This window comes from Podarcis filfolensis, assembly GCF_964270895.1.
Source record: "Podarcis filfolensis genome assembly, chromosome: 17".
Lineage (NCBI taxonomy): Eukaryota > Metazoa > Chordata > Lepidosauria > Squamata > Lacertidae > Podarcis > Podarcis filfolensis.
In genome coordinates this window covers 37,046,494-37,118,582 of record NC_139621.1, presented here as the reverse complement: position 1 = coordinate 37,118,582, position 72,089 = coordinate 37,046,494, and the positions used below count along the sequence as shown (strand labels likewise).

The window sequence follows — 72,089 nt, the reverse complement described above, 5'->3', positions numbered from 1 at the left end:
AACAGTATTACTATTCTTAATCCAGCTGAAAACATATTTATCTAATGATTTAATAAGTTTATTGTGTTTGCGAGGGAAGTTGTTTTGATTATTTGGATAATTAAAGCAGGATGTTTAATTAGCTGGCCAATAGCAGGAATGTCTAGAATTACATTTCCTAAGGAAAATGGAAACTAGGGGAATTAAACATCACGAAGCTGAGTATTGGTATTTGTCAGTCTGGACTTTTTCTACAGCTTATTTCTGTAGATGATGATATTAATAAAGTTGGGGTAAGTTGATGGAAAAAGAGATTTCAATTTTGACACCACATTTCTCAGACTTAGGTTATGACATACACATTAGTGGCTTGAAATGCAGCGAGGTCATTCTCGCCACTGCCTTTCAAGTCACATTTTTCTGCTGATGCACAGACCAGAGATTGGACAGAGATATTTCCAAGTGATGCACTTTGTCTCTCCACACCATCAACACTCACAAATCTAATTCAATAATAATAATAAAAATTTTTATTTATATCCCACCCTCCCCAGCCGAAGCCGGGCTCAGGGCGGCTAACAACAATAAAACAGTACAACAGTACAGCACAACACTCTAAAATCATTCATTATAAAATTAATTCAAATCAAGCCACTGGCAACCATTGGGCCAGAGCTCCGCGAAGATTGCCGAGGGAGGGAGTCAGGCTGTGCCCTGGCCAAAGGCCTGGTGGAACAGCTCTGTCCTGCAGGCCCTGCAGAAAGATGTCAAGTCCTGCAGGGCCCTTGTCTCTTGTGACAGAGCGTTCCACCAGGTTGGAGCCACAGCCGAAAAAGCCCTGGCTCTAGTTGAGGCCAGCCTAACCTCTCTGTGGCCTGGGACCTTCAGGATGTTTTTATTTGAAGACCGTAAATTCCTCTGTGGGGCATACCAGGAGAGGCGGTCCCGTAGGTATGAGGGTCCTAGGCCGTGTAGGGCTTTAAAGGTTAAAACCAGCACCTTAAACCTGATCCTGTACTCCACTGGGAGCCAGTGCAGCTGGTATAGCACCGGATGAATGTGATCTCGCAGCGAAGACCCCGTAAGGAGTCTCGCTGCAGCATTCTGCCCCCGCTGGAGTTTCTGGGTCAGTCTCAAGGGCAGCCCCACGTAGAGCGAGTTACAATAATCCAGTCTGGAGGTGACCGTTGCGTGGATCACAGTGGCTAGGTCAGGGCGAGAGAGGTAAGGAGCCAACTGCTTAGCTTGGCGGAGATGGAAAAATGCCGCCTTTGTTATAGCTGCAATCTGCGCCTCCATGGAAAGGCAGGTGTCGAAGATTACACCCAAACTCTTAACGGACGGTGCTGGCACTAATTGCGCCCCCGCAAGAGATGGGAGTTTCCCCCCAAATCCCATATCGTCCCGTCCCAGCCACAGGACCTCTGTCTTCGAAGGATTTAGCTTCAACCGGCTCCCATGTAACCATCCAGCCACAGCTTCCAAACATCTGGTCAGTGTGTCTGGGGCCAAGTCAGGATGGCCATCCATCAACAGATAGAGTTGGGTGTCATCAGCATACTGATGGCAACCCAGACCAAAACTCCGGACAAGCTGGGCGAGGGGGCGCATAAAGATGTTGAAAAGCATCGGGGAGAGTATTGCACCCTGAGGTACTCCACACACCAAGGAGTGGTGCAATGACAATTCCCCCCCAAGCGCCACCCTCTGTCCCTGACCAGAGAGAAACGAGCGCAGCCATTGAAGGACTGTGCCCTGGATCCCCACGTCGGCAAGGCGGTGGTCCAGGAGTTCGTGATCGACCATGTCGAAAGCTGCTGACAGATCTAGAAGAATCAGCAGCCCCAACCCGCCTCGATCCAGCTGTCTACGAAGATCATCTGTTAGGGCAACCAGAGCTGTCTCGGTCCCATGACCAGCACGGAAGCCGGACTGGAATGGATCCAGAGCCGATGTTTCATCCAGAAACCCACCAAACTGTTCAGCAACTGCTCTCTCAATCACCTTACCCAGGAACGGAAGATTCAAAACTGGGCGGTAATTGGATAGATCTAAAGGATCTAATGATGTTTTCTTTAAGAGCGGGCGCACCACTGCCTCCTTCAGTTCCCCTGGGAATGTCCCCGTGCTAAGGGACAAATTGATGATATCCCCCAGGAGGGCCCGCACCTCGTCTGGACACGCTCTAATCAGCCATGACGGGCACGGGTCGAGAGGACAGGTGGTGGGCTTTCCAGCTCGGAGGAGTCTGTCCACATCGGCTGGGGATATCCGGTCGAAGTGGTCCAATACTGGACCCAAGGACAGTCGAGGGGCCTCCAGTTCCTTTGTTGTATCCAAATTGGCAGGGAGGTCATGGCGGAGCAACAAGACCTTCTCCGCAAAAAAGCTCGCAAATGCCTCACAGCTGTGTGTCAAACTGTTATTTAAATTAGGCTGTCCCTCAAGGGACGTTAAAGACCTAATTATACTAAATAATTGCGCCGGGCGAGAGCTAGCGGATGCAATGGAGGCCGAGAAGTAAGACTTCTTAGCAGCCTTCACCGCCATCTCGTAGGTTTTCATAAAAGCCCTATAAGATGTTCTTGAGGCTCCATCATGGGCACCCCGCCATACTCGCTCTAGCCGTCTGAGGTCCCGCTTCATTTTCCGGAGCTCCTCGGTAAACCAGGGAGCCCGGTTTCTGCGGGGTCGCAGAGGGCGCTTAGGTGCGATCTCATCGATGGCTGCCAGGAGCTGGATATTGCAGCCCTCAACAAGCTCAGTCAATGAGTCGCCGGGGGAGCAAGCTCCCGTAAGGCTTGGCGGAATCTATCAGGGTCTATCAGCCTCTGTGGGCGAGCCCAAATCAGCTCGCCACCTAAGGAGGGTGGGGGTGGAAAATCAATCCTGGCTTTCAGAGCGTAGTGATCAGACCATGGCAGCTTCATCGAAGGACACATGATCACATCTATACCTACGCCAAAGATCAAATCCAGCGTATGGCCTGCTTGATGTGTGGGGCAAGAAACAAACTGGGAGAGCCCTAGTGTCGCCATGGAAGACACCAGGTCCAGAGCCTGTGAGGAGGGAGTGGCATCAGCGTGAATGCTGAAGTCCCCCAATACCAATAGGTTAATGGCTGCCTTCTGTGCATGAACAACAGCATACACACCTCACATTAACAGTGTCTCCAGACATGAAGCAAACTCCTCTCCTTGTGCCACCTCCTGCATTTGTCGTTTGGGGAGGGGAGACACAAGAGCAGTGTGTCTCAGTGCTGCTCTCTCACTTAAAGAATGCTCTCCCCAGGGAGGCATGCCTGGCACCAGCTTGTTGGGGTGTGTGTTTTTCTTCCTCCTGCAAATCTTGTTATCTTTCTATGCCCCACTTGCTTCTGTCAAGTGGTTGAACTCACCAACACAAAAGAGTTGTTTAAGGCAAGTTGTTTTACTTTGTACACACAAAACACACAATCTATTTATACATATACACTTTGTACAGGTTACATGATGCCTTCTCTCTCTGAGCCCAGAGAGGGCATTTTGCTTCAAAGTCTTTACTGTGTTAAGGTTCACAGCTAAGTCCAAATTCAGTTTTTTAAGAGCCTAGCAACTGATGGAGTTTTCTGAGTTCTGATGTCTGACGGTTTTCCAAGTTCTTTCTTAGGCGATCTCTTCAAAAAGTCTTCACTCAAATCCACAGTTCCAACAGATAGCCTTCAACAACTCCTGCAGTCTCCTACCAGGACCCACACAGCATTTTGTAAACCGAGACAGTTAATTGCCAAATGTGCCCAGTGACAAAGATAAGAGAGTCACAAGATGCCTACAGCTGCATTGTGGGGCATGAGTAATCTCTACTGACTCATAGAAAATTAACCCATTAATTGCCTTCCTTAACACATCTTTATCCAATTTTAGGTGCCAGGTGCTGGGTCCCCCATTTCTACCTTACTCGGTCCATTCCCATTTCAATGCTGCTTGCTCTCTTTGAGGCATTTACTCCACTGGTGGGGGAATGGGGAAGGAACCCCCTTTGGCAGAACAATCATCGTTAAATTTTGACATAATAATAAATCATTAAGCAAACAGAGTATAATGCAAAAAAAGGGCATACGCAGCAGGAAGTTCTCCTGTGCAAACTTCCTTACAATGGCCAGGCAGCCTTGTGCAGGAGAATATCCGGTAGACTGTATCCTCAGTGCATATGTATGCGCGCTCGCGCTTGCTCACACACACACCCACACCCACCCACCCACACTTACACAGATAGTATTGTTCTTGCGAGGGGATGTCACTTCCATAAGGTCTTGGTGACCCTTAAGATGATGGCTTCATCCAACATTTTAGTTGATTTAGCATGCTTATTGATTTCTGTTTCAGTCTGGGATTCATGAAGATCAGGATAACAGCATGGCCAGAGGAATATGAAGCTAAAACATTTAAAATAAGTATGAGTACCCAAGCATCTGTAATGCCCATCCAGTAGTTGAGTATGGTCAAAATTTCCATGAGAAAGCTAGATACGTAGAGAATGAAGAAAGAAGCCAGGGCTTTGATGGCATTCAGGTGAACTTCTGTGCTGGCATCCCTAGCACTGCTTTGTAGATGGTTTTTGTGTCTCCACAGAGAAGTTAGTAATAAGATGGACGAGGACAAAAATATCATGAAGGGAAGGAAATTTGGAGCGGTATATAGAAGGGCAACATACCAACAGTCGTTAGGCATTTTAATTCCCGAGTCACTGTTATTACTTGGGAATGATTCAAATAGATTACATTTAGTCATTTTGCTACTGCCTAGTATTGCCCCAGTGGTGGTGATTGCAGAGAAGCCCACCGTTCCCAGAAGCAGCCAAGGCACCAGCCCAGGGAATCTCCGCTTCATTTGCAGGAAGAGAGGGTGGGAGAAGTTAGCAATTTTTACACAGTACAAGACACTGAGCCAAGTGGCAAACCAAAGGTCAGTAGTAGTTACAAATGTCCAGCTGCTGTTGCCAGCAATTCTTACGTCCGTTGGTCGAAGAGCATCCTTGAAAAAGAGTGTGAATATTGCCGACTGTATCACAACTTCATGAAATAGAAATCTGAACAAGCCAAGACAGCTTAGGATCATGTCAGCTGGGGAAAGTTTTCTGCTTCTCTGCCAGTCAATGAAGTTAACGATAGCAATAAATCCATTTCCCACCATTCCTATGAGAGTTTCAATAACAAGAAGAATGAAGGTGAACAATTCATATGAGGTTGGCATATTTCTGAGCACGTAATAAGAGCGTTTCTTCCACTATAATGTTGAATATTAGCCCTGTCTGCTGCTGCTGCTTCCCTTTATATGACCAGTGTAGAGCTCAATCTTTCCGCCTTCTATCTATTAAAAAAATGCTTGTAGAGAGAGGAAGGAGCTGTTTTCAGTTGTTGATTCTCGATTCAAATCACACCTGGAAGGATTCTATTACTAAATCTGTATCATCTGTCCTGTTGTCATATTTGCAAATTCTACAGAGGTGCTAAATATCATCTTTGCATCTGGCTTAGCAAACAATGATGCATGACTCTTTTTTGATTTGTTAATTTTGAAGAATGTTTGTTCAACAGTATTACTATTCTTAATCCAGCTGAAAACATATTTATCTAATGATTTAATAAGTTTATTGTGTTTGCAAGGGAAGTTGTTTTGATTATTTGGATAATTAAAGCAGGGTGTTTAATTAGCCGGCCAATAGCAGGAATGTCTAGAATTACATTTCCTAAGGAAAATGGAAACTAGGGGAATTAAATATCACGAAGCTGAGTATTGGTATTTGTCAGTCTGGACTTTTTCTACAGCTTATTTCTGTAGATGATGATATTAATAAAGTTGGGGTAAGTTGATGGAAAAAGAGATTCCAATTTTGACACCACATTTCTCAGACTTAAGTTATGACATACACATTAGTGGCTTGAAATGCAGCGAGGTCATTCTCGCCACTGCCTTTCAAGTCACATTTTTCTGCAGATGCACAGACCAGAGAGGGGACAGAGATATTTCCAAGTGATGCACCTTGTCTCTCCACACCGGCAACCCTCACAACTCTAATTCAATGGCTACCATTTGTGCATGCATAACAGCATACACACCTCACATTAACGGTGTCTCCAGACATGAAGAAACTCCTCTCCCCGTGCCACCTCCTCCATTTGTCGTTTGGGGAGGGGAGACACAAGAGCAGTGTGTCTCAGTGCTGCTCTCTCACTTAAAGAATGCTCTTCCCAGGGAGGCATGCCTGGCACCAGCTTGTTGGGGTGTGTGTTTTTCTTCCTGCTGTAAATCTTGCTATCTTTGTGTGCCCCACAGATGCTTTAGTTAAGTGATTAAACTCACCAACACAAAACAATTGTTTTAAGCAAAGTTGTTTTACTTCGTACACACAAAACACACACTCTATTTATACACTTTATACAGGTTACATGATGCCTTCTCTCTCTGAGCCCAGAGAGGGCCTTTTGCTTCAAAGTCCTTGCTGTGTTAAGGTTCACAGCTAAGTTCAAATTCAGTTTTTTAAGAGCCTAGCAACTGATGGAGTTTTCTGAGTTCTGATGTCTGACAGTTTTCCAAGTTCTTTCTTAGGCGATCTCTTCAGAAAGTCTTCACTCAAATCCACAGTTCCAACAGATAGCCTTCAACAACTCCTGCAGTCTCCTACCAGGACCCACATGGCATTTTGTAAACTGAGTGCTTTTATACAGACAGCTAATTACCAAATGTGCCCAGTAACAAAGATAAGAGAGTCACAAAATGCCTACAGCTACATTCTGGGGGCATGAGTAATCTCTACTGACTCATAGAAAATTAACCCATTAATTGCCTTCCTTAGCACACGTTTATCCAATTTTAGGTGCCAGGTGCTGGGTCCCCCATTTTTAGCTTACTCGGTTCATTCCCATTTCAATGCTGCTTGCTCTCTCTGAGGCACATTAATAAAGTTGGGATAAGTTGATGGAAAAAGAGATCCCAGTTTTGACATATTTTAAAATTTTTATCTTAAATGTGACCTTGAAGGCATGTGTGAAATATCTTGACTTCTTAGTACTTTAAAGAAAGATCAGCAGACTAATCTGGTGTTACTATTGAACTTTAATGATCGCATCCTGTAAAAAAAATGGGTTTCACATATACAATAGAATCAGGGCTTTTTTCCCCTGCTAGACTCAATTCTAAGAGAACAAGGGAGGTGTTAATGGTGAATTCTAGTACCTGTTTTTTTCTAGAAAAACAATGCTGGATAGAATCTTCTACCAAAGTTAACCTTAGGATTCAAGAAACAAACAAGATAACCACTTAGTCATTTCTCACTAGGTTTGTCCTTTCAACTACAAACTGGACAAGGTTAACAAAACAGCAAACAGACAGGAACTTGTAGGAAATAAACAATGGTACAAGGAACAAGACTATAATGGCAATCACTCATCCAAAAATACTCCCGTCGCTTTCATAAAATATGCTGATATTTGTAACTTTGCTGTCTGAAAGCAGCACCTTCATTTCCAACGATATCTTTCCAGAAAAAGAGGTGCCGGAGCTCAACTTGAACTTCTCCCTTGTTCTCTTAGAATGGCAATGGCGTCCACCTGAGAGATGCTGGAGCTGAGCTAAGGGTTAAGGGTAAACATATATTCGTAACAGACACATGTCTTAATTCCAGCAAAAGGTTCTAAACCTCCTGATAGTGTGTGTAGAAATACATAGGAGTGGTGGATACAAGTGGGTTCAGGTGCACACCTTGTAAAAGCTGACAGTTTAACTTCAGCATAGTAAAGGGAAAGGGACCCCTGACCATTAGGTCCAGTTGTAACTGACTCTGGGGTTGCGGCTCTCATCTCGCTTTATTGGCCGAGGGAGCCGGCGTACAGCTTCTGGGTCACGTGGCCAGCATGACTAAGCCGCTTCTGGCAAACCAGAGCAGTGCACGGAAACGCCGTTTACCTTCTTGCAGGAGCGGTACCTATTTATCTACTTGCACTTTGATGTGCTTTCGAACTGCTAGGTTGGCAGGAGCAGGGACCGAGCAACGGGAGCTCACCCCATCGCGGGGATTCGAACCGCCGACCTTCTGATCAGCAAGTCCTAGGCTCTGTGGTTTAACCCACAGCGCCACCCGCGTCCCTAACTTCACCATACTCTATGGTTAATGAAATTATTTTTCTGCTTTTGTGGAGAGGTTTTACAAGATGGTTGAAGTTGGGGAAAGTGCCGAAAACAGGGTTGCAGCTATAATGCAGGAAGAGAGTAAGGCTGAAAGATTAAAGAAGGAAATTTGACCAAAAGAAATGGCCACGCAGGTCGCGCTATCAGAACTGTGATACACAGGTCCTGCTATCAGAAGGCTCGGTATTTGCAAATTGAGTTTTCCGAACACAAATGATTATACCCAAACTTGACTGGCTGCAGCCATTTCAGGAAGAAATCATTGGGGTGGGTGGGGGAAAGAAAGATATTGGACAAATCATGGATTAGAAATGTTTCCATTGGAAATAATGGAAATTGCCAACCCGTGAGGTAAATGCTTGCCTAAAGTACCATTTCCTGGGAATGCATTGTGTTCTGTGATAGGAATTTTATGGTCTTAGATATATGGTAATGTTCATAAGTGTACCAACCAAGCACGTACATAGATCAGCACAGGAAGACCAACCTAGAACCATTTTGATTCCTAAACTGAGCCAATGTTTTCTCTGCAAGGTCAAAGTGGGAAACCTCCCATTGTCTCTTTCCTCACAAATCCTGTCTTAAGGGCACATTTTAGATATGAATAGGGTGTGAGCCTGTGACATGGCCCAGGAACTAAGTATTTATCATTACAAAAGACTGGCCAGGCTCCCCAGGAAATCCAATCAAGTAACCTGCCAGACAGGAGATAAACAACAACAGGAGAAAAACAATATTCAAATTTCTGTTTTAGACCGCCTTTTCTGTGATGTAGGTGTGATGTATCTGAGGGGTGGTCTTAGGTTACACCCCTTCTATGATGTATGTATGATGTTTCTGGGGGGGTCTTGATCTACAGGGTGGGAATTTCAAAAGTCTGTATAAGGCCTTGCACGCCATTTTTCTGGGTTCCTCCTCTCTCCTGTGGGTGACGGGAGCACCCTGTGTCAACAGTTAATAAAGATCAAGCTTACTAGCTGCTTTGCTTCTCAATATTCTCTGGTTGGCCTCTGTTATTGTCTCCTACCAATAGGGAACCTATGTAAGGACTCTATATGGGCTATTGGATACCCCATAAGGGAAAAGGGCAATTTTTGTTCACAACAGTTCAGCAAGGGGAACCTACATGCAGTTGTCACTTTGCATGTGACTATTAACTATTAACAAAGCAGAGTCTGTATTTGGCCTTTTAAAGATGTTCTAACTGGGCAGTCATTCAAGAAGAATTCCAAGCTGATCTATATTTGTTTATAAGGGCTTCTGTCCTTAATATTCTCAAGGCAAGGACAGCATTCAAGTATCACATCAAGAAGTTACATTTATTATGTACACAGCATGAGTGAATGACAGTATACAACAAAGCAGAACAAGGGCTGCCACATCCCGCTTTGTTTTTATTTCGCAGCCAGAAACACAAAATGGTTTCAAAGGCTAAGCAAAATAAATAGAAATCGGAACAGCTCAAATATTTGCATCTGCCGTGCTTCTGATGGAAATAAGTGCAACTTCTCTTCAAATATCTCCATCAACATTATTTGCTTCTTCGCTTCGACCCCCGTTCAGCTGTCGCAGAATACTGGCAGTACAACTGGCATACTCGAAGGCACCAGGTAGAAGAGAACCAGCTACCCAAGTAAGGGGGCAAACATGCCGTCTGTCTCTGCCATTTTTCTCCTCATCATCTATGTGTGCCAGTCTCTTGTGGGAACAGCCGCCAGTGCGTTTATTGTAGCAGTGAATCTTGTCAGTTGGGCTAAAGGCATTGCCCTGACCCCTAATGATCAAATCCTGCTCTCACTCGGACTGTCCAGCCTCTGTGTACAGGGCACCTCAGCCACAGGCGTGCTTTCATTTTTCTGCTTTGGGGAGCTCATCTTCACGGGGTTCTGCATGCTAGTGTTTTGGTTGCTTTTCCTCTTCGGTAACCACAGTAATTTCTGGATTACTTCTTCATTATTTGTATACTACAACCTGGAGATGATGAACACCCAACAGCCCTTCTTGCTGTGGATGAAGACGAAGTGCATTAAGTATACGTTTCAGCTAATATGCTTCAGTTTTGGGCTAACTTTTGGGTTTAGTCTGCTGGCAGTTTACCAAGTTTTCCGTAACACGTTTCCTGAAACTTCAGCCAATCTCACCAGCAATCATTCGAAGTCCTTTTCCCGCCCCTACGACAACATTCCTGGGAAGCTGTTCTTAACTTTAATGGACACTACTTGGCCCCTTGTTGTCACATCCTTCCATTTTATACAACTTCTTCAGGGTATTTGGAAACACATCCAGAAAATGAAGAAGACCATGACAGGATCTGGAGTACCCAATCTGAGTGCTCACAGAAATGCCAGCAAAACCTTGACGTGCCTTCTGATTCTCTATGTTTTATACTACGTCGCATGGTGTGTAATTAACTTGGATATTCCACTTTCCAGCACTGTTTTTTTCATGTGTGTGGCAGCATTCTCCATCTTATCTTCAGCACAAGCAGTCACCTTTATCGCAAGGAAACCTAAACTCAAGAAACAAGCACTGGTGGTCCTCCAAAATTTCAGATCGCCCGCAGCTAAAGCTCAGGGTCAGCCCACAGGTGACATTTCATGTGTGACTTCTCCCCGGTAAAATATGAGGTGGTAGAATTTTTATCATTTCTCCATTAGGGATTTTCTACATAAAATGAGAGCTCCTCAGGAAGGTGTTCAAGAAGAAGGCTTTTTTCCTGCCCCCCCCTCCAATCTATAGAGAAGAGCTAAACTGAAATCTTGCATAAATTCAGCATTTGGGAACACTTCAGAATTAGAATTTGATACTGCTTCAGAAGTTCACATCTGATATAAACTTTTTTAAAAAACAACAACAACACCCTGTTCACATTTGTTGCATTTTAGGGTAATAGCCTCAACTATTAATTAGACAACTGCAATATTTTAAAAGTGTATTTTGTTGAGTTGTATTAAATTATCAAAGAAGCTTAAGGCACCTTAATGGCTAATACATTTAATATGGCATTTGTTAGTCTTAGTTGTTTTGTTTTTGCTGCAAGAGACCAACATGGTTTACCTGTCTGGAAAATCTTATCAATTTATGTTATATAGTTTCACTAAAAAGGAAATGTTATATTTATAAATGTAGGTACTTTGTTTTGTCAACAATAAATAAAAGGCATCTAAATTGGAATAATCTTTTTGTATCTGTGTCTTCTCTCTGGAGTCTAATATAGTTGATTGGTTTGATGTTATGGCATTGCCATATAGTTTGCTTTCCAGTTCAGTTATTGATGGCAGAGAGAGAAATATGAAATGCTCAACATAATTTATTTAGGCTTCAGTTTTATAGATAGGTAGATATAGATATAATTAGTTTATGAAAACTGGCATATATTTTATATAATTTTATAATTATAAAGGCTGTTTGGAGGATCAGTGGGTTTTCTTTGGCCTCTCTGAAGGCCATTTTCAATAGGAATGGCTTGGGAAAACAGGGCGTTTTTCTTTTTCTGGAGAGTTATGGGAATGGGCCACAACAATACGGAAATAATTATTTGGGGCACTGTTTTCTGCTTCCACTGCCATTGCTTTCTTATTATGGGCATTGCGGCCATTGGTGGAAACTGGGCATGAATGGAGAGGGCAAAGAACTGGTAGTGGTGACAGTAGAATAGAATTGGGACCAATTATCTTGCCCTTGTTCCCCACACCAAATGGGCACTGCACTCATGTGCTATGTTTTCGAAGACATGCCCAAAGCCCGTGGAGATGATAAATATTCAAATCCTGCCTTTCCGAAATGAGATCTTTAGGGCAGTTATAATGTGAAGATAAAATAAAGAAATCAAGGACTCATTTTAGTGTAATTAGCCACAACACACACTGGTGATTCAACAAAAAAATAATTAATGGCTTGTCGATGAACAACTTCACTTACTCTCTGTTAATAAAGCCCACTGCAGCTTCTTATTATGGTTGGCTTCATAGCATTGTGGAAAAGTTGTTTCCTTAATTGAACCCTTTGTGACTTGTTACAAACATACCTGAGAAATTCTCTGTGCGACATCTGTGCTGCATTTAATGAAGTAAGATGCACTAATGAACTACATCAGAAGTTTAGGACTCAATAGTTTGAGACTAGGATGTGTCTCTAACAGACACATTTTGCCTTGAATATCTATTGTATACAGTTGCCATATTTCAAAAAGTCAGATTCCGTTATTGAGCTTTTTTTTTAGGAAGACCCCAAAAATGTTGAGCCATGTTATCTTCAGTTGTGTTCATGTAGAGTAACTCTGAAGCACCGTCCCCGTTCCTTCTTCATGCAGGGAAGCTCTCTTTGATGTAACTTGATGGTACTGATGTATTAAATCATCTTCTCACCAATGGCTGACCTAAGGCATCATATCAGTGTCGGTCCACTGCAATATTTGCCCCATATTACATTCAATCCGTAATACAGTTCAATCCATTATACATAGTTCTCAGGGTCTACTTACTCTGCCTGGTGTTTAACACCCACCCAATACTCAATTGGATTAGGGTCATTAGTTATGAGCTTCCTTGGCAAATGTTAAAAAACGAAAGCAATTTAAAAATCTAAATAGTATTGCAAAAGTTGGGTGCCTCCCCCTCTCTCTGCTGAGTGGTGGCACACCCCAGGTCTTTGTTCCTTTGGAGACATGGCGGAGACTGTCATAGTTTTAAGAAATATGGTTTATTCACCTATTTACACCTTCAGCCTACATGGAGGGAGTCCAGATCTTACAGCACGGTCATTTCAAGAGGGGCTTGTCTGCCACAGCAGTGCAGCCTGCCTTCAGCCAGCCAGCCCAAGATGGATCCCAGTCTTTTTCTTCCTTCTTCTTCTTCCCAGCAACGTTTGCTCAACATCTTGTCACCACTCCTGATGCTGTGGCCCCTGACTGGCTGCTTGAGTGGCCACACACCTTACTTTATGGAGGACAGTCCTCTGTTTGAAAGGCTGATAAGTCTTCATCCAGTTAAAAGATGAAACCACAAGAAGGGAGAGCAGGGACAGCCCAACCATTAGGCAAAATGAGGACACCACCAGTGTCCAAGAAAGACTCAACTCAGCTACTGTACATGGAATGGGAGGAGAGCACAGTCTTGTCATTGGTCTCAGGCAGCAAAATGTCTTAGACCAGGCTTCAGCAGGGGCCTTAATGGAGTTGCCCACCAGCTGTTATTAGAGAGTGGACTGCCAGCTGGACCAAGCAGATAACTAATGCCTCTCTTAGAGCAGGAGTGCTCCCAGGCCTTTGAAATAATCAGGCAGTAAGACTACTTCTTTAAAAAATCCTTCTTGGACCAGAAGACTTGGCAGGGCAGGGGGGACACACTATAGGCTGGTCGCAAATGGTCCCAAGGTTCTTGAGTGAGTAGTTGCTAACCAGCTATTGACATTCTTGAATAAGACTGATTTTCTAAGCATTTTAATCAGCATACAGGTGTGATTGGTACTAAGACTGCCTTGGTCACCCTCTATGATGAGCTATGTTGGGGGAGGAGTGTGTCTCTGGTGCCCCTCCCCCAAAAAAGCTCAACAACTTTTCTGTCCGGATTTTCACTGTATGAAATATGGCAACCCTATTCTGGGAGATACCGTATTTTTCGCTCTATAGGACGCACTTTTCCCCCTCCAAAAATGAAGGGGAAATGTGTGTGCGTCCTATGGAGCGAATGCAGGCTCCTTGGCTTCGCGGCGACGCGCCTGTCCTGGAAGCCGGAGGAGGAACAGAAGGGTCTCCTTCTGTTCCTCCTCCCGCTTCGCAACGACGCGCCTGTCCAGCGAAGCCGAAGGAGGAACAGAAGGGTCTCCTTCTGTTTCTCCTCCCGCTTCGTGGCGACGCGCCTGTCCTGGAAGCCGGAGGAGGAACAGAAGGGTCTCCTTCTGTTCCTTCTCCAGCTTCACTGAAGGGTGCTGCGCCTTCTCCCTCTCTGCGCAGCGCCTCTCCTGTGAAGGAGAGGCACTGCGCAGAGAGAGAAGGTGCAGCGCCCCTTGAGCAATGCACCTATCAAGCGAAGCCGAAGGAGGAACAGAAGGGTCTCCTGTTCCTCCTCCCGCTTCACAGCGATGCGCCTGTCCAGCGAAGCCCGAGGAGGAACAGAAGGGTCATCTTCTGTTCCTTCTCCAGCTTCGCTGAAGGGCGCTGCGCCTTCTCCCTCTCTGCGCAGCACCTATCCTGTGAAGGAAGGGCGCTGCGCAGAGAGAGAGAAGGCGCAGTGCCCCTTCAGCGACGCGTCTGTCCTGGCTTCTGCTTTAGCCCTGCGCAGCCTCTATGGGCAGGGGGAGCCTTCATCCCGCTGCCCTGAAGAGGCTTGGCGCGGTTACCCCAGAAGCCAGAACAGCCACACGGTATCCCAGAAGCCAGATCCCTCTTGCTGTTCTGGCTTCTGGGGTTCAGAATAATTTTTTCTTGTTTTTCACCTCCCAAAACTAGGTGCGCCCTATGGTGCGAAAAATACGGTAATCTGAGTTGGGAGTAGGAGATTCGGCTTTGTAGTCACATCCTGGAGGTGGTCCTTGAGAGATACTGCATGGCCCTGTGTAGCTCCAGTGTTATTCTCTGGGCTGTTTCACATGTACATGAAACCACTGACTAGGGTCATTTGACATTTGGGGGATGTGACATAGCAGTCAACTCCAGGCATTGTGGCGGTGGGCACCCACAATCCTGAGGGCGAGATGGCGCCCCTAGAGTGTGATGTCAACAGTTTGATGTTGACATGCAATTCTGCTTCTCCTTTACAGCTCAAGCAAGTATAGCGGTGGATGTTCCAGATTAGTGCCTGGTCCTGGTGATGGACTGGATGAGAGTCAACAAACTGAAGGTTGATCCAGATAAGACAAAGTCATTTTTACTGGTCAGTTCTGCTGTCCAGATGAGTGGATTGTGTCCAGTTCTGGATGGATTACACTCCTCTTGAAGGAGCACATTTAAAGCACGTTCATTCCCTCAATGAATTCTGGGCACCGTAGTTCAACCCTCAAAGAATTACATTTCCCAGAAATCCTTAACCAAGTGCCCAGATTTCTTTTAGGGAAGTAATGTGTTTTGAACATGCGTTATAGGTATAGAGCAGAGCCACAAAACTACACACCACACAACTACACACTGCGGCCAACACACTAGCGTGTCACAACACACAGTTTGGAAAGCTCTGTTATAGAGTGTAGGCAGCTTAAATTACAAGCTATGTACAGTTTATGAATAGTTCTTTTAAAAAAGCTACCCACAAATATTTTGAGGGGGAAACTATCTATCTATCTATCTATCTATCTATCTATCTATCTATCATCTATCTATCATCTATCCACCCACCCCAATGTTACTTTACACTTCCTCTTAGAACATAGTACATAGTACAGTGGTACCTCGGGTTACAGACGCTTCAGGTTACAGACTCCGCTAACCCAGAAATAGTACCTCGGGTTAAGAACTTTGCTTCAGGATGAGAACAGAAAGCGTGCTCCGGTGGCGCGGCGGCAGTGGGAGGCCCCATTAGCTAAAGTGGTTAAGAACAGTTTCAGGTTAAGAACGGACCTCCAAAAAGAGTTAAGTTCTTAACCTGAGGTACCACTGTATGCTCTTTTACTTTCACAAACGTATGAGGTAGGTTAGGTTGAAGAAGAGAAATTTGATGAAAGACTCTCAGTTAGTTTCATGGCTAAGTTAACAGGAAGGTAAACAGATGCTAAGTGTTTTTTATGTTTGTGAGTCGAGGACCCGCCACCCGCTAAGAGATAAAAACGAAACAAGGAGACATGTATTTTAGGTTAATGGGCTAAATAAGGCCACAACTTTATTGGTTACAGCATGTGAGTGGTATTGTTCTTGTTGTTTTTTTGAAGATAATTTTTATTGATTTTATGATTACATACTATACATATACACATTAATTTACATTTACAATTACTCCTAAGAGTTGACTTCCCTCCTTCCTTCTTCTGGCTTTTTAATGTCGTCTCTAAGTTTTTCGCATGATCTTTATCGATTTTGTATATTGTTGTTCTTCTTTCAACTTTATCCGTACAGTGTTTATATACAAATAAATATTTCCGTATGTACACGTCTTGTTTGTCTATATTCATTTACAGGTACAATTAGTTACCTTCACTGTATTTTACGTTTTAATTCATATTGTCATTAACATCCAATAAAGCTTCTTTTAATTCCCATTATGAGGTTTACGTCCATTCTACTGATTTCACTGTTTCCCCTTATCCTATGTATAACATAAATTTCCCCCATTCTTTTTGAAATGTTTCATCGCCCTGTTGTCAAATTTTCCCCGTTAATTTGGCTATTTCCACATATTCCATGACCTTGTACTGCCACTCTTCTACTGTTGGCAATTGTTGTTGTTTCCACACCAGAGCCAGCAGTAACCTCGCCGCTATTGTTGCGTATAGGAACAATTTCTAATCTTTCTTATCAATATCCTCTCCCACCATTCCCATTTGTTGATGCAAATACAACTGGAAGCTTCCCCTGATGTCACCGGGGTCATGCCATGGCCTTAGCCACCAGCAGGGCATTGGATAGGATCCACAACCACTGGATCCCTTTAATGGAATACCCAAAAGGTGAGGGGTAGGTGATGGCCACAACCTGCCCTCAACACACCACACATATTCCAATGCCTAACTGCCAACACCAGAAAAGTTGTGACGATTTGCTATGAGGTAGGCGAAAAACCAAGAGGCTGGTGCCAATTTGCCAAATGGAAAAAATTCCTACCAGGCCCCCTGGGCAACCAAGGCAAAGGCATTTGTCCTTTTTTCAAGCATTCATTGATTTATCTTTATGCACATGGATCTGCTTACATAAGTTGTGTTGTAGCTTTTAGATAATCGAGCACTGATACAGAATTCTTTCCATTATGTAGACCCCAGTCATGTCTAGCTGGAGTGCGAAAGATGATGTGGAATAAGGCCAGGATCACAGCAGCAGATCAGCAGATCTTTTCCTCCTTGGATGCTAAGGTAAAGTGGAATGCATGCTCCTCTTAAACAGGATTGTAATGTAAACCTGTAGAGCAGGCATCCACAAACTCGGCCTTCCAGATGTTTTGGGACTACAATTCCCATCATCCCTGACCACTGGTCCTGTTAGCTAAGGATGATGGGAGTTGTAGTCCCAAAACATCTGGAGGGCCGAGTTTGAGGATGCCTGCTGTAGAGAGACAGCATATGCATCACTTTACCCTACATTTACCTTCCCCTCCAGGCAGACTTTTCAGATATTTGACCCTAAACTCTGTATTCTCATCTGTCCTTTTTCCAAATCTTCAGAGCTTTTCCATCCAGCTGTCATTTTGCATTCTCCAACTGGTGGGGCTGTGCAATCTGATTACACTTGCCCCCCCCCTGCATATAGAGGGACCACCGTTGGCCACAGACCATCTGCTCAAACATTATGGTTTACAAGCCATTGGAGTCCTCCAAGTAAAGTAATGCACAGAGCATCTCACACCTTGTCACCACGGACAACTAACCCTAACCCTCAATAACATGTCATGCTCCACGAGAGGGTTTGCACCTCTGTAGCGCTTTCACCAATGCCCCCTTTACTTCCTTATTCCTTAGACTATAAATCATGGGGTTGAACATGGGAGTGACAACGCTATAGAACAAGGATATCATTTTGTCGTGCTCTGCAGAGTGGCTTGAACCAGGCCTCATGTACATGAACATAGCAGTTCCATAAAACAGTGCCACCACAGCCATGTGGGACGCACATGTGGAGAAAGCCTTACGCCTGCCTTCGGCAGAACGGATCTTCAAGATGGCTGCTAGGATGCGGACGTATGTGGTGAGTATGAAGGAGAAGGGGCACAGAAGAATGAGGACACCAACCACAAAGACAATGATTTCGTTGAGTCGAGTGTCAGCACAGACCAGTTTCAGCAGAGCCAATATGTCACAGTAGAAGTGGTCAATGACATTTGGGCCACAGTAAGGCATCTGTAGAGTCTGAACTGTGTGCACCATGGCAAGGAGGAAGCCACACATCCAAGATGACACCGCCAGCATGACACAGACTCTAGGGTTCATAATGAGTGTGTAGCGCAGAGGGTGACATATTGCTACAAACCGGTCGTAGGCCATCACAGCAAGGAGCACACATTCCGTGATGGCAAGGCCCAGGAAGAGGTAGATCTGAGCCCCACAGCCAGCAAATGAGATGGTCTTCTTTGGGCTCCAGAGATTGGACAGCATCTGAGGAACAGTACTGGTTGTGTACCAGATGTCCACAAAAGAGAGGTGGCTCAAGAAGAAATACATGGGTGTGTGGAGTTGAGAATCCAGCCAAATAAGCATCAAGAAAATCCCGTTGCCAGCTAGTGTTATGCTGTAGACCACAGAGAAAATCCCAAAGAGAACAATGCGCATCTTTGGGCTGCTGGAAAGACCCAAGAGGATAAATTCTGTCACTTCGGTTTGATTCCTCATCTTTTTCTGACACTGCAGAGGAGGAAACAGGCACCATGTAAAATATAACAGCATAAAGCAGGGGTCCCCAACCCTTGTGGGCCTCAGGAAACAGTTGGGAATCTAAGATGTCATTGTGGGCACTGCAAAATACAATTTCATGGAAGAAGAATTGGCCATGTTCAGACCCCCCACCCAAAACAGGCAAAAATATAAATAAATCCTGTGTCCATGACGGAAACCTAAGGAAAACAGAAACAGAACTAAAAGCTGCGGGGGTGGGTGGGATGGGTCGAAATCCAAATAAATATGATCTAAACATGTTCTGGAGCATCACATCAACATACCAAATCATTGCTGTAGCATCGAAGAGATGCTACAGCAAATGCTGTCTACCAGAAATTTAATAAATGAACTCAGCATGGAGTAATAATGCCTCCCTCATATTCCACCAGGCAAATGTATGGTCTGCCTCTACTCCAGGCTATATGTCAAGTTAAAAGAAGATACCTCACTTACTCTTCCCCTTCATGGATCACTGCCTTGCCGTGGCGAAGGGGCTTGAATAACTCAGAGAAGCTATGAGCTATGCCGTGCAGGGCACCCAAGATGGACAGGTCATAGTGGAGAGTTTTGACCAAACGTGATCCACCTGGAGCAGGAACCGACAAGCCACTCCAGTATCCCTGCCAAGAAAACTCCATGGACAAAGACAACAGGCATATAAAAGTTATGACACTGGAAGATGAGCCCCTCAGGTCGGAAGGCATCCAACATGCTACTGAGGAAGAGCGGAGGACAAGTATAAGTAGATTCAAAGCTGATGAAGCAGCTGGGCCAAAGCCGAAAGGTCGCTCAGTTGCAAATATGCCTGGAAGCGAAAGGAAAGTCCAATGCTGTAAAGAAAAATATTGCATAGGAACCTGGAATGTAAGAACCATGAACCTGGGTAAGTTGGATGTGGTCAAAAATGAGATGGCAAGGATAGATAATGACATCCTGAGCATCAGTGGACGGGAATGGGCGAATTCAGTTCTGATGACCATCATATATACTACTGTGGGCAAGAATCCAGTAAAAGAAATGGAGTGGCCCTCATAGTCAACAAAAGAGCGGTGAAAGCTGTACTGGGATGCAATCTCAAAAATGATAGAATGATCTCGATACGAATCCAAGACAAACCTTTTAATATCACAGTAATCCAACTTTATGCACCAACTACTGGTGCTGAAGAAACTGAAATTGACCAATTCTATGAAGACTTACAACACCTTCTAGAAATGACACCAAAGAAAGATGTTCTTCTCATTATAGGGGATTGGAATGCTAAAGTAGAGAATCAAGAGATAAAAGGAACAACTGGCAAGTTTGGCCTTGGAGATCAAAACGAAGCAGGGCAAAGGCTAATAAATAGAGTTCTGTCAAGAGAACAAGCTGGTCATCACAAACACGCTTTTCCAACAACACAAGAGACGACTCTCCACATGGACATCACCAGATGGGCAGCATCAAAATCAGATTGATTATATTCTCTGCAGCCAAAGATGGAGAAGCTCTATACAGTCAGCAAAAACAAGACCTGGAGCTTACTGTGGCTCAGATCATCAGCTTCTTATAGCAAAACTCAAGCTTAAACTGAAGAAAGTAGGAAAAACCACTGGGCAGGTAAGATACAATCTAAGTCAAATCCCTTATGAATACACAGTGGAAGTGAGGAACAGCTTTAAGGATTTAGATTTGGTGGACAGAGTGCCTGAAGAACTACGGATGGAGGCTCACAACATTATACAGGAGGCAGCAACAAAAACCATCCCAATGAAAAGGCAATGCAAGAAAGCAAAGTGGCTGTACAACGAGGCCTTACAAATAGCGGGGGAGAGAAGGCAAGCAAAATGTGAGGGAGATAGTGAAAGATACAGGAGATTGAATGCAGATTTCCAAAAAATAGCAAGGAGAGACAAGAAGGCCTTCTTAAATGAGCAATGCAAAGAAATAGAGGGAAACAACAGAATGGGAAGAACCAGAGATCTGTTCAAGAAAATTGGAGATATGAAAGGAACATTTCGTACAAAGATTACCATAATAAAGGATGAAAGTGGTAAGGACCTAACAGAAGCAGAAGACCTCAAGAAGAGGTGGCAAGAATACACACAGGAATTATACCAGAAAGATATGGATGGCTCGTACACCCCAGGTAGTGTGGTTGCTGACCTTGAGCCAGACATCCTGGAGAGTGAAGTCAAATGGGCCTTAGAAAGCACTGCTAATATCAAGACCAATGGAAGTGATGGTATTCCAGTTGAACTATTTAAAATTTTTAAAGATGATGCTGTTAAGGTGCTACACTCAATATGCCAGCAAGTTTGGAAAACTCAGCAGTGGCCAGAGGAGAAGATCAGTCTACATCCCAATCCCAAAGAAGGGCAGTGCCAAAGAATGCTCCAACTACCGCACAATTGCACTCATTTCACACGCTAGCAAGGTTATGCTTAAAATTCTACAAGGAAGGCTCAAGCAGGATGTGGACCGAGAACTCCCAGAAGGGCAAGCTGGATTTAGAAGAGGCAGAGGAACCAGAGACCAAATTGCAAACATGCGCTGGATTATGGAGAAAGCCAGAGAGTTCCAGAAAGACATCTACTTCTGCTTCATTGACTATGCAAAAGCCTTTGACTGTGTCGACCACAGCAAACTATGGCAAGTTCTTAAAGAAATGGGAGTGCCTGATCACCTCATCTGGCTCCTGAGAAATCTCTATGTGGGACAAGAAGCTACAGTTAGAACTGGATATGGAACAACTGATTGGTTCAAAATTGAGAAAGGAGTACGACAAGGCTGTATATTTTCTCCCTGCTTATTTAACTTATATGCAGAATTCATCATGCGAAAGGCTGGACTGGATGAATCCCTAGCCAGAATTAAGATTGCTGGAAGAAATATCAACAACCTCAGATATGCAGATGACGCAACCTTGATGGCAGAAAGTGAGGAGGAATTAAAGAACCTTTTAATGAGGGTGAAAGAGGAGAGCGCAAAATATGGTCTGAAGCTCAACATCAAAAAAACGAAGATCATGGCCACTGGTCCCATCACCTCCTGGCAAATAGAAGGGGAAGAAATGGAGGCAGTGAGAGATTTTACTTTCTTGGGCTCCATGATCACTGCAGATGGTGACAGCAGTCACGAAATTAAAAGATGCCTGCTTCTTGGCAGAAAAGCAATGACAAACCTAGACAGCATCTTAAAAAGCAGAGACATCACCTTGCTAACAAAGGTCCGTATAGTTAAAGCTATGGTTTTCCCAGTAGTGATGTATGGAAGTGAGAGCTGGACCATAAAGAAGGCTGATCGCCGAAAAATTGATGCTTTTGAATTATGGTGCTGGCGGAGACTCTTGAGAGTCCCATGGACTGCAAGAAGATCAAACCTCTCCATTCTTAAGGAAATCAGCTCTGAGTGCTCACTGGAAGGACAGATCGTGAAGCTGAGGCTCCAGTACTTTGGCCACCTCATGAGAAGAGAAGACTCCCTGGAAAAGACCCTGGAGGGCACAAGGAGAAGGGGACGACAGGACAAGATGGGTGGACAGTGTTCTCGAAGCTACCAGCATGAGTTTGACCAAACAGCGGGAGGCAGTGGAAGATAGGAGTGCCTGGCGTGCTCTGGTCCAGGGGGTCATGAAGAGGCGGACACGACTAAACGACTAAACAACAACAACACTTACTCTTTTACAGACAGGAGGTGAGGTCTGTTTTAAGGCATATTGTTAGAGACATACAATAAACTTGACATAATCCAGAATTGTCTCTGGACAGAGGAGTTGTAGCTGAAACCAAATGAGAGCTGCAGAAGAGTAAGATTCTGAGACTGTGTTAAAGTAACACTCACAAATTAGCAGCTGAGCTAAAATTGCTTAAGGCACTATCATTATACTGGAAAAGTAAAACACATACCGACTTGAATGAATGAGGAACAGTAATCCACTAGCCTATCTATAGTTCAAACAGCTACATCCTATTTTGATTAGGTCAGTTTTGTAGAAGACCTTGGATGGGAAACTGAAAGCCATTGGTCTCAAGCCACCCGGAGGCTACAGTAAGTTTTATGGAGAATGCAGCACACAGAAAGAGGTGTTTTCAGTTATTCACATTTTTTAAATGAAAGGTAAACTTTGGCTTTCTCATTACGTACCCAGATTACAGAGGCTTGAAAGAAATTGCCAAGTTGTTTCCCCTTCTTGGATTTGTACTATTGATGGCATCCATCAAGACCATAGAACGCCTCTGCCTCAAAATTACTCTGGCAATTATGAACCTAGAAAAGCATGTCAGCAGTGACTCCTAAAACAGTATGTATGTTTACATTTCCTTCTGGGCCCATCCAAATGGGGACCAGGAGCAAATTATTAATCCACAGGGGCAGGAAGAAGAACATGACTAGATTGCGTCTACGGAGGGTTTTGCCAACATTTCTGAGGGATTTCTTGTTCCTGATTTTTGATGTAAACATTCTACTGCTTTAAAGGAGCCTCAGAGATCCCATTCCAAACTAAATTTCTGATAAAACTTTCGAATTCCCTGGGCATTGTGTAATAGACTTTAGTCTAATCTAAACCAACATTTGAAGCAAATGTGGTGGTAGCTGGTTGCCAACTGAGAAGTTAAGGAGTATTTGTTGTTGTTTAGTCGTCTTAGTGGTGTTTGACTCTCCGTGACCCCATGAACCCGAGCATACCTTGGAAACTCTCACTTTCTTCTCAGAGCTTCTCCTTTTTTATGTCCATGGAGTTTTCTTGGCAAAATACTGGAGTGGTTTGCCAGTTCCTTCTCCAGGAGGGTCACATTTAGTCTAAACTCTTGGCTATGACCTGTCTGTCTTGGGTGGCCCTGCACGGCATGGCTCATAGGTTCCTGGGGTTATTCAAGCCCCTTCACCACGACAAGGCAGTGATCCATGAAGGGGTAAGGAGTATTAGAGACTCTTTAAAGCTTAAACCATCAGCATATCATGTGGGAAAATTGTGCCTGGATTGTACCAATGGAGGCTACCAAGAGGAAGTTGTGTAACAGGCAAAATCAGGTAGCTACCATGTCATCGTGAAGGTTGTGTTATTCTTTTACTAATAACTTTCAGAATCCAGGAAGTCCGTAAACATAAGATAAACTGTATTAACTATTTACAGAATAAAGAGTCTCTGTTCAAGGAAGCCATAGCGTCTCTGTTGCTGAAACATTCCTCTACCCAGAGACCCCTTCCAGTCTCATTTTGTTTACTTAAGCAAAAACCACATAAAGTGAAAGTGTGCTCACATCTTTCCCTCCCACAAAAGAAAGGAGCATATCAACCAACAGTTCTCTATTAGCCTAAGGGTTGGCTTCCTCAGCTTTGTAGATCTACAAAGCATAGTTGTGATTTGAGGACCCGATCCCCGCTTGGGGAATGAAGACACGTGGACACAGTATATTAGGTTAATGGGCAAGAAAAAGGCCAGAACTTTATTGATTACAGCATGTGAGAAGGTATTGGCTTAGGCATTGGACCACAGAAAATTTGACTCCACCCATTCGGAGAGGGGTGAGTCTGATGAGGGGTTAACCACCAGTAGGGGGAGCCTGTTGATGGAAATACAACTATAAGCTCTCCCCTGATGTCACCGAGGGTTGTGCCATGGCCCCCCACCACATAGGGCATCGGACAGGATCCACGACCACCGGATTCCTTTAACGGAATACCCATAAGTGAAGGGGTAGGCGATGGCCACACCTTGCCCTTCCATACACCAACAACACATTCCAATGCCTAACCGCCAAATACCAAGAAAGTTGTGACGCTTGCTACGAGGTAGGCAGAAAACACCAAGAGGCCGGTGCCAATTTGCCAATTGGAAAAAACTCCTACCAGCCCCCTGGGCAACCAGGGCGACCAACCGTGGGTCCATAACAAGGCCAAGCAGCTACGCCCTACAGGAAGTGGTGGGTGGGTGACTCGCTGGTAGATCGGGAGCGAATGGCGGGGGAAGCTGGCGCGGCCACATTTGAGGGGCTAAACCACGCCCCCGTGGTGTCACCTGATTGGGTGCCCAACTGGGAGGCATGGCGCACCAGCGATGATGACAGGGCAGGGGGCAGGATGCGCCCTGCGTGACTCGGGAATCATCTCCCGCTCACAATCCCTCCCCTCCGGAAGGAGGAGAGGCTTTAGTATTTCCGCTTCTTTTCTCTGAAAATCTGGACACAAAGGTTATTGAGCTTTTTTGTGTGGAAACGCAACAAAAAAAAATGAGTTTTTGAGCTTTTAAAAAATTTAAAATCGCAAAAATCTGCACTACCAACATGGGCTGCCATACATCCAGATTTTCCAGGACATTTAAGTGATTTCCACCCGGAAGCTGCTTAAGGGACTGAATACCGGCTATGTCTGGAAAATATAGCACCCCTAACCAACTCTGGTATTGCCCCTGTTTAGGAATCAGTTGAATATCGTCTGTTTCTCCTACACGTTTGTCCTTCTTCAGCCATCGCCTCATAAGATTGAGAAGCTATTTCTTGAGTGACTACAGCCCATTTCACCCACACTTCCCCATTTTATATATGTACACTATCACTCGGTTGCAGAGATTTACGGTCAAGCGAGTCTCTATCATAATTGAATTTATGTCTGCCTTTCTCTTTCCTTTTCCATGAAGAGGCTGACAAGGACGGAAGCAGGCCTTTTATATTCCTGGGGAGCGGACCCAAGCAAAGGCTACTGGCCGAATTGGACCCACCCTCTAGGAATGGCTCACCCCTCAGCCTGCCTGTGACTGGCCAAATTGCAGGCAGGTTTGAATCCACAAATTGGACTGCAAGGTAGGCTTGCCAGCCTCCCCTGCAGCCTCCCCTGCCAGGGCCACCCTCGGGGGGGGGGGCAGAGCTCAAGGAGTCTTGATTTTTGTGTGTGTCCTGTTAGGATTCTTTTCCTGTGCTTGCAGTCATGGGATTGTTTTCAGCACATGACGGTGTATGTTTTCATTCCACATTGTGGGCAGTGACGGAGACAGAATGTTTGTATTACTGTATTTCCTTGATGTAGGACTTTTTGTCCTGTGTTCTTTCTCTTTGCTGTTTGAAGCTGAAGAGGAAGGAGCTGAGTTGCGGTGCTCCGAGTGTGCATATGTAAATAAACGTAGTTTAGCCAAAATGCTATGCTACTGAGTCTGTCATGCTGACTGCCCATACTCTGCTGTTCCTGAAGTGTGCTGGTGATTCTGAGGCATCAGTCACTGTGATGTTTGGGCTGGAGAAAGACTTTGAGTCTCCCGAACAACCAACCAAGAGGGAGAGAACGTGTCAACCGGGCATGTGTCTCTGCCAGGTTCCTACTCGCGTGTAGTACTGTAGCCTTATTGGAGTTCACCGATTGGGTCTGCGTTGCTCCCGGACAGGAGGAAGGAAGTCAAATGACACCAAGGTTGGTTCAGAGAAAGAGTTCTTTATTTCTGCTCTCTGGAACAGCAGAAAGGCACCTGCGTGGTGTGTCCACAGCAAGTCCAAAGAAATGAGAGATTTCATGCAGTATATATATCCTCCAGGCACCCTCTCCCCCTTCCCCAGGAATCCAGCCACGTCAGCTTGTACATGCAGGTAGACATCACAGATGTTCCTGCTCCAGCACTCTTAACCATAAAAGGGTATTCCTTCCTATACTTCTGACCATAAAAGGATATTCCTTCCTGTACTTCTGACCATAAAAGGATCTTCCTGTTTCTACTCTTATCTTGGAGCAAGAGGTCACCATCTCCAAGAACACCCTCTGGCGCTGTTCCCAGACTAGGTCTGTGCGTTTTTGTGGTCAGGATATAAGATAAGGCACAGACATGTCTTCCCTGTTCTACTGGTACAGTCACGGCCATCCTTGCCGTCACAAACTGATAAAGGAGAGGGCTCTGAGCAGCTGTTTATACAGCTGGGTTTTTGGCTCAAGAGCTCAAGTTAAAGCATTTTAGCTAAGGAAAAATAGGGATTTTGGTGCAGTTTCAAACTGCCTGCACAGTCAGTTTTGGGTTTGGGAAACCCATTCCTTCAGTACGCTCCTGACAATTGGTTATGGGCCCAGTACGCTTCCGCTGTGCCAGTTCCAGGAGACTCCAACCAGGACAAAAACAGCTCCCGGACCTTTGTGCTGGCACTGAGCCTGCTGTCCTCTGTGGTCCTGATCCTCTGGGCCCATAACCAAATGTCGGATGCCTCCTCGTGTGTAGGACCTCCTGACATGTCCATGTCTAATTTTGCCCCTTTCTAAAAATTGTTTATTGGCGTGTTTTTCTTTTTGTAACTCTACCATGAAATAAAATCAGGATTAAAGGGTTTTCTCAGGATGGCGGAGGGTGTGTGTGCTGTGTCCTGTTGGTGTGGTGGTGGTGGAAATGCTCTGCAGGGAGGGGCCAAAATGGGGGGGGTCAAGGATAGTCAGTTGGGAGGAAGTGAGAAATGTCTCTATTTTCGTCTGAGGAATGTTGAAGGGCATGCCATGATTGACAGGGCGTGGGAGGATATTGAAGGAAATCCCTCCCCAGGATCCTCAGCACCAATCTCTCCCCCCCCCCCAATCAGGCAACGATCATCCAAGGTCACTGTTGCCTTCCCCAGGGTTCACTGCAACACCCACCTAGTGTTGTCCTGTCTTTGGCCAGCCCATGTTGCTACAAAAGTTCCATGGACCCCTGAATGTGTATGCACCCAGTTCATCCCGGCTTTTAGTGGGGAAAGGGGTTGACATGTTAAGGCCAGTTGCAAATGTATTGAAAAGGAGCAGATTATATAATGCAGTAAGAAAGGGCGGGAGTTGAAGCACCAGGGAGGAAGGGTGGGAAGTCAACTTATAAAAATTCTTTTAAATTTGTATTAAATTTGAAGTTAAATTGTTAAAAATAAATAATTGAAACTCAATAAAAATTAATTGGCAAAAAAAGAAAAGAAGAAAAAGGAGCAGATTGAGTAAGAATTAATGTTGTATTTTTGTATTTGTTTTTTGATTATTGGGATCACTTTGAAACAAAAGGTGTGAACCATAGAATCGTAGAGTTGGAAGGGACCCAAGGTGGTGTGGTGTAGTGGTTAAGAGTGGTAGTCTCCTAATCTGGTGAACCGGGTTTGCATCTCCGCTCTTCCACATGCAGCTGCTGGGTGACCTTGGGCTAGTCTCTCAGCCCCACTCACCTCACAGAGTGTTCCACTCACCTCACAGAGTGTTTGTTGTGGGGGAGGAAGGGAAAGGAGAATGTCAGCCGCTTTGAGACTCCTTAGGGTAGTGATAAAGCGGGATATCAAATCCAAACTCTTCTTCTTCATCATCTAGTCCAGCCCCCTGCAATGCAGGAATCTCAGCTAAAGCACCCATGACAGATGGCCATTCAACCTCTGATTAAAAACCTCCAAGGAAGGCGAGTCCACACCCTCCTGAAGGAGATCGTTCCACTGTTGAACAGCTCTTACTTTCAGGAAGTCTCCTTTCATGTTGTTTGAAGCCATTGGTTGGAGTCCTACCCTCCAGAGCAGGAAAAAAACAAGCTTGCTCCCTCTTCCATGTGACAGCCCTTGAAATATTTGAAGATGGCTATCCTATCTCCTCACAGTCTCCTCTTTTCCAGGCTAAACATACCCAGCTGCTTCAAGTGCTCCTAGTAAGGCTTAATTTCCAGACCCTTGATCATCTTGGTTTCCCTCCTCTGCACATGTTCCAGCCTGTCAACATCCTTCTTAAATTGTGGTGCCCAGAATTGGATACGGTATTCCAAAAAACAAGAACAGATAATAAAAACAGTATTAAACATAATATGTTCTCTTAGAATAATTTATTATATTATAATAACTAGTTTTCCTACCGGAAACCCACTTTAAAACAATAACATGAGAACCCATGTTTCATTTAACTAGCTTTGGACTATTCTTCTAGAAACCCTGTGCTGAATAATCACTTGACCAAACCCAAAATCTTGCTCATTTCTTGCAGCAATAAAGATTGGAAGCTTTGACCAAATTATTTGTTAAAAGCTCAAGGAACAGAAGACTACAAGGAGAACCAATGCTGACCACCCCCAAATTTTCTGAGCTTGTTAAGTGTCCAGATGATATCATGGACCTCCTAGTGGTGCAGCAATAAAATGGCTAGCACATTTGCAAAGCCATTTGCAAAGGTCCGGTATGGTTTCAAATCGGACGAGGGACCATGTGTTGAAATGCCTGCACTGCAGGGAGGTGGGGTGGATCCTGGGATCCCTTCCAACTCTACAATTCTGTGATACTCCTCCCTATCTGATTACCTCCTTAATACTCAGACAAACAATATTGCACTAGGGAACATACATATCGTGGGATTTGGTGCTCAGTTCAAAAATACTTTAAAAGGGAGTTTGGGACAAGACCTCTGAGGAATTTTATAGCAAAAAGCTATTTCTGTTTCAAATAAACAGGTTCAATAAGGAATGGGTGTATATAGCATCTTCTACTTCATTTCCTGGAACATCCTGTGAGCTAAACTGACCTGATAATAGCTGCATCTCAGATGATGTTTCTCACCCTGGAGTGGTGCCACCCTAGCATCATATGTCTGACATATCCAGGTAAACAACTTTCCTAGGACCAGTGCTTTTTTCCCTAAAAGAAATGTTTAGGGGTACTCTCATTGAAATAGGTAAAGGTAAAGGGACCCCTAACCATTAGGTCCAGTCGTGGCTGACTCTGGGGTTGTGGCGCTCATCTCGCTTTATTGGCCAAGGGAGCCAGCGTACAGCTTCCGGGTCATGTGGCCAGCATGACTAAGCCGCATCTGGCAAACCAGAGCAGTGCACGGAAACGCCGTTTCCCTTCCCGCCGGAGCGGTACCTATTTATCTACTTGCACTTTGACGTGCTTTCGAACTGCTAGGTTGGCAGGAGCTGGGACCGAGCAACGGGAGCTCACCCTGTCACGGGATTCAAACCGCCAACCTTCTGATCGGCAAGTCCTAGGCTCTGTGGTTTAACCCACAGCGCCACCCGTGTCCCACTCTCATTGAAATACTGCCCCTCAATGAGGCGAAACTTAGACTCACAAAATGTTTAGGGGTATGTGTACCCCTGCATCCCCCCCAGAAAAAACAACCACTGTCTAGGACCAAACACAGGCTGCTTGATTACCCATTTCATGAAATGCAGACAGGAAGAGGAAGTGGAACCAAAGGACCTTTGCGAACCAGCCAACGCTGTTTCCACTTCCCCATCTCCAAATCCCTCCATAAGGCTGGGGGGGGGGGGTTATTGGGAGTGAATTGAAGTGGAGGAATGATGGGCAGGGAAAAGGCTGGGCACTTCCTCCCCCCCCCCCCATTGCTTCTCCGCTTCTGATTGTCCCCTTGTGCAGAAGTTCTTTCCTTTTTTTCAAAGGGAATGGGCCAGGAAACTATTAAACATATGCGATTTGCTGTTGGGGTGTTACTGCAAACCAGAAAGGCAAGAGGAAACATTTTGGTGGGATGTGATTTCCTTTTCTCTCTCGTTATTCTCTCTCTGCCTCTTTTGTCATTTAATAAATCTCAAATATTACACGTAAGCTTTATACATAAAGTATATCCCACAAAAATTACAGGTGACATGTTAGACTACGGCAGCAACAGGGGAAACTTAAGGATCAAAAATAGCAAGAACGGGAGATCAATGCAACACTGTGTTATATATGTTAGAATCTTGTATAAGAATGTCTAATTGTATGCATTTAAATAGTCTTAGACTAATAAACATTTGTCCCATTTGACCTTTGCTCCAAGTTTCACGAAATGTTTCTGAACAGCTAATTCTAAAAAATTGATTCTATAATGGCTTTAGCTTTATCCCATATTTAGGGTGGTCTCACATGCACTGTGACCCTAACATCATGAGCATTATAACTTCCAAAGCAGAGTGATATAATCATTTTCTGTGTATGCTCGTGCATTTCATGTGATACTGCAGAGTTTTGTTTATACTATATTCTGTTCATGATATTTATATCCTGCTTACCAACAGCGTTGTTTTTCATCAACACAGTAGAGTTAACGCAGAGAGTTTTAGTAAAAAAAAAAGTCTATTCCTCTTTGTTGCATGCCATGCAATTGTATACACAGTTACTGGAAAGCAAGTCCCACTGGGTCCAGTGAGACCCATTCATAAGTATCTGTACATAACAGTGTATTTTAAAATCCCTGTCTTATACTTGGAGTTTGTCCATATCAGAGTTTACTGCACAAAAACATAGTTTGCATGACATTACCCTCAAACACTGCACATCTTGATGCTCTCCCTCTATAAATTTGAGTTTACCTGATGCAGGAATAATCTGCTAAATTTGGGGAAAACTGGGGGAAATGTGCTCCGCTTGGGACCACAGATTTTGTTTCGCTGTTTCCATGTTGGTGTATCAATGGTAATTTTAGATACTACACTTTCCAAGCCAACTACTTCCTTCAGTGTTTTCATTTCTTTTCTGGCTGTGCTTGTAACTTTCCCCAGTGTACTCCTGAATGGAGTGTACACTTAAAAAAATATTTTTGATGGTTTTGCTTTAATATATAATGTTAATGAATGACAGAAAACTAATAAATTGTGTTTGCCATTCTGCGTCTGAAATAATAGCAATTTAAAAGGCACAGATATGGGCGGCGCTGTGGTGTAAGCCACTGAGCCTTGGGCTTGCTGATTGGAAGGTCGATGGTTCGGATCACCGCGATGGGGTGAGCTCCCGTTGTTCGATCCCAGCTCCTGCCAACCTAGCAGTTTGAAAGCACACCAGTGCATGTAGATAAATAGGTACCGCTCCGGCGGGAAGGTAAATGGCGTTTCCATGCACCGCTCTGGTTTCACCAGAAACGGCTTAGTCATGCTGGCCACATGACCCGGAAAAACTGTCGGCAGACAAACGTTGGCTCCCTCGGCCAGTAAAGCGAGATAAGCGCCACAACCCCAGAGTCGTTCGCGACTGGACTTAACTGTCAGGGGTCCTTTACCTTTACCTTTTAAAAAGGTCTAAGTCATAAGCTGATTTGCAACAGGCTTAAGGCAGACACAAGAGCACATTTCTTTACAAAATAGATAATTGACTTAATTTACTGCCATGGGATGTGGTGATGACGGCAGCTGATGTAGACAACATTAAACCAGCTTTCACCAAACTGGAGTGCTTCAGATGTTGTTGGACTCCACCTCCCATCAGCCCTGACCATTACCCATGCTGGTTAGGGCTGAAGTGTTTGTAATCCAAAACATCTGAAGGGCACCAAATTGGGGAAGACTGCTTTTAAGCAAATAGACAAATTCATGGTAGACAGTCCTATCAATATCTATGAGCCATTATACCTAAATGGACTTCTTCTATGGAAGCAGTGTTGGGAACAGACAGGGCTGGGCATCACTCTGCATTGCTTTTGAGAACCTGATAGTATCCAGCTTATGTTGGGAACAGAAAGTGAGGTCAGACATGTACATAGCCTAGTCCTTCAGAGCAGTTCTTATGATGGTATCAATAAAGGTGCCAAAAAAAGGTAGGTTCTTAAAAGGCTTCTACATTTGTCCTTCATGCTCTATAGTAATAATAATAATAATAATAATTTATTATTTGTACCCCGCCCATCTGGCTGGGTTTCCCCAGCCACTCTGGGCGGCTTCCAACAAAGATGAAAGATACACTAAAATGTCACATATTAAAAACTTCCCTGAACAGGGCTGCCTTCAGATGTCTTCTGAATGTCAGGTAGATGTTTATCGCTTTGATATCTGATGGGAGGGCGTTTCACAGGGCGGGCGCCACTACCAAGAAGGCCCTCTGCCTGGTTCCCTGTAACTTGGCCTCTCGCAGTGAGGGAACCGCCAGAAGGCCCTCGGAGCTGGACCTCAGTGTCCGGGCAGAACGATGGGGGAGGAGACGCTCCTTCAGATATACTGGACTGAGGCCGTTTAGGGCTTTAAAGGTCAGCAGCAACACTTTGAATTGTGCTCGGAAACGTACTGGGAGCCAATGTAGGTCTTTCAAGACCGGTGTTATATGGTCTCGGCAGCCTCTCCCAGTCACCAGTCTAGCTGCCGCATTCTGGATTAGTTGTAGTTTCCGGGTCACCTTCAAAGGTAGCCCCACGTAGAGTGCATTGCAGTAGTCCAAGCGGGAGATAACCAGAGCATGCACCACTCTGGCGAGACAGTCTGCAGGCAGATAGGGTCTCAGCCTACGTACCAGATAGAGCTGGTAAACAGCTGCCCTGGATACAGATTTGACCTGTGCCTCCATGGACAGCTGTGAGTCCAAAATGACTCCCAGACTGCGCACCTGGTCCTTCAGGGGCACAGTTACCCCATTCAGGACCAGGGAATCCTCCACACCTGCCCGCCTCCTGTCCCCCAGAAACAGTACTTCTGTCTTGTCAGGATTCAACCTCAATCTGTTAGCCGCCATCCTCCAACCGCTTCCAGACACTCACACAGGACCTTCACCACCTTCACTGGTTCTGATTTAAAAGAGAGGTAGAGCTGGGTATCATCCGCATACTGATGAACACCCAGCCCAAACCTCCTGATGATCTCTCCCAGTGGCTGCATGTAAATGTTGAAAAGCATGGGGGAGAGGACAGAACCCTGAGGCACCCCACAAGTGAGAGCACAGGGGTCTGAACACTCATCCCCCACCACCACTTTCTGAAAATGGCCCAGGAGGAAGGAGCGGAACCACTGTTTGACAGTGCTCCCAGCCCCTCAAGACGGTCCAGAAGGATGTTATGGTTGATGGTATCAAACGCCGCTGAGAGATCCAGCAAAACTAGGAAACAGCTCTCACCTTTGTCCCTAGCCCGCCGGAGATCATCAACCAGTGCGACCAAGGCAGTTTCAGTCCCATGATGAGGCCTGAATCCCGACTGGAAGGGATCCAAATGAGTGAGAATATAACAATTATATTCTCAAAATAATGAATGTTTTAATTCCTCACCGCCCCAAAAAGTGTTCAGTGTCTGAACAAAGCCTACACACATACCATTTTACATGTCAGACCTCTTTCTGTGTGATTGGGAAGCCTGCTTTTCCATCCAGCTCTGGATAACTATCAACCATGTCTACCTCTCTCATTCCAGAAATGAGAGCCAGGATATGGGGCTGCATTGCTTTGAAGCCCAGTTCAAATTAATTTCCAGCATCACCTGCTCTTGAAAGCACTAGGTGTAAACAGTGATAACAGTGGATTATATTTATTCATTACAGGTGAACAAGCCAATCCTCCTTGGGTATTGCAACTTGTACTGCATCCTATACCTTGTGTAGGTTTACAATAGAGTAAAAGATCTCTTACAGGTATGATCCCTATTCATTAGATGATCTCCTCCGCATTTGCATTATTACATGTGCTGGAAGAAGTGAAGAAGTGCCTGCTGGTGCCATCCCTGAACTAACATGTTCCACTTGCCCCATATGTTCAGAATGATGTATGCAAAGGGAAGCCTATGTGTGTACAGTTGAACATATGTATCTTCCATGCAGTTGGGAACTCTGATAATGCAGCACTCCAAATAGCACGGACCTAATTCTACCCATGTAGGCTCCCTTCTGCAGACACTTCACCTGATGCATCAAGCTCAAAGACCAGACATACAGCATCTCACGCAGGGTTAGAGGTATGACTCTACCACCTCCTTAACATGTTCGTGCACCCATGGGGGAGGGCTATTGTCTATTGATGATAAGCATGCCCAATACTTTTCATTCCCTTCATTTAAATGCAAGCATCATGCTATTCTCTTTGTTCAGAAATGAGACTGTAAGGGCATCATGCGAAATCCTTCTCATTTTTAGATGTGATTAAGAAAAGCCTAAGTAAAGGTAAAGGGACACCTGACCATTAGGTGCAGTCGTGACCGACTCTGGGGTTGCAGCACTCATCTGACTTTATTGGCCGAGGGAGCCGGCGTTTGTCCGCAGACAGCTTTCGGGTCATGTGGCCAGCATGACTAAGCCGCTTCTGGCGAACCAGAGCAGCACATGGAAATGCCGTTTACCTTCCCGCTGGAGGGGTACCTATTTATCTACTTGCACTTTGTGCTTTCAAACTGCTAGGCTGGCAGGAGCTGGGACCGAGCAATGGGAGCTCATCCCGTCGCGGAGATTCGAACCGCCGACCTTCTCATCGGCAAGTCCTAGGCTCTGCGGTTTAACCCACAGAGCCACCTGTGTACCTAGATGCTTATTGCCGTGGTGAAGCTCTCCACAGGCCAGAAAGAAATTTGCCCAATCCCAATGATCAGGGACACCCACCCCCCAAAAAAGAAAAATTGCTGGGGTTCAGGGTCTGTCCCAACTCTATTATCAAGGGGGAAAGATAATGGAACAGGTAGAGATAAATGATATTTTGTAAGTTTATTTAATCCAAACTAAGATAGAACAGGAGTCATCTCAGATATTAACCCATTTCATGTTTATAGCACTGAGAGTGAGTAGTATTCTCCACTTCAGACGCACAAGCCAGGTGACAGGTTTCATCTCTTTCTTTTGTATAGGAAATGAGACTAGGAAGCTGCTATGAGGAACCAAACATTTGTGGCTGAATTCCTCCTTCTTGGTCTCTCTAAGAGCTTGAAGATCCGTCTTTTGTTGTTTGGGCTTTTTTCTGTGACCTACACCATCACTCTGGTGGGCAACTCAATCATACTGATGCTCATCTGGCTGGACCCCCGACTCCACACGCCCATGTACTTCTTCCTGAGCCACCTTGCCTTTGTGGACATCTGCTATACATCCAGCACAGTCCCCCAGATGTTGGTGAACCTCCAGAGCCCAAGACAAACCATCTCGTTGGTTGGCTGTGCCGTTCAGATGCACATTTTTCTGACCCTGGCTATTACTGAGTGCATCCTCCTGGCAGTGATGGCGTATGATAGGTATGTGGCAATATGCCACCCACTGCACTACACGTTCCTCATGAACAAGAGAGTATGCATGAAGCTAGCCGTGGCAACCTGGATGAGTGGCCTTTTATTGCCAGTGGCACACACAGTCCTCACCTGGCGGTTGCCATTCTGTGGTCCCAATCTGATTGATCACTTTTTCTGTGAAATGCCAGCATTGCTGAAGTTGGCATGTGCTGATACCAAGATTGTTGAAAAGGTCACTTCGGTGGGATGCATCTTCACCTTGCTTATCCCCATCTCTTTTATCTTGATGACTTACACCCGCATCCTGGCTTCTGTCTTGAAAATCCAATCTGCCCTAGGCCAGCACAAAGCATTCTCTACTTGTGTCTCTCACATATCAGTGGTGGTGCTTTTCTATGGCAGCGCCATATTTATGTATATGAGGCCAGAGTCTAGTCACTCCGCAGATTTGGACAAAATAGTCTCTCTCTTCTATAGCATATTCACCCCCATGTTCAATCCCATGATATACAGCCTGAGGAACAAAGACATGAAAGGGGCCTTGGTCAAAATTCTGTCACAGCACAAGCTTTGCTGATTGAGAAATTGATTCCAGAGTGGGCTACTTTTTTTAAGTTCATGCTTTTGTATGCTATTGTAACAAATATACCGTATTTTTTGCACCATAACACTCACTTTTTTCCTCCTAGAAAGTAAGGGGAAATGTCTGTGCGTGTTATGGAGCGAATGCCTACGGGTGGCGGGGGGGATCTGCTGCAGTCATGAGCAGAGGATCCATGGTTCCCCTTCCTTCCCTCCTCCGTGGCTCGCTTTGAAACAGCAAAGCGGGAGAAGAGCCGCTGAGTGGGGAGGAGAGAGGGACAGAGAGCCTGCTTCTTTAAAGGAGCAAAGCGGGAGAGGAGTGTAAGCGGCTCCTGTCCGGTTGGTTCCTTTAAAGCAAGCAGGCTCTCTGTCCCTCTCTCCTCCCCACTCAGCTCACTACATAGCAGCAAAGTTTTTCAGCTCGCTAAGCTGGGGAGGAGGGAGAAAAGCAGAGCCTGCTTGCTTAAAAGGAGCAAAGCGGGAGAGGAGAGGAGCCTTCTCCTCTTATACTCCTCTTCTGCATTATTAGCAGCATCCTTCTCTACACACCCCATGTGTGTTCCTTCTCCCCTTAAACCCCTCTTCTGCATTATTAGCAGCATCCTTCTCCAAACACCCCACGCATGCTCCTTGTCCCTTGAGTGCTTTTCCTTCCCTCCCCACTTAAAACGTGGTTACAAAGCATAGATCCACATGGATCCTCAGGATTTTTGCATTGGGCTACTCCAAACTCACTGTCAGATCACAGGTGTGTGGCCACAGCATGAACCACAAAAATCATACATCCACTGTTTCGTTTAGAATATTTTTTCTCTTGTTTTCCTCCTCTAAAAACTACGTGCGTGTTATGGTCTGGTGCGTGTTATAGAGCGAAAAATACGGTAAGTTGCTACAAAAGTAGATGTACTTTGCCATAATGTTATTTCTGCTACGGTTGTCAAGCAATTAAAGAAAATCTTGCATCAAGAGGTTTCATTTTATCTCTCTGGACTGCACTGCAACATTAAAAAAAAAATAATCAAGATTTTAGTGAATTTGTTTAAACCTAGCTAAAAGGGGGGGGGAACAAATAATAATAATAATGATAATAATAATAATAATAATAATAATAATAATAATAATAATAATAATAAAAAACATGTCACACCCTGGAAAGACAAAAGTACAAAGATACAGCATAGCTTAAAAGGGATGGTAAAGTATTAACTCATACAAAAATTCCCTTTAGAAATCATAAAGATATATAAAAACAAAAGTATTATCCACCTGTGAGTTCCATCACTATTGGGAATAAAGGTTCTATAAAGTCTTAAATTTGTCAGATGTTAGCATATGCTGGTGACACTGAATGACTGTGCACCTCAATATTCATTTAACAAATAAAATTATGCCATATTGGGGGGGGGATTACTCAGTCACTGTTCATTAGATACTTTTAGTTTATGAGAAATCTTTTCAAGGAGGGCAATTTGCCAAAGCCTGCAGTACTAGCAATCCAAATTGTTAAGATCACAAGTCTTCCAGGATTTGGCAATGGAGTCCTGGGCTGTTGTTAAATGATGGGAGTTAAATTATTTACTTTTCAAATCCTCTTCTGCTTCCATATACAGATTCAAAAGAACCAGGTGGAAAAGTGGAGTCACAGCATGTTTAGTTATCAAAGTGATATCAGTGAACAACTTATTCCAAAATTTAGTCACCTTTGAGCAGCCCCACCACATGTGCTTATATGTACCAACTCTGCAATTGACACATCACTTTTATTTTATTTTTACCATACTACACTTTAATTGTCTTAGTAATGCCAGGATGTCTGTGTTATTAGTTTTTGGTTTTGTGAATAGTTAGCGAGACAGTGCACCTTTCACCTCTTTCTGACCTTATCATTTATGCACACCTTCTCCCAATCATAATGTATATGTGCCTGCAACTCAGGACAACACTTTCTGCTGTGACAGATCTGCAGCTCGGGTTTCCGGGATGACTCATCAATTAGCCTAAAGACTGAGATGGAAATATTCAACCTCTCCTGCCACATTTGTCAGAGTGAAACATCCATGTCTAATGCAACCTTCTCTTTGCAAAATCTTTTCAAGCACAACACATACAAACATTACATTTTATGCATATTAAACATATCTTTAACACCCTACCTAAGACCTCATTCTCCTAGGAGGGACTTAGAAACACTTTACAGATTTTATTCTCTCTCAGGTAAGCCCACCATTTTTCTCTCTTGGAAGAAATGTAGATTTAAGAGCAAGGGTCATTGCTGGCTTCCAGTTCCAAAAACTCCAAATAGTGTATCTCCCCAGCTGGAAGACTCGTGCAGCCTACTTTCTTTCATTAACACAAAGATTGCATGTTTTGCTACTGAGATGCTTTCAGTTCAATTAAACTCAGTGGGATATACTTCAGAGTGAACATGTTTAAGGGCAGTTTGTTACTGGTGAAAACTGCAATACAGTTGTAGCACCTTGTAGTAACAGAGCAATCCTATACGTGTCTATTCAGAGGTAAGGTATACTGAATTTAATGAGATTTACTCCCACAGCTGGATCCTCAGGCACTCAATTATTAAAATAATAATAAAAAAAATTCTTTCCAGTAGCACCTTAAAGACCAACTAAGTTAGTTCTTGGTATGAGCTTTCGTGTGCATGCACACTTCTTCAGATACACTGAAACAGAAGTTGCCAGATCCTTCTATATAGTGAGAAGGTGGGGAGGGGTATTACTCAGAAGGGTGGTGGGAATGGGTGATTGGCAGATAGCTGTGATGAGCCTGTTGACGACTCTTAACGACTGCAATAGGTCTTACAGGAAAAAGCAAGGGGTGAGAAGGTGAAAAATGGCTTTGTCATGTATAATGAGATAAGAATCCAATGTCTTTGTTCAGACCAGGTCTCTCCATGGTTTTAAGTTTGGTAATGAGTTGCAATTCAGCAGCTTCTCTTTCCAGTCTATTTCTGAAATTCCTTTGTAGTAATACAGCTACTTTGAGATCTTGTATAGAATGTCCTGGGAGATTGAAGTGTTCTCCTACTGGTTTCTCTGTCTTGTGATTCTTGATGTCCGATTTATGTCCGTTTATTCTTTGGCGTAAGGTTTGGCCTGTTTGTCTAATATAGAGAGCTGAAGGACACTGTTGGCATTTGATGGCATATACAAAGTTGGCATGAACATTGTATATGCCATCAAATGCCAACAGTGTCCTTCAGCTCTCTATATTGCAGTCGTTAAGAGCTCATACCAAGAACTAACTTAGTTGGTCTTTAAGGTGCTACTGGAAGGGAATTTTTTTTTTTTGTTTGTTTTGACTATGGCAGACCAACACGGCTACCTATCTGTAACTAAAGCCATTTTTCACCAGAAGGATCTGGCAACTTCTGTTTCAGTGTATCTGAAGAAGTGTGCATGCACACGAAAGCTCATACCAAGAACTAACTTAGTTGGTCTTTAAGGTGCTACCGGAAAGAAAAAAAATTTTTTTGACTATGGCAGACCAACACGGCTACCTATCTGTAATTAAAATAATAGTATTGTTATAGACTGGGGGGACCCCCTAAACCCTAGAAATTAATAAACAGTAGGATTTTGATTATTTGGGGTGTGAAGGAGGAAATATAAGCTGTAGGGGAATTCCTGGATTAGCCTATGCAAAATGACCTGGCCAAGCTAGAGCCGTTAAGAAACAATTGAGGGCCATTGGCAATGCAAGGGAATTGTCTTTCCCCTCCCTGTCCTTGTTAGGATATTTCCGTTCCACCTTAAAAGGGAGCAGGTTGTTGTGTCACAGCCTGCGTATTTCCTGTTCATAGGAAGTTTATGCTTTTGTATTTGCTTTCGTTTCTCTCTCTGTGTCTCGGACTTGCAGACAGGCAGTCATGTTTTTTCTTTGTTCTGACCAACACTGAATAAAGTGGTAAATATGCTCTCCTGAGTGCATCTTTCGCTGTGCGAACTCTGCTGATAGAGCGTGCACCAGCTCTGGAATGTGGCAAGCTATTTCTGAAGCTCGTGTCGCTAATTGACTGATACTGTATCTACGGGGGATCAATGGATCGTCTGGAATCGACGTGGGATCATGATGGCCTTTGTCTCCCTGGCAGTATCCCAAAAACAGGTTTCGGGCCCAGATTCACGGCACTTACAGGAGAGTAAGACTGCGACAGACTGCTGTAAGGTATGTGGGGGAAAAGCGAAAGTAAGGCTTTTCTATTGCCGCGGCAAAGACTTTGAACTCCGGCTGACTAATTGGCCTGGGAGCTGTGCCAGAGGCTTCATGATTTATGGGTGCCAAGATTAGGAGTCTCTGAAGTGAAAAAGACTCAAGGCTCAAGTAAAATCCTGGAATGGAGTTTTTTCAAGCCTCAGATGATGGCTCTGAGTGCCCAAAGTTAAATCGGCACAATTATGAGACCTGGGCAGTGTGGTGTGAGAGCTTGCTTCGTCAGTTTGGAGTGTGGCATACTGTGTGTGAAGCCCCTCCAGTTCCTCTGACAGATAGATGGAAGGCCCAAGATTCAAGGGCCATAGACGTAATAGTCTTGTCCGTCTCTCTGGAGGACATTGCAACGCTGGCTGGCAACACCACAGCACTTCAGATGTGGAATGCTTTGAAAGCAGCCCATCTGCCGGTCATCCCAGCCCAGAGTTTGACTGCATCGGAGGTCCTGGCTGTTTCCCAGAATGAGAGTGTTTGCAGGGATGCTGAGGGCACCGGTTGCAAGCTGCAGGGGGAGCTGACTGTGATGTCATCCCAGGCAGCATTCCAGCCTCCAGGGGGAGCCAAGGAGTTGGCAGCTGAGAGTTCTGTTTCTCATGAGAACCAAGGTCATCGTCTTTGCAGAGGCCGGAAGGCTAGAAGTAAACAGAGACAGATGCCTGCAGATGGCCAGAAGCAGAGGGGGTGTGTGGAAAGCCCAAGCCAGGGAAAAACAAGGTTTTGTTTGCTGGCACTGCTTCTCCAAAAGCCGAAGGCAAGTTTGATGGCCAGGAGCAGGGGGGCAAGCAGCAAAAGCCCACGCCAGTGGAAAACAAGGCTATGTTTGCTGGCAATGCTTCACTAAAGGCCAAAGGCAAGTTTGATGGCCAGGAGCAGGGGGGCAAGCTGCAAAAGCCCACACCGGTGGAAAACAAGGTTTTGCTTGCTGGAAAAGCTGCTCCAAAGGCCAAGGCCAGATTTGTTATTGACTCTGGTGCTACCCGCCATTTGGCCAAAGATAAACATCTTTTTATCTCCTTCACGCCTCAAGATGGTGAGATCCACCAGGCTGATGGAAAGACGTTGAGAATTGCAGGAGTCGGGACTGTGAAACTGGCAAGTCTGCACACAACCATCAAATATGTACTTTATGTTCCAGGTTCTGCAGACAATTTGCTCAGTGTCCCACAGCTGACTGGGCGTGGCTTTGAGATTTCCTTCAAGAGGAGCGTCTGTGTCATCAGGAAAGGCAAAGAGGACATTTTGCATGCAAAGTTTATAGATGGTTTGTTCTGTATAACTTTTGATGACAATGGTGCTGCTGTGTCTAATGTTGATTCTTGTTGTATTGCACAAACTAACAAAGTTCTTCATGCAGGGTGTATTCACGAGGCACATCGAAGATTTGCTCACATGTCTTGGCAGGCACTGCCCAAGATGCCTGGATTGGTTCAGGGTTTGAACATCAAGCCCTGTAAGTTTCACATGAAATGTGTATCTTGTGCAGAGAACAAGGTGAAGGTTGCTCCAAAAGGCAAGGAGTCTAGCAGGCAGGCTTCCAAACCCTACCAGCTAGTCCACGCAGACCTGGTTGGTCCACTTGCGCCCTCTGTGGGTGGAGCAAGGTACTTCATGGTTTTAATTGATTCTTTTTCCAGGTACATTCATGTGTTTATGCTCGAGCAGAAATCGCAAGCGTTTCCTAGGTTCAAGGCATTCTGTGCTTGGTTAGAGAATGCTCACAGTAAACGTATCGGCTGTTTGTTTACTGATTGAGGCGGGGAATTCACTTCTCAGCAGTTTGAAGCTTTCCTGACTGAGAAGGGAATCCAGCATGACCTCTCAACGCCTAGATCTCCATGGATGAATGGACTTGCAGAGCGAGCAAACCAGGGGTGTTGGAAGGTTGCCAAGATAACTGTGTGTTTGAGGTGACAGGAAAAGGGAGTCTGGTAGCAAGGGGTTCTGTGATGAAAAAGGAGGAAGAGAGACTGGGATCCATCTTGGGCAGGCTGGCTGAAGGCTGGCCTGAGAGAGATGCCTTTGACTCCAGGGCTTCACTGCTGTGAGGGAAAAGTCCCTCTTGAAATGACCATGCTGTAAGATCTGTACTCCCTCCGTGCAGACCAAATGTGTAAATAGGTGAATAAACCATATTTTTTAAAGCTACGACAGTCCCGCTGTGTCTCAGTTCTCAAGAAGAACACAGACCCTGGGTGAGTGTCTGGAACCCCATGAATTCTTGCCACCGTTTGGCAGAGAGTGCAGGAGGCACCCCACTTTTCTAACAGTATATACAGTAGCTCAGGACTGAACTGTGGTTCTGACGGCAGACTCTTAATCTCAGAGTCGTGAGTTCAAACCCCATGTTGGGCAAATATTCCTGCATTGAGAGGGTTGGACTAGATGGCCCCCATAGTCCCATGCAATTCTACAATTCTATGATTCTACCTTTCTCCCATGGGACGCGGGTGGCGCTGTGAGTTAAATCACAGAGCCTAGGACTTGCTGATTAGAAGGTTGGCGGTTCGAATCCCCGTGACGGGGTGAGCTCCCGTTGCTCAGTCCCTGCTCCTGCCAACCTAGCAGTTCAAAAGCACGTCAAAGTGCAAGTAGATAAATAGGTACCGCTCCAGCGGGAAGGTAAATGGCGTTTCCGTGCGCTGCTCTGGTTTGCCAGAAGCGGCTTAGTCATGCTGGCCACATGACCCGGAAGCTGTATGCTGGCTCCCTCGGCCAATAAAGCGAGTTGAGCGCCGCAACCCCAGAGTCGGTCACGACTGGACCTAATGGTCAGAGGTCCCTTTACCTTTACCTTTACCTTTCTCCCATAGCTCAAAGACTCCTTGATATTCCATTCAAAATCAACCCAGAGGGAAAGAGCAGTAGAGAACACTAAAGGAATCTATTAGGAAAGGGCTAAGCTCTTCCCATGGGACATAGGTGGTGCTGTGGGTTAAACCACAGAGTCTAGGACTTGCCAATCAGAAGGTCAGCAGTTCGAATCCCCGTGACGGGCTGAGCTCCCGTTGCTCAGTCCCTGCTCCTGCCAACCTAGCAGTTTGAAAGCACACCAGTTCAAGTGGATAAATAGGTACCGCTCCGGTGGGAAGGTAAACGGCGTTTCTGTGCACTGCTCTGATTTGCCAGAACCGGCTTAGTCATGCTGGCCACATGACCCGGAAGCTGTACGCCGGCTCTCTCGGCCAATAAAGCGAGATGAGCGCCGCAACCCCAGAGTCGTCCATGACTGGACCTAATGGTCAGAGGTCCCTTTACCTTTACCTTTTAAGCTCTTCCTACCTACCTAGACTAGACAGCAGAAAATTCATTGAAATATAAAATGTTTCACAAAAGATATATTCTAGCTCCATATTATCTGCAAAAGCTTTCCCCAACTTGTCTTCCAAATGCTTTAGACTACAATTCCCATTCACTCCAGCCAGCATTGCAATGGTCAAGGGAGTTCAAGTTGGAAGCAGCGTATTCATTGAGTTCTTTTTAAGTGGAAATAGAACCTGGATCCTTCTGTACACAAATCATGTCTTCTCCCACTTGAGCTTCGGCACCTCCCCAGATCAACAAAGATTTAAAAGTGGGCAGTGTAACATCTAGTGATGCTTTATTTTTCTGAAGGGAGTAAGAGACTGTGTATGCAGGGAAGACCGAATAATCCTTACAGCAATGCTGAAAATCAACAGATGAGTGAGTTTTAACACTGCTTGTTTGCTAAAACGGTGATTTGTTTATTTGCTAAACCATACAGGTCCTGATTTTCAACCAACATTGTGGCGATCAACTCGAATCACTAACTATAGACTGAATAAGCAGCAATAAAACAATCCAAAACTGGCAACAGATAAGCAAACTCTATGTGCTAAAGGCACATAGCTATTATATAACAATAGCCAGTGCTTTTTTTTATCTAAAAAAAATGTTTAGGGGTACTCTCATTTTCCCCCTACTCATATTGAAATACTGCCCCTCAATGAGGCCAAACTTAGATTCACAAAATGTTTAGGGGTATGTGCACCCGCGTGTCCCCCCAGAAAAAGCACTGACAATAGCTATATTAACAGAGCATGATCAAAATGTATTTTCATGTATATATGCTAGGTTGCAAGCATATATTCACTTCCCTGTTTAAGAGGATCTTCCTTGAACTTAGTGCGACTTACTTTTGAGTATAGAATTGAACAGTAACTCTTCTGAAAGATGTAATATTTTATCTAAAAGATGCATGCCAGATATTTGTTCTCTCTCTTTTTACCAAATATCCCCCCCCCACCCGCACACATTAATCATTGATAGAAAGTAGAAATAACCTATAAAACAGTGGTTCCCATATGCTCTCCCTTCCACGGACCATTTGAAAGTTGCTGAGGATCTTGATGATTTTGTTTTCTGCCGGTTGAAGCACTTGCAATGAGACCAGTGCTAGATGCTGCATGCTATTTAATTGTATTATTTCTTACATTGTATTCTATTGTATTACAATCTGAATTCATGGACTTTTATATAATTCAAACGGTTCTTCACAGACCACTTGAATGAAGCTTGCAGACCACAGTATGGGAACTTCTGCTATGAAGAACATCTCTGGACCAAATCCTTCCATGGTATTAGATGTCCCAATGTCCATAACTCTGATTAGGAGACAGCATCCAAAAGGAGACAAAAGCGGAAGCAATATGGAATGGTAATGCTATTTGTACTTCAACACTTTCTCCAAAGGGCATATTTCATTAACATATTACTGCAGATCAGTGTCTGAGTCTCTAGTCCACTGTATTAGAGTGTTCAGAGTTGAATAGATATCACAATAGCACCCACAGCTAAGGATACAGAGAAGGGCTAAACAGTACAAACTTCAGTAATAAATTCTCTATCTATACAGAAAGAGCAGTGGTTCTCAAGTAGTTCAAATTTGCAGCCATTGCTACTAAACCTACAGATTAATTTATGCATGGTGTCAGAGAAGAAAGTGCTGCTTCACCTCCCTCTTAAAAAGGTCATCCAATTAAACTGAAATACAGGAGAATCAGAAGAAGAAAAGCTATGGATTTAGTGATGTCCCTGGAAACCTAATTGGGAATCAAGATCTACTGAAGTGTGAATGCTGTGAGTCCCACTGTCTTATGTCCAGCTTGTATATATGTGTAAATAAAACAATATTTCCTAAAGTTCCCACAGTTCCCACTTACCTTCATTCTAAGGAAACTGAACTCTCGGTAAGTACTGGAACCCCCAGAGACTAGAGACTGGGGTATGCACAACAATAGAATTATTATTGCCGTTGTTTCTTCTTCTTCTTCTTCTTCTTCTTCTTCTTCTTCTTCTTCTTCTTCTTCTTCTTCTCCTTCTCCTTCTCCTTCTCCTTCTCCTTCTCCTTCTCCTTCTCCTTATTGTTAAAAGAAACTGGACTGTATGGAGGAACAAAAATATTCCGCTTTTTTAGATTTCCAGAAGTTAACATGAATGAAGATTCTGGGAGAAGGGGAGTGATAAATATGAATGGGTGATTAATAGCTCACCCTAGAGGTTGGGGTTCTAGCCTAGACTTCTCCCTGACATGCAAGTTTTATTTGTGTGGGAATTTATTTACTAAAAAAATAAATAAATACTATAGAGGAGCATTCAGTTATGCAAGCCCTCACCTGCTGTCTAAAATGCTACAGGTCAAACACAAGTTTACCAGCTCACTGAGAATGCATCAGATACATACAGGGGAGGATTAGGGGTGTGCTATGGGTCCCATCCTAGCAAGGGGGGGGGGGCTGTGGGAGGAGTGGAAGAGTAAGGTAACTCCATCAAGGTTTGAAAGCTAGAAGAGCAAATGGAATGGAAGGGGACACCAGTGTCTCAGAAATCAGGATTTGTGTGTGTGTTGCCCTCCAAACATTTTAACAAAGCGTTTATTTAGGAGGCATGTGAAATGGATTTTAGTTGTAAGCCACACCTCTAGTGCATACTTAATATATTATTATTATTATCCTTACCCATGCATTCTTAATAGGTTTATTTTCTTCTGCTTCAGGGGTAAGGAAGTTTCTGTTGATTATAAAGGCATCTTCTCCCTTCTTGAGACCATTTATCCCAGTAAATGACGGTGGTGAGATATTCAGCTGCTTCCAGGTGGGTGGATTTCTGATATTTTGGTGGGGCAGTGGTGGTGGTGGGAGGGTTTGGCTTAATATAGATGAGGAGACAAAAGTGGGGTTTCCTTGTCATTTTTAAATGTGATTAAGAAAAGCCTACCCAGATGCTTATTGCCATGGTGAGACTCTCCACAGAAAGAAATTTGCCCACTCCCAGTCATCATGGATGCCACCACACAAAGAAACATTGCTGGGGGGAAACTGTCCCAACTCTATTAACCGCTGACCTTCTCATCGGCAAGTCCTAGGCTCTGCGGTTTAACCCACAGAGCCACCTGTGTACCTAGATGCTTATTGCCGTGGTGAAGCTCTCCACAGGCCAGAAAGAAATTTGCCCAATCACAATGATCAGGAACACCCACCCCCCAAAAAAGAAAAATTGCTGGGGTGCAGGGTCTGTCCCAACTCTATTATCAAGGGGGAAAGATAATGGAACAGGTAGAGATAAATGATATTTTGTAAGTTTATTTAATCCAAACTAAGATAGAACAGGAGTCATCTCAGATATTAACCCATTTCATGTTTATAGCACTGAGAGTGAATAGTATTCTCCACTTCAGACACACAAGCCCAGGTGACAGGTTTCATCTCCTTCTTTTGTATAGGAAATGAGACTAGGAAGCTGCTATGAGGAACCAAACATTTGTGGCTGAATTCCTCCTTCTTGGTCTCTCAAAGAGCCTGAAGAGCCGTCTTTTGCTGTTTGGGCTTTTTTCTGTGACCTACACCATCACTCTGGTGGGCAACTCAATCATACTGATGCTCATCTGGCTGGACCCCCGACTCCACACGCCCATGTACTTCTTCCTGAGCCACCTTGCCTTTGTGGACATCTGCTATACATCCAGCACAGTCCCCCAGATGTTGGTGAACCTCCAGAGCCCAAGACAAACCATCTCATTGGCTGGTTGTGCTATACAGATGTATGTCTTCCTGGTCTTGGCCACGACTGAGTGCATCCTCCTGGCAGTGATGGCGTATGATAGGTATGTGGCAATATGCCACCCACTGCACTACACGTTCCTCATGAACAAGAGAGTATGCATGAAGCTAGCCGTGGCAACCTGGATGAATGGCCTTTTATTGCCAGTGGCACACACAGTCCTCACCTGGCGGTTGCCTTTCTGTGGTCCCAATCTGATTGATCACTTCTTCTGTGAAATGCCAGCATTGCTGAAGTTGGCATGTGCTGATACCAAGATTGTTGAAAAGGTCACTTCGGTGGGATGCATCTTCACCTTGCTTATCCCCATCTCCTTTATCTTGATGACTTACACCCGCATCCTTGCTTCCATCTTGAAAATCCAATCTGCCCAAGGACAGCACAAAGCATTCTCTACATGTGTCTCTCACATATCAGTGGTGGTGCTTTTCTATGGCAGCGCCATATTTATGTACATGAGACCGGAGTCCAGCCACTCCCCTGGTCAGGACAAAATGATCTCTCTGTTTTATAGCATTGTCATTCCATTGTTTAATCCAATTATATACAGTCTGAAGAACAGAGATGTGAAAGAGGCTTTGATTAAAATTCTCCGAAGGTGCAGAGGACCTTGTTGATCCTCAGGCAAACATGAGATGCAAACCTAGTGCAAGTAGGAACCTATTTATCTACTTGTATGCCAGTGCAAGTAGATAAATAGGTACCACTGTGGCGGGAAGGTAAACGGCGTTTCCATGCACTCTGGTTTCCGTCAGGTGTTCTGTTGTGCCAGAAGCAGTTTAGTCATGACTCAGAAAGCTGTCTATGGACAAAGGCTGGCTCCCCAGGCCTGAAAGAGAGATGAGCACCGCAACCCCATAGTCGCCACTGACTGGACTTACCAGGTCAGGGTCCCTGACCATTTTTAAACCTTATAGTAATAGTCTAGCAGGTCCACTGTGGTTGACTCTTTCTGGCAGTGTCTCTGTAAGGTTTCAGGCAAGGACTTGTGGGTTTTGGCGTTTGTTTTATTGGTGATGATGGGAATTGAACCTGAGACCTTCCAAGTACAAAGCCTTTTAAAAAAAGGAGAGAAAAAATGTAAAACCTCTGATCGAAGTGCTGATTGTGGCTGATGGTACCACATAAAAAGGCAATTTACAGTCATTTTCTTTTCTTTTCTTCTCTTCTCTTTTCTTTATTTCTTATTTCTTTGCTTTCTTACCTGTCCTTCCCCACAAAGTCCCAATGCGAGTTATGATATACCGTCCACAGGCATAAGCCTATTGTTTGTTTGCATTCTGAGTTTTCACATCAGAGGTTCTTGTTTAAGTAGCGTGTTGTGTCCTAAAGCTGTAGAAGGCGGCTTTTTTTCTTTTCTTTTTTTACATTGGTTTGCTGCCTACATAAAATGATACAGCAACAACAACACACACAAAATCGGGTACAGATCATTACGCAGAATATGGCTCAGGTGATTTTCATAAAACATACATTTTAAATCTATTATCTGAGTCAGTAACCAGTGATCAGGGCTTGGTAAATCCCATTGTGACAGAAGGTGATAAATAATTACAGTTAATGATACCATGCAAATTGCAATATGGACCTTGGCATATACAGACAACATGATGCATGGCTATGTCATTAGTAAGAGAAAGCTATTAAGATTTGCATCTCTCTTCCCCCCACCCAACCTCTCTTTTTGTAGGACAACCTATTATAAACCCAGATTCCCTCTCAGGCAGATATTAGAAAACTAATCTAATACCCTTATAACACCAAATTACACTACCCCCGCCATACTATTTCTCTGATCATTTTTGGAACTGTGCCCATTGACTTTCCTAGAGGAAATGGACGGAGCATAGTTGGAAACAGCGGCAGCTGGCTTCACACAAGGAAACTGTTTAATAGCTGAGGTTCCCAGATTCTGATTGCAATCATAATTCATAATCAGTTTGGGGAATTGCATGCATAGCTATGTAGCCTCAGGACCAGCCCAGGACATTTTTGCATCTGAGGTGAACCACAACATGTGTCAGCATCGTCCTTGCCCCCCCCCCACACCATGCAAGCTGACTAGGACCTTTGCCCCTTTTGTACTCCAAGCACTCAACAGCCCCCAGTCAGCATGGCCAATGAACAGGGATGATGTGACACCAAAGAGTCAGTGTTGCGTAGTGGCTGGAGTGATGGACGTAGGCCTGGGAGAACAGGGCTAAAATCCCCACTTAGCTGTGAAGCTCACTGGGTGACCTTGGGATAATCTCTCTCTCTCTCTCTCTCTCTCCCTCTCTCTCTCTGCCTAAACCTACCTCACAGGAATGTTGTGGGGATTAAATGATAAATGGTAGAAGATATGGACACCACCTTGAGCCCTTGGGATTAACAGTTGCAGTATAAAGGCAATAAATAAATATGGATCCGAGTGGATATAAGGACCTACTTGAAAATAAAACCCCAAGGTGGTTGTCACCGATGGAAGTGAAGGCTCAGAAAAAGCTCAATATGGAGGCCAAATGGCCGAAATATTGGGAAATTCTGGAACAAGAGGGAGATAAATTGAAATTGCAGAGCTTTGAAAAACTAAAAAACAAAGTGCGAGATTGGCTTCATTATTATCAAATAATAGAGGCATATAATTTGGACAAGAAAATTGGCTTCCAGGTGGAAAAATATAAATTGGAAACAGAACTGTTAGATCCCAAAACTAAGACTGTCAAAGATGTATAACTTGCTGTTGAAATGGAACACTCAGGATGAAACGGTGAAATCTGCTATGATTAAATGGGCACAAGATGTTGGACATAACATTATGATGGCTGACTCGGAACAGTTATGGACCACAGGTATGAAGTTCACAGCATGTAATGCCTTAAGAGAGAATATTATGAAAATGATATACAGGTGGTACATGACACCAGTCAAGCTTGCAAAAATCTATCATTTGCCCGATAATAAATGTTGGAAATGTAAAGAAACTGAAGGTACATTCTTTCACCTTTGGTGGACGTGCCCAAGGATTAAGGCTTTCTGGGAGATGATTTTTAATGAAATGAAAAAGGTATTTAAATATACCTTTCTGAAGAAACAAGAGGCCTTTCTCCTGGGCATGGTTGGCCAATTGGTGCCAAAGAAGGATAGAACTTTCTTTATGTATGCTACAACAGCAGCAAGAATACTTATTGCAAAGTATTGGAAGACACAAGATCTACCCACCCTGGAAGAATGGCAGGTGAAGGTGATGGACTATATGGAACTGGCGGAAATGACTGGCAGAATCCAAGACCAGGGAGAAGAGTCGGTGGAAGAAGATTGGAAGAAATTTAAAGACTATTTACAGAAATATTGCAAAATTAATGAATGTTAGAATGATGTCGGAATGAAGTTAAGTGGTTTTAGCAGCAATGTTACAAAGGAGTATGTAAAAATGGATTGTTAACAGGTGAGAATGTAAAGTTATAATATATTAAGATAAAGGATTAAGATAAAAACAAAGAGGGAAAGGATTTGCTGAATAAACTAACTGAACTGGAATACAAAAAAGGGAGGTGTGAGGAGGTCAGGGAAATAAGTAAATGAAAGATAAGACATGGAAAGATTGATTTGTTTTTAATTGTATTTGTTTTTCTGTTTTTTGTATTTTCTCTCTCTTTTTTTCTTTTTCATATTTTTGTAACCTTTTCTGAAACTTTAATAAATATTATTTTTTTAAAAATGGATCCGAGTGGAGGAGGCACCAAAGGCAAAAATGAAGCAGCATGTGGGTGGGGGAAGATGGAAGGCAAACAAGCGAGGGAATGGGGGGCAAGGAAGGAGGAGGTGATGGGCAGGCAGAAGACCAAAAGGCTGCCCTGCAGATTATTTGCATGGTGGGGGTGCTGTCATTAGTAACAGAATCCTTCTGAGATTTGCATTTCTTTCCACACCATGATCTCATCATTTTAAAAAGCCCAAGTCAGTTTCCATTGCTGGGCATCTGAAAGAAACCAGGAGAATCGCACGCTGATACTTCTTCCACTCAGGCATTTTTGGCAGAAAGTGACAACAATGGGCATAACTACTCCTTTTGGTATCTTTTTCCAGACCATTTTAGCAATTGAGTCTGCTGTTGCCTTTTTAGGAAATGGATTTATCATAGTTGTGAATGGGCACCGATGGCTCCAAAACAGGAAGATGGCCCCTTGCGACTTCCTCCTGACCAGTTTGAGCATCTCCAGAAATATGCTGCAGGTGACAGTCATGATCAATAATATCCTGTACAACAGCCTTCCGGAGAACTATACTCGTACTCTTACACAGGAAATTAACACATCTTTCTGGTTATTTCTCAATAACGCCAGTTTCTGGTGTGCCACATGGCTTGATATTTTCTACTGTGTGAAGGTCACCAACTTCCCCCATCACCTGCTCCTCTGGCTGAAGCTAAGGATTAATGTACTTGCACCCAGACTGTTCGGAATGGTGATCATAGCTCTCATGCTCTTCTCTGTTCATCCAACCATTCTTTATTTTGAAAACAAGAAACTCTGCAATCTCTCAGGAACTCTGACACACAATGCCAGTCTCAACAAGGTTTGCCACGACCCATACTTCGTTTTTAGAACTCTACAGTTCTGTTCCATAAGCATGAGTTTCACCCTGAGCATAATGGCATCCATGGTTTTGGTCATCTCTCTTTGGAGGCACAGAAAGAATCTAAAAAAGAGTGGCTCTGTCAATAAGGACCTCAGCACTCAGGTCTATCTCAATGTCATGAAGTCTTTGTTGTTCTCTCTGCTTGTTGACACTACGTATTTTGCTTCTTTAATCATGTCTGTGGTTCTGTATCACAGGTATGGCACAAATAGCCAATTAGTTGTTAATATTGTGCTGTCTGCAGTCCCTTCAGCACATACCATGAGCTTAATATTGTCCAATCCCAAACTGAAAGAAATTTTAATGCACATTCTACACATCAGACAAAGGGCAACCTAAAGAGAAGAGGGCTGTGGACATGCATCTCTTGCATCCACGAAGACAAGATTCTTTCCCTCCTTCCCTCCCTCTCTCTATATAAAACTTGCCTCAGATGTACTGTCTGCTGTATTTCATAATACAATAACATGAAAATGGAATCTAAGTAAAAAGAAAAACAGAAAAATAAAGAAAAGAAAATGCAAAGTTCTCTCAAAAGCAGATCTTAACCCTTGTCTTAAACAGAGTGAAATGTCAGCATTGCTGAAGTTGGCCGGTGCCGATACCAAGGTTGTTGAAAAGGTCACTTCGGTGGGATGCATTTTCACCTTGCTTGTCCCCATCTCCTTTATCTCGATGACTTACATCCGCATCCTGGCTTCCGTCTTGAAAATCCAATCTGCCCAAGGACAGCACAAAACATTCTCTACTTGTGTCTCTCATGTATCAGTGGTGGTGCTTTTCTATGGCAGCGCCATATTAATGTACATGAGACCGGAGTTGAGCCACTCCCCTGGTCAGGACAAAGCGATCTCTCTGTTTTATAACATTGTCATTCCTTTGTTTAATCCAATTATATAAAGTCTGAAGAATAAAGATGTGAAAGAGGCCTTGATTAAAATTCTCCAAAGGTGCAGAAGACCTTGTTGATCCACAGGCATACATGAGATGCTACCTTCTACTAATAGTCCAGCAGGTCCACTGTGGTTGACTCTTTCTGGCAGTGTCTCTGCAAGGTTTGAGGCAAAGACTCTGCTATCTGTGAAGCTTGTGTTGTGGGTTTTTGTTTTTGTTTTACGGATGATAGGAATTGAATCTGAGATCTTCCAGGTACAAAGCCTTTTCTCTGCCACTGAAATATGACCCTGTTATAGGTTTATGGATTTGGTAATGGTAAAAGTAATCAGGCCAAGGGAGCCGACGTTTGCCTGCAGACAGCTTTTTCTGGGTCATGTGGCCAGCACCACTAAACTGCTTCTGGTGCACGGAACACCATGACGAGTGCCAGAGTGCACGGAAACACCACTTACTTTCCCACCACAGTGGTACCTATTTATCTACTCACACTGGTATGCTTCCAAACTGCTAGGTTGGCAGCCGTTGGGACAAAGCAACCAGAGCTCACCCCGTCATGCAGATTTGAACTGCCGACCTTATGATCAACAAGCCCAAGAGGCTCAGTGGTTTAGACTACAGTGCTACCTACATCCCTTTAAGTTTATGGGTTTAATAAAGTTTTGGGGCATCAAGGCTAATTTCCTTGGAGGTGATAGCTTGACTCATGTGTGTATTTAAGTCAGACCCAATTTGTATCTAAGCCATGTGCTGGACCTTGTTAATCCTTTATTTAACCAAGTGTAAAAGCTCATTAAGTTAGATAATTTACATTTGATGTGTTAGTCTGGGGTAGAGCCATTTAAGCGACACAAAGGATTAAAAAAAAATCCCATTTGCAAATGAGTGTGTTTAACAACAACACCCCGCCCATCTGACTGGGTTGCCTGAACCACTCTGGGAGGCTTCCAGTATATACCCCCAATGAAGGGTTTTGTGTAAAAGACAACTCCAGTGTTTTAGTATGTTAGGAAAGGTTAGAGTTTAGAATGGAAGTTAGGAATGAAGCAACAGAGTTAGGAAGCTATTTGGACGAGGAGCAGAGAAAGAAATTAAGTGAAAAGCAGAGTGCAGGAGGCAGAAGAAATATATAGGGTCTGGTTGAAATCAATGCTTCGCTCCTGGAGGAGATAAGACAATCCTGGATTGTAATGCTGTGTATATATGTGTAAATAAACCATATATCATAAAGACACCACAGTCTCCGCTGTGCCTCATTCGAAAAGGAAAATACAGACCTTGGGTGAAAGTGAACCTGGTACCCCTGCAATCTCACACCGCTCGGTGATTAGGGTGCCCTGTAACAGCCCCTTTCTTTGACCTGCATGTGGACCCAAATGAGAACATAGCTTAAGAACTTGTAAGTTAGGGCCAGGACCTCACTCAGGGCTCGTTCACACTTTGCTTGTCTCACATCTAGAAAGCTGGGATCTGAGACGTTTTCTTCTTGTCCTGAGCCTTCTCTTCACAGTCTGAGCAGGTGGCATACATGGTTTTCTTCCCATCCTCATTTAATCCTCACAACAATCCTATGAGGTAGCTTAGGCTGAGAGGCAGTGACTGGCCCAAGGTCACCGAATGAGCTTCGCCGCTGAGTGGGGATCTGAAACCTGGTCTCCCAAGTCCTCGTCTGACACTCTGACCACTTCACCACACTGGCTCTCTTACTTTAACTGCCATTGTTCTTTCTTATTTCTGAGCTGTTGTGTCTTCCCCCAGTCCTGCAAATTGTCCCTTCCTCTCCCTTCTCCTACCCCAAGGTGAAGAAACATGCCTTGGGACAAAGGCAGAAGTGGCAGGAGGCACTCACAGCCCACAGCTGAGCATCATTTCTCACTGGGGACTGAGGCCACCAGTCAAAGAATTTCTAGCAGGGAACTAATGCTGTGTGTGCCAGTGCCTGCTCAATGGTGGATTATCTCTCAGGGAATGCAATGGAATTGCATATTCTCTGTTTCCCTTTGGGGGATTCTGGAGCTGGTAGTTGCATTCCCAGTCTCCAGTGGGAACAGACACTCTGCCAGGAGCTGAGAGTGATTTGTTTTTTTTTTTTTTTTTTTTTTAAATAATTTTTATTACGTTTCTTTTCATAATTTTGACAATTCAATACAATACAGAAAAACCCAAATACAAGAAACAATTTTTGATTTTTTTAACAAAAAAGAAAACCATTGGACTTCCCCACACCTTCCAGATCTGCGTTCTTTGTAGTAGCAATATCAGCAATTTGTTACCTTATTTCAAACCTTGTTGGAACTTTCCATTATTATGTACCCATATTCAGTATATTGTATCTTAACTTTGTTACCTTTTAAAATAAACATAAAATGTTTGATTCACATTGACTTCTTTTCTCATTTGTCATTAATTTTACCATTTGCTTAATCATATTTGCTAAAGCGTAACCTTTCCAAAAACATGCACTGTCTTAAAGTTCATACAGCTTATAGTATTTTTGCAAATAGTCTTTAAATTTTTTCCAATCCGCCTCGACTGATTCTTCATCCAAATCTCGGATTCTGCCGGTCATTTCAGCTAGTTCCATATAGTCCATCAACTGCGTCTGCCATTCCTCCAACGTGGGTAAATCTTGTGTCTTCCAATTCTTTGCGATGAGTATTCTTGCTGCTGTGGTAGCATACATAAACAAAGTTCTATCTTTCTTTGACACTTTCTGGTCTACCATGCCCAGCAGGAAGGCCTCTGGTTTCTTGGGAAAGGTATACTTAAATACCTTTTTCAGTTCATTGTAAATCATTTCCCAGAAGGCCTTCACTTTTGGGCAGGTCCACCAGAGATGAAAAAATGTCCCTTCTGCCTCCTTACATTTCCAACATTTGTTATCAGACAGGTGATATATCTTAGCTAGCTTGACTGGGGTCATGTACCACCGGTATAACATTTTCATAATATTTTCTTTCAGGGCACTACATGCCGTGAATTTTATCCCGTTGTTCCATAACCTTTCCCAGTCTTCAAAGAGTGATTTGTACCACATGCCACAAGGTAAGTTTCCTTGGCCTGGAGTAGGGGAAGCAAAAGGCTCCTTGGAGGCTTGTGAATATTCACTTTGAATGTTCATAAAGCCTTAACTCCTTTCAGGGTGTAGAAATAACGTTGATTTGTCAAAAAGGGAAAAAGGAATGTAGAACCTCTGATCCAAGTGCTGATTGTGGTTGATGGTACCCATAAAAAGACAATTTACAGTCATTTTCTTTTCTTTTATTCTCTTTTCTATTTCTTATTTCTTTGCTTTCTTACCTGTCCTTCCCCACAAAGTCCCAAAGCAGGTTACGATATACAGTCCACAGGCATAAGCCTATTGTTTGTTTGCATTCTGAGTTTTCACATCAGAGGTTCTTGTTTAAGTAATGTGTTGTGTCTTAAAGCTTAGAGATGTGAAAGAGGCCTTGATTAAAATTCTCCAAAGGTGCAGAAGACCTTGTTGATCCACAGGCATACATGAGATGGTACCTTCTACTAATAGTCCAGCAGGTGCACTGTGGTTGACTCTTTCTGGCAGTGTCTCTGCAAGGTTTGAGGCAAAGACTCTGCTATCTGTGAAGCTTGTGTTGTGGGTTTTTGTTTTTGTTTTACGGATGATAGGAATTGAATCTGAGATCTTCCAAGTACAAAGCCTTTTCTCTGCCACTGAAATATGACCCTGTTATGGTTTTATGGATTTGGTAATGGTAAAGGTAATCAGGCCAATGGAGCTGGTGTTTGTCTGCAGAAAGCTTTTTCTGGGTCATGTGACCAGCATCACTAAACTGCTTCTGGTGCACGGAACACCATGATGAGTGCCAGAGCACATGGAAACACCACTTACTTTCCCACCGCAGTGGTACCTATTTATCTACTCACACTGGTATGCTTCCGAACTGCTAGGTTGGCAGCAGTTGGGACAGAGCAACCGGAGCTCACCCCGTCATGCAGATTCAAACTGCCAACCTTATGATCAACAAGCCCAAGAAGCTCAGTGGTTTAGACGACAGTGCTACTTACGTCCCTTTAAGTTTATGGGTTAAATGAAGTTTTGGGGCATCAAGGCTAATTTCCTTGGAGGTGATAGCTTGACTCATGTGTGTATTTAAGTCAGACCCAATGTGTATCTAAGCCATGTGCTGGACCTTGTTAATCCTTTATTTAACCAAGTGTAAAAGCTCATTAAGTTAGATAATTTTCATTTGATGTGTTAGTCTGGGGTAGAGCCATGTAAGCTACACAAAGAATAATAAAAAAATCCCATTTGCAAATGAGTGTGTTTAATAATAATAATAATAATAATAATAATAATAATAATACCCCGCCCATCTGACTGGGTTGCCCCAACCACTCTGGGAGGCTTTCAACATATACCCTCAATGAAGGGTTTTGTGTAAAAGACAATTCCAGTGTTTTAGCGTGTTAGGAAAGGTTAGAGTTTAGAATGGAAGTTAGCAATTAAGTAATAGAGTAGGAAGCAATGTGGGCAATAAGCAGAGAGAGAAATTAAGTGACAAGCAGAGTGCAGGAGGCAGAAGGTCTGGTTCCTTCCTAGGGTCTGGTTGAAATCAATGTTGTGCTCCTGGAGGAGGTAAGACACTCCTGGATTGTAATGCTGTGTATATATATGTAAATAATCCATATATCATAAAGACACCACAGTCTCCGCTGTGCCTCATTTGAAAAGGAAACACAGACCTTGGGTTAAAGTGAACCTGGTACTTGGTTGAATGAATGAACGAAACTTTATTTGTGTCAGCCATAGTCAGAAGTGGCAGGAGGAACTCACAGCCCACCGCTGAGCATCATTTCTCACTGGGGACTGAGGCTACCAGTCAAAGAATTTCTAGGAGAAAACTAATGCTATGTGTGCCAATAACTGCTAAAACTCCAGTGTTTTAGCGTGTTAGGAAAGGTTAGAGCTTAGAATGGAAGTTAGGAATTAAGTAATAGAGTTAGGAAGCAACGTGGGCGAGAAGCAGAGAGAGAAATTAAGTGACAAGCAGAGTGCAAGAGGCAGTGTAGCCTTATTAGACTTTACCGATTTGTGGGCTCTGCATTGCTCCCGGACGGGAGGAAGGAAGTCAAATGACACCGAGGGTTGGTTCAGAGAAAGAGTTCTTCATTTCTGCTCTCCGGAGCAGCAGAAAGGCACTTGTGTGGTCAGTCCACAGCAAGTCCAAAGAAATGAGAGATTTCATGCAGTATATATATCCTCCAGGCACCCTCTCCCCCTTCCCCAAGAATCTAACCACGTCAGCTTATACACGCAGGTTGACATCACAGATGTTCCTGCTCCGGTACTCTTAACCATAAAAGGGTTTTCCTTCCTGTAATCCTGACCATAAAAGATTATTCCTCTTCCTATATTCTTATCTTGGAACAAGAGGTCACCAACTCCAAGAACATACTCTGGCGCTGTTCCCAGACTAGGTCTGTGCCTCAGAGTGTGGTCAGGACATAAGATAAGACCTAGACATGTCATCCCTGTTCCACTTTGGAATGGACAAGGCCATCCGTCATTACCAGCCTTCATGGACTGATAAGGGAGAGAGCTTTGAGCACTTGTTTATACAGCTGGGTTTTGGCTCAAGAGCTCAAGTTAAAGCATTTTAGAAATGCTCCCTTGGAAAAGGAAAAAAAGGTGGATTTGGGTTCCCGTTTCAAACTGACTGCACAGAAACCCATTCCTTCATTCCCTCCTCTTCTTTTGGACAGCCTTATGGCTCGTCCCAAGGCACTGGCCGGTATTCTCATGTCAGTGCTATAATCTGGGGCCGAATCATTCGTGGCATCTTTTACGCATCATATTTTGCAGGCATTGCATTAAGCAGGGTATACGGGAGCAGAAAAGAAGCAAGATTAGCAAGGGGCCTATTAACATCATTAAAAGTCCTCTAAGCCACCCAAGGTTCGGAAGCCACTCAGTCAACCAAGACATGTCCCATCCGTTCCAGGTTGGGACAACAACATGGGCTACTTTTTCTATTTCTGCTGCCAGGTGTCGAATAGCTTCACCATGGTCAGAGATGTTAAAGCAGCAGGCTCCTCCCATCAAATGTAATGCGGCACAAAATCTGGCGGAACCCAAAATCGGGGCCGTAACTGAGGACTCATTCCAAGGCACAGGGAGGAGAGGTATTCCTCCCAAAGCATCTGTAGGTCCCAGAGTGCAGACCGTGCAATTGGTTCGGTTTGCAGAATAGGCTACCATTTCTGCCATTTGCAGCCATTTATTGTACGTGTTGCGGACACCCCATTCTCTCATTAGCCGCTGGGTTACCTTAAGTGGTGTGCCCCAAAACCTCCAACAACAACTGCTCTTGCTCTAGAGAGTCTGCAGAGCGCACCTGTCCCGGTCGCAGTAAAAACCAGAAGTCGGAGTCCCAGTTTCCAGTGGGAACAGACACTCTGCCAGGAGCTGAGAGTGATTTGTACCACATGCCACAGGGTAAGTTTCCTTGGCCTGGAGTAGGGGAAGCAAAAGGTTCCTTGGAGGCTTGCGAATATTCACTTTGAATGTTCATAAAGCCTTAACTATTTCAGGGTGTAGAAACAACCTTGATTTAAAAGGGGGGGGGGGAAGAATGTAGAACCTCTGATCCAAGTGCTGACTGTGGTTGATGGAACCACATAAGAAGACAATTCACAGTCATATTTTTTTATTTTTTATTTTTTGTTTATTTTATTTCTTACTTCTTATCTTTCTTACCTATTCTTCACCACAAAGTCTCAAAGTAGGTTACGATATACAGTCCACAGGCATAAGTCTATTGTTTGTTTGCCTTCTGTGTCTTCACATCAAAGGTTCTTGTTTAAGTGAGGTGTTGTGTCTTAAAGCTGTAGAAGAGGGCTTTTTTCTTTTCTTTTTTACAATGCTTTGCGGCCTACATAAAATGATACAGCAACAACAACACACAAAAAATCGGGTACAGATCATTACGCAGAATATGGCTCAGGTGATTTTCATAAAACATACATTTTAAATCTATTATCTGAGTCAATAAACAGTGATTAGGGCTTGGTAAATCCCATTGTGACAGAAGGTGATAAATAATTACAGTCAATGTCACCATGCAAATTGCAATATGGTCCGTGGCATATACAGATAACATGATGCATGGCTGTGTCATTTGTAAGAGAAAGCTATTAAGATTTGCATCTCTCTTCCCCCCACCCAACCTCTCTTTTCGTAGGACAACCGATTATAAACCCACAGATTCCCTCTCAGACAGATATTAGAAAACTAGTCTAATACCCTTATACCCCCCAAATTACACTACACCCGCCATACTATTTCTCTGATCATTTTTAGAACTGTGCCCATTGACTTTCCTAGAGGAAATGGACTGAGCATAGTTGGAAACAACTGCAGCTGGCTTCACACAAGGAAACTGTTCAATAGTTGATGTTCCCAAATTCTGATTGCAATCATAATTCAGAATCAGTTTGGGGAATTGCATGCATAGCTATGTAGCCTCAGGACCAGCCCAGGACATTTTTGCATCTGAGGTCAACCACAACATGTGTCAGCATCGTCCTTGTCCCCCACACCATGCAAGCTGACTAGGACCTTTGCCCCTTTTGTACTCCAAGCACTCAAAAGCCCCCAGCCAGCATGGCCAATGATCAGGGGTGACGTGACACCAAAGAGTCAATGTTGCATAGTGGCAGGAGTGATGGACGTAGGCCTGGGAGACCAGGGCTAAAATACTCATAGGCTCATAGGATTAACAGGTAGAGTATAAAGGCAATAGATAAATATGGATCCGAGTTGAGGAGGCACCAAAGGCAAAAATGAAGCAGCAGGTGGGTGGGGGAAGAAGGAAGGCAAACAAGCGAGGGAATGGGTGGGCAAGGAAGGAGGAGGTGATGGGCAGGCAGAAGACCAAAATGCTGCCCTAATGCTGATTTACATGGTGGGGGTGCTGTCATTAGCAACAGAATCCTTCTGAGATTTGCATTTCTTTCTGCACCATGATTTCATCATTTTAAAAGCCCAAGTCTCCAGAGTTTCCACTGCTGGACATCCAAAAGAGACCAGGAGAATTACACTCTGATACTTCTTTTATTGTGGAAGAGTAACAACAATGGGCATAACTACTCCATTTGGTATCTTTTTACAGACCATTTTAGCAATTGAGTCCGCCATTGCCTTTTTAGGAAATGGATTTATCATAGCTGTGAAAGGACACCGATGGCTCCAAAACTGGAAAATGGCCCCTTGTGACTTCCTCTTGACCAGTTTGAGAATTCTGTTGCAGTTGACGGCCATGGTGAGTTATCTTCTGTACTACAACTCTCCAATGAGCTATATGCGTATTTATGATCAGATTTGCACCTTTCTGTGGCCGTTTCTCAGCCATGTCAGCCTCTGGTGTGCCACATGGCTCAATATCTTCTACTGTGTGAAGATCACCAACTTCCCCCATCACCTGTTCCTCTGGCTGAAGCTAAGGATCGATGTACTTGCACCCAGACTGCTTGGAATGGTGATCATAGCTCTCATGCTCTTCTCTGTTCATCCAACCATTCTTTATTTTGAAAACACGAAGGCCTGCAATCTCTCAGGAACTCTGACATGGAATGCCAGTCTCAGCATGGTTTGCCATGATCCATTCTTTGTTTTTAGATCTCTACAGTTATGTTCTTTATGCATGAGTTTCATTCTCAGTGTAACGGCATCCATGGTTTTACTCATCTCCCTTTGGAGGCACAGAAAGAATCTAAGAAAGAGTGGCTCTGCCATTAAGGACCTCAGCACTCAGGTCTATCTCAATGTCATGAAGTCTTTGTTGTTCTCTCTGCTCATTGACATTACGTACTTTGCTGCTTTAATCATTCCTGTAGGCGGTTTAGTCCGTTATGGCATAAATGGCCGATTAGCTCTTGAGTTTGTGCTGTCTGCAGTCCCTTCAGCACATACAATGATCTTAATATTGTCCAATCCAAAACTGAAAGAAATCTTAATGCACATTCTACACATCAGACGAAGTGCTACATAAAGAGAAGAGGGCTGTGGATATGCACCCCTTGAATCCAAGAAGACAAGATTCTCTCCCTCCCTACCTCTCTCTCTCTCTATAACTTTCCTCTGATGTACTGTCTGCTGTTTTTCATAATACAACATAATACAACGTAATACAAGGACAGGGAGGAATGTGACCAATTTATCAGAAATGGAGTGGTTACTTCTGGTGAATCAGAATTACCTAGATTTCAAGCACTGTAAAATTTATGCACACAGCAAAAAACAACAACAGCACCACCCCAAACTGGTTGCTCATTGAAGTCTCAGTACCTGAACAACATGACACCTGGTTCTCTCATTAGTAATAGAATCCTACTGAGATTTGCATTGTTTCCACATCATGATTTCATCATTTTAAAAAGCCCAAGTCTCCAGAGTTTCCACTGCTGGACATCCAAAAGAGACCAGGAGAATTACACGCTGATACTTCTTCCACTGAGGCATTTTTGGGAGAAATTAACAACAATGGGCATAACTACTCCACTTGCTATCTCTTTGCAGACCATTTTAGCAGTTGAGTCCGCTGTTGCCTTTTTAGCAAATGGATTTATCCTAGTTGTGAATGGGCACCGATGGCTCCAAAACAGGAAGATGGCCCCTTGCGACTTGCTCTTGACCGGTTTGAGCACCTCCAGAATTATGTTGCAGCTGACCATGCTGACAAATAAAATTCTGTACTGCAACACTGCAGAGAGCGATATGCGTGCATATGGACGAGATATTGGCACATTTCTCTGGATATTTCTCAGCAACGTCAGCCTCTGGTGTGCCGCATGGCTCAATATCTTCTACTGTGTGAAGGTCACCAACTTTCCCCACAACCTGCTCCTCTGGCTGAAGCTAAGGATCGATGTACTTGCACCCAGACTGCTCGGAATGGTGATCATAGCTCTCATGCTCTTCTCTGTTCCTCCAACCATTCTTTATTTTGAAAACAAGAAGCTCTGCAATCTCTCTGGAACTCTGACAAGGAATGCCAGTTTCAGCAAAGTTTACCAAAAACCATTCTTCATCTTTAGAACTCTACAGTTATGTTCTTTATGCATGAATTTCATTCTCAGTGTAACGGCATCCATGGTTTTGCTCATCTCTCTTTGGAGGCACAGAAGGAATCTCAGAAAGAGTGGCTCTGTCATTAAGGACCTCAGCACTCAGGTCTATCTCAATGTCATGAAGTCTTTTTTGTTCTCTCTGCTCGTTGACATGACGTACTTTCCTGCTTTAATCATTCCTGTAGGCGATTTTTTCAGGTATGGCACATATGGCAATTTAGGTTTTGTGATAATGCTGTCTGCAATCCCTTCAGCACATACCATAATCTTAATATTGTCCAATCCCAAACTGAAAGAAATCTTATTGCGCATACTAAACATCAGACGTGTGGCTTCATGAAGAGAAGAGGGCTGTGAACACGCATTTCTTGTATCAAAAAAACAACACCAAAACTCCCCCCATCTCTTTAATATTTGTCTGAGATATACTAGCGGCTCCTGCGAAACCTGCCCTGAGGTTTATTCCTTCCTAGAAATCTAACCTATCATTATTTACACAGCTGCTTCCACTTGTCAATCATTACTAATGAGTAGGGGGGGAATAAAATATTTATTCATTCTTCCATTTATTAACAAATGCATTCATTTTGTATAGATCTTCAGAACATTTTTTTTAGAGCAGTTTAAATCAATGCCTTGAGTCAGCACTTTGCCTGAATATATATTTATTTGTTGGTGAGGATCATCAAGCAACAGGGAAAAACCTACTTATAGATCAGAAATGCTTGACGATTTCTATGATCCATGATTGGTCATCAAATACCAGAAAGGAACCTCTATGAACAACATTTGGGATTGTCATGATGTCTCGGATACCATTTCTGAAGAAGAAGAAGAAGAATTGTTTTTGTATGTGGAAAGATGGATATTGTACACTTGACTTAGTGAGCTATTATTTCTACATTGTAATTCAAGCCTAGATACATGTATGTTTATTCATTAGCTCTTATACAGCTGCTGATTTATTTCTTTTTATGAAAAAAATTGATAGCTCAGTTGGTAGAGTACGAGATGGTTGCGCCCTCCCTGGATCTCTAACCCACACCCCAGCTTATGCACCCCAGGGGGTCACTTCGGTGCTGCTAACGTAGCGTTTTGACTTCACCTCACCGCCCACTTCAAAAGGCACAGTCCATTCTCTCTTGAGGCAGACAGATGCCAGCCACATTCTTTTTATGAACAATCTTCTCTATTTTAGGTGGTTTGCCTTGGAATGGAAAAAACTGCACATACCCTCTACTGGAATGCCCAATCCAGATTCATGCCTTCAACAGGATGCCCTGCTTTGTCAGTGACAGCCTGGATGCTGAAAAGTGATGTGAGGCACTAGCAGGGGAACCTGCAAGGGAACCCCAAAGGGAAGACAGCTCCCCTCCCCTCTGGTCTCCCAGAACCCAGGGAGGTATGAAGAGCGTGGAGCAGAGAAGAACAAGGCAGAGGATTCTCAGGTTCCTTGGGAAAGACTCTGGGAAGGAGGAGATTGGAGAGCTGAGGGAAGGCAGGGACCTTCACCCCCCCCCCCCCGCAACTGCTTCATTTGGGCATTGGAGAAGAGTTGCTGGGCTCACTAGGCCTTAGCTGTTCTGTTTCCTTGAATAAAGAGTTAACTTCACTGGCACCGGCTGTTTTATTTCTGACTTCCCCCTGGCTCCTGCCTTCACGTGCTGCTACCACCACTTCAGACAGTGGCTATGGCAATCCCACCACGTAAAGCAGCAGTGGTGAAGAAATGGGTTTCCCAAACCCAAAACTGACTGTGCAGTTAGTCTGAAACGGGCCCCCAAAATCCCCATTTTTCCATCTCCAAGGGAGCATTTCTAAAATGCATTAACTTGAGCTTTTCAAGTTCAGGAAGCTTGAGCTTGAGTCAATGTATAAACAGAAAGTCAGCTGTATAAACAAGTGCTCAAAGCTCTCTCCTTTATCAGTCCATGATGGCAAGGGATGAACTTGTCAGTTCCAGAGTGGAGCAGGGATGAGACATCTGGGTCTTATCTTACGTTCTGACCACACTGACGTACACACCTTGTCAGCCACCCGGGAACGGCGCCAGGAGCGCTCTTATAGTTGGTGACCTCTTGCTCCAAGATAAGAGTATAGGAACAAGAACAGGAACACCCTTTTATGGTCAAAGAGTGCAGGAACAGGAAAACCCTTTTATGGTTAAGAGTACCGGCAAGAACATTTGTGATGTCAGCTTGCGTGTATAAGCTGACGTGGATGGATTCCTGGGGAAGGGGGGAGAGGGTGCCTGGAGGATATATATACTGCATGAAATTTCTCATTTCTTTGGACTTGCTGTGGAAGGTCACGCAAGTGCCTTCTGCTATCTGGAGAGCAGAATAAACTCTTTCTCTGAACCAAACCTCGGTGTCATTTGACTTCCTTTCTCCCTCCCGGGAGCAACGCAGACCCCACCAGTCGGTATAGTCTAATAAGGCTACAGTGGGGCAGCAGCTCCCTCCTCCTCCTCTTCAACCGTGCCATTTCTCTCAGGTGCCACCCAAAGCAGCTGCTTCATCCCATGTCATTGTCGTGCCAACTCTGTTTTCCCTAATGAATGAGGCCAATCCAAATAGCTGTCTTGAGAACTGTGAGACAGTTCAGATACAGAAACCTATGGAGGTTTGAACAGAGAAGCTTTGGGTAAGTGTGTGAACGCTCCAGGTTCTGTGTTAGTTCCAAGAGCTGCCTAAGCAGCTTAATATCCCCAGGCCTGGGACTGACCTGTGAACCTGACCTTCCTGTATCCTTTTGTTGCCGTTCAGCCCTGACATCTGGCTTACTCTTCAGTCCTGCTTCTTAGATATCCCTTGGCCCTAATTGGCCTTTTTTTTTTTTTTTTGGTCCTGACTTCTTACTTGCTCTCAGTCCTGGTCTCCCCTTTGGTTCCCTTGACTCCCAAGGCTTCAATCCATGGCTCACCTAAGATTTGTCCCCATGACGCTGCCCCAAAGCATCTCACAAATACCTCATTGACTTAACTGCTCTTCTACTGTAGTTCAGTAGTTTATCTTATCCACGAGGTTTAACATTTCACATTATCACAAGTTGGGAGGTCACTTATGGTGAAACAGAATTACAGTGAAACCTCGGTTTTCGAGCATCTCGGCTGCGGATCATTTCAGAAGCCAAACACTGAAAACCCGGAAGTAAATGCTTCCGTTTTTGAACACAACTCAGAAGTCAAACATATTCTGAGGTGCGTTTCTCCTTTTTCTCCATATCATATCCTACCCATGAGTTTGCAGTCTCAGGGGCGGAGGTAGGGAGGTGTGCTAGGGGCGGTCCGTCCCAGGTGTCACCACTAAGGGGGGTGACAAAATGCCGGGCGTCACTCATCACTGGGCACGCAGCGCACCCAAGTCACACATCTCTTTTGGGAGTGACGCGGTGGCTTCGGGGCCAGCAGGCTCCGCCATGCCCTAAATGGTCTGCCCACCGCCTCCCCCTCAGCTGTAGGGCAGCTGAGTGGGAGGAGGCAGGCAGACTGCTCGGAGGCCCCATGGAGCATCTTGCCGCGGCTTGCCCCGCCCTATGGGCGGCTGGCCCACCCCCAGGCGCACCACCCCAGGTGCCCGATCGGCTTGCTCTGCTGATGTGCATGCTATTTCACATTTAACATTATCACAAGTTGCAAGGTTGCTTATGGTGAAACAGAATTACCTAGAGTCCAAGCATGGTACAATTGATACCCCCGGTAAAAAACATTAAAAAAAAAACACCCCAAACTGACAGAGACTGGTTGATCATTGAAATCTCAGTATATGTCAAAATCCAAGTATAAGTGAATAACATGATACCTGTTTCGGTCATTAGTAACAGAAACCTTCTGAGATTTGCATTTCTTTCCACATCATGATCTCATCATTTTAAAAAGCCCAAGTCTACAGAGCTTCCACTGCTGGACATCCAAAAGAGACCAGGAGAACTCCACTCTGATACTTCTTCCACTCAGGCATATTTGGCAGAAAGTAACAGCAATGGGCAGAACTACTCCATTTGGTATCTTTTCCCAGATCGTTTTAGCAATGGAGTTCACTGCTGCCTTTTTAGGAAATGGATTTATCATAGCTGTGAAAGGACAGAAATGGATCCAAAACAGGAAGATGGCCCCTTGCGACTGCCTCTTGAGCAGTTTGAGCACCTCCAGAATTATAGTGCAGCTGACTGTCATGATCAATAATATTTTGTACTACAGCCTTCTGGAGAAATATATGCATAGTTTTATGATGGATATTGGCGGATTTTGCTGGATGTTTTCCAGCCATGTTAGCCTCTGGTGTGCCACATGGCTCAATATCTTCTACTGTGTGAAGGTCACCAACTTCCCCCATCACCTGTTCCTCTTTCTGAAGCTAAGGATTGATGTACTTGCACCCAGACTGCTTGGAATGGTGATCATAGCTCTCATGCTCTTCTCTGTTCATCCTGTCATTGTTCATTTTGAAAACAAGAAGCTCTGCAATCTCTCAGGAACTCTGACACAGAATGCCAGTCTCAGTAAGGTTTGCTACGACCCATTCTTTGTTTTTAGAACTCTACAGTTATGTTCTTTATGCATGAGTTTCATTCTCAGTGTAGCGGCATCCATGGTTTTGCTCATCTCTCTTTGGAGGCACAGAAAGAATCTAAAAAAGAGTGGCTCTGTCATTAAGGACCTCAGCACTCAGGTCTATCTCAATGTCATGAAGTCTATGTTGTTCTCTCTGCTTGTTGACATTACGTATTTTGTTTCTTTACTCATTCCTGTGGTTCGATTTTTCAGGTATGGCACAAATGGCCAATTACTTTTTGAGATTGTGCTGTCTGCAGTCCCTTCAGCACACACAATGATCTTAATATTGTCCAATCCAAAACTGAAAGAAATCTTAATGCACATTCTACACATCAGACGAAGTGCTACATAAAGAGAAGAGGGCTGTGGATATGTACCCCTTGAATCCAGGAAGACAAGATTCTCTCCCTCCCTACCTCTCTAACTTTCCTCCGATGTACTGTCTGCTGTTTTTCATAATACAATCACATAAAAAAGGAATCTATGAAAAAGAAAAACAGAGAAAAATAAGGAAAAGAAAATATAGAGTCCTCTCAAAAGTAGGTCTTAACTCTTGTCTTACACAGATCGTGGTGGACCCTCCCAGCTCTGATCTGGGAGCTTTCCTTTCTTCTCCTCTTCTCTCACTCAGGGAGGTCTTCCCTTCCCTGCCTCTCCACCCACTGCCTACATGAAGCAAAGGCTACAAAATATTCAGAGAAGAAAGAAGAAAAGTAAAAGGACTTTCCACCTGTCAGTTACATAAAAGTTTCCCCCAAAAAACATTCTCTCTAGAATGATATCCGACTGAGCTTCTTTCTGTTAGGCAACATTTTCCTGGTCTTCTGACCCAAATGTCTCAAATAAATTCCTTTTCCTTTTCACATGAAAAGTCCAAAAGGGGTTCTCTAATTATCGTTATTAAGAAAATGTCAGCAATGGTTTTTTTCTAATCGAACATATCAACTTTCTCTCCTCCTAAACCTGCCCTAAGGTATGTCCCTGCCTAGGAATCCACTGTTCAGTAATAATTTACTCAGACACTTCTACGTGTAAATCATTACTGACAGGGATATTGGCGATAAGTAGGGGTGGGAATAAAATATTTTTTATCCCTTCTTCTTTTAGTTATAAATTCATTAATTTAGTGATATACAGAAATCTATGGAGGTTTGAACAGAGAAGCTTTTGGTTAGTGTGTGAATGCTTCAGGTTCTGTGTTACTTCCAAGAGCTGCCTAAGCAGCTTAATATCGTTAGGCTTGGACTGATCCTATGCTATGGTTGTTCTTGTATCCTTTTGCTGCCATTCAGCGAATATGTCTTCCTTACTCTCTTCAGTCCTGCTGCCAAGATATGCCTGGGCCCTAAATGCCATTTATGGTCCTGACTTCTAGCTTGCTCCCCAGCTTTGACTCCTGGTTTTCCCTTAGGTTCCGTTAACACCCAAGGCTTCAACATAACGCCGGTCCTAAAAGATCTACATTGGCTCCCAGGATGTTTCTGAGCACAATTCAAAGTATTGCTGTTGACCTTTAGAGCCCTAAAAGGCTTTCATCCTGTATATCTGCAGGAGCATCTCCATCATCATCATTCAGCCTGGAAACTGAGGTCCACTTCCGAGGGCCGCCTGGTAGTTCCCTCACTGCAAGAAGTGAAATTACAATGAACCAGGCAGAAGGCCTTTTTGGGAGGTGAACCCAAACTGTGTAGCACCCTCCTGGCAGATGTTAAAGAGTTAAAGAACTATATAGCTTTTTGTAGACATCTGAAGGCAGCCCTCTTTCGGGAAGCTTTTAATGCTCGATGTGTTTTTCCTTTTCCTTTTCCTCTGTATTTTTGTTGGAAGCCATTCAGCTGGGGCAACCTAGTGATATGTGGAGTGAGATTAATGATTATTATTATTATTATTATTATTATTATTAATATTTATACCCCGCCCATCTGGCTGGGTTTCCCCAACTCTTGGCAGCTTCCAACTGAATATTAAAAACAGTACAGCATCAGACATTAAAAACTTCCCTAAAGAGGGCTGTCTTTTAAAAGTAAAATAGTTGTTTATTGCTTTGACATCTGCTGGGAGGGCGTTCCACAGGGCAGGCGCCACTACCGAGAAGGCCCTCTGCCTGGTTCCCTGTAACCTTACTTCTCGCAATGAGGGAACCGCCAGAAGGCCCTCGGCGCTGGATCTCAGTGTTGGGCTGAACGATGGGGGTGGAGACACTCCTTCAGGTATACAGGACCGAGGCTGTTTAGGGCTTTAAAGGTCAGCACCAAGACTTTGAATTGTGCTCGGAAACGTACTGGGAGCCAATGCAGATCTCTCAGAACTGGTGTTATGGGGTCCCGGCGGCCACTCGCAGTCACCAGTCTAGCTGCCGCATTCTGGATTAATTGCAGTTTCCGGGTCACCTTCAAAGGTAGCCCCACGTAGAGTGCGTTGCAGTAGTCCAGGCGGGAGATAACTAGAGCATGCACCACTCCCTGCAGAGGGGAAGGATTGCGGAGAAGTCCAGTTGCACTTCTACTATTACTACTACTACTATTACTTCCCCTTCTACTATGGCAGACCTCACATGCCTGCCCATAATGCAACCCCAACAGCATCTCACAAGTGCAAGTTCAAAATATCAGAAGTTGGGAGGTGACTTATGTTGAAACAGAATTACCAAGAGTCCAAGCACTGTAAAATTTAAACCCACAACAAAAACCCCACCCCAAACTGGTTGATCATTGAAGTCTCAGTACCTGAACAACATGACACCTGGTTCTCTCATTAGTAACTGAATCCTACTGAGATTTGCATTGTTTCCGCATCATGATTTCATCATTTTAAAAAGCCCAAGTCTCCAGAGTTTCCACTGCTGGACATCCAAAAGAGACCAGGAGAATTACACGCTAATGCTTCTTCCACTGAGGCATTTTTGGCAGAAATTAACAACAATGGGCATAACTACTCCACTTGCTATCTCTTTGCAGACCATTGTAGTAACTGAGACCACTGTTGCCTTTTTAGGAAATGGATTTATCCTAGTTGTGAATGGGCACCGATGGCTCCATAACAGGAAGATGGCCCCTTGCGACTTGCTCTTGACCGGTTTGAGCACCTCCAGAATTATGTTGCAGCTGACCATCATGACAAATATAATTCTATACTGCAACGCTGCAGAGAGCAATATGCGTGCATATGGACAAGATATTGGCACATTTCTCTGGATATTTCTCAGCAACGTCAGCCTCTGGTGTGCCGCATGGCTCAATATCTTCTACTGTGTGAAGGTCACCAACTTCCCCCATCACCTGTTCCTCTGGCTGAAGCTAAGGATCGATGTACTTGCACCCAGATTGCTTGGAATGGTGATCATAGCTCTCATGCTCTTCTCTGCTCATCCAACCATTCTTCATTTTGAAAACAAGCAGCTCTGCAATCTCTCTGGAACTCTGACAAGGAATGCCAGTCTCAGCAAGGTTTGCCAAAACCCATTCTTCATGTTTAGAACTCTACAGTTATGTTCTATATGCATGAGTTTCATCCTCAGTGTAGCGGCATCCATGGTTTTGCTCATCTCTCTTTGGAGGCACAGAAGGAATCTCAGAAAGAGTGGCTCTGCCATTAAGGACCTCAGCACTCAGGTCTATCTCAATGTCATGAAGTCTTTGTTGTTCTCTCTGCTTGTTGACATGACGTACTTTGCTGCTTTAATCATTCCTGTAGGCGGTTTATTCCGTTATGGCACAAATGGCCGATTAGCTCTTGAGTTTGTGCTCTCTGCAATCCCTTCAGCACATACCATGATCTTAATATTGTCCAATCCAAAACTGAAAGAAATCTTAATGCACATTCTACACATCAGACGAAGTGCTACATAAAGAGAAGAGGGCTGTGGATATGCACCCCTTGAATCCAAGAAGACAAGATTCTCCGCCTCCCTACCTCTCTCTCTCTCTCTAACTTTCCTCTGATGTACTGTCTGCTGTTTTTCATAATACAACGTAATACAAGGACAGGGAGGAATGTGACCAATTTATCAGAAATTGAGTGGTTACTTCTGGTGAATCAGAATTACCTAGATTTCAAGCACTGTAAAATTTATGCACACAGCAAAAAACAACAACAGCACCACCCCAAACTGGTTGCTCATTGAAGTCTCAGTACCTGAACAACATGACACCTGGTTCTCTCATTAGTAATAGAATCCTACTGAGATTTGCATCGTTTCCACATCATGATTTCATCATTTTAAAAAGCCCCAGTCTCCAGAGTTTCCACTGCTGGACATCCAAAAGAGACCAGGAGAATTACCCGCTGATACTTCTTCCACTGAGGCATTTTTGGCAGAAATTAACAACAATGGGCATAACTACTCCGCTTGCTATCTCTTTCCAGACCATTCTAGCAATTGAGTCTGCTGTTGCCGTTTTAGCAAATGGATTTATCCTAGTTGTGAATGGGCACCGATGGCTCCAAAACAGGAAGATGGCCCCTTGCGACTTCCTCTTGACCAGTTTGAGCACCTCCAGAATTATGCTGCAGCTGACCATCCTGACAATTAATATTCT

General features: G+C 44.1%; 4 protein-coding genes across 4 annotated transcripts; 3 read left to right on the top strand and 1 right to left on the bottom strand.

Moving 5' to 3' along the window:
* Positions 1 to 17,669: 17,669 nt before the first annotated feature.
* LOC310752362 (olfactory receptor 2A12-like) lies at positions 17,670 to 18,608 on the bottom strand (the record flags this gene model as incomplete). Its single annotated transcript, XM_083592471.1, has 1 exon — positions 17,670 to 18,608. One exon carries the CDS (start codon positions 18,606 to 18,608, stop codon positions 17,670 to 17,672), a length of 939 nt encoding a protein of 312 aa, XP_083448597.1.
* Positions 18,609 to 29,104: 10,496 nt separating this feature from the next.
* On the top strand, positions 29,105 to 36,125 carry LOC310752845 (olfactory receptor 2A5-like). Its single transcript, XM_083593942.1, has 2 exons — positions 29,105 to 29,187; positions 35,109 to 36,125. Exon 2 carries the CDS (start codon positions 35,131 to 35,133, stop codon positions 36,058 to 36,060), a length of 930 nt encoding a protein of 309 aa, XP_083450068.1. The 5' UTR covers positions 29,105 to 29,187; positions 35,109 to 35,130; the 3' UTR covers positions 36,061 to 36,125.
* Positions 36,126 to 46,336: 10,211 nt separating this feature from the next.
* On the top strand, positions 46,337 to 47,989 carry LOC310752361 (olfactory receptor 2A5-like; the record flags this gene model as incomplete). Its single annotated transcript, XM_083592470.1, has 2 exons — positions 46,337 to 46,383; positions 47,035 to 47,989. Exon 2 carries the CDS (start codon positions 47,057 to 47,059, stop codon positions 47,987 to 47,989), a length of 933 nt encoding a protein of 310 aa, XP_083448596.1. The 5' UTR covers positions 46,337 to 46,383; positions 47,035 to 47,056.
* An 18,839-nt stretch (positions 47,990 to 66,828) lies between these two features.
* On the top strand, positions 66,829 to 67,903 carry LOC310752360 (taste receptor type 2 member 7-like; the record flags this gene model as incomplete). The annotated part of the gene is made up of 1 exon (XM_083592469.1): positions 66,829 to 67,903. The coding sequence occupies exon 1, from the start codon at positions 66,977 to 66,979 to the stop codon at positions 67,901 to 67,903; it is 927 nt and encodes a 308-aa protein (XP_083448595.1). The 5' UTR covers positions 66,829 to 66,976.
* Between the last annotated feature and the right edge of the window lie 4,186 nt (positions 67,904 to 72,089).

Coding starts and splice junctions, on each gene's coding strand:
- LOC310752845 (XM_083593942.1), top strand. CDS start 35,131: ATGAGGAACCAAACATTTGTGGCTGAATTCCTCCTTCTTGGTCTCTCT.